The following is a 68207-nucleotide window of genomic DNA, read 5'->3' as shown; positions in this document are numbered from 1 at the left end:
CTGCCCCGTTCCCCTCTCTTCCCGCGCTTCGCAAGGCTTCGTCTATCCTCTCCTCCTTTCTCCCTCCCCTGTGTCTCCCATCAATCACCCTCGCCCCGAGATATTTTCCCGTGCCACCGGCCCCTGTTATATATACAGCCTGGCCGCCCCCGCCGCTTTCCCTCGTTCGTCGCCATCGCCATCAGCTGCACCGCCGTACATCGGATGCTCTAGCACCAGCCAGCCACCCGCGAGGACACGGGGGGGAAGAGGAAGGAGGTCGAACAGACCAGAGTAGTGTGATTTGGCAAGGATAAGCTAGTTGCGGCCGGCGCCCAAAGCGAGCGAGCGATGAGCGGGGCGCAGGGGAGGAGGATGCAGCCGCCGGCGAGGTCGTCGTACTACGCCGTGCTCGGCGTCCACCCGGGCGCCTCCGCCGCCGAGATACGCGCCGCCTACCACCGCCTCGCCATGGTAAGTGCAGCTGCTCTTCCGATCGATCGTTCCGGCCTTCGTCCGGGTCGCTTTAGTTTTGGTTCGTCCGGGAACAGAGCATGACGCGCTTGGTTTCTGGCTGGCGGCGATGCAGAGGTGGCACCCGGACAAGATCGCCAGCGGCCGCGCGGCGGCGGACCCGGCGCGCGCGGAGGAGGCCAAGACCAGGTTCCAGCAGATACACGAGGCCTACCAAGGTGATCCATCCCAATCCTTCTCCCTCTCCCCTGTCTGGCTCTGCCATTCTGCCTCCGGTGCCGATGAGCATTTGGACGCTGTCGCTAACATAGTAACATGAACACCGTTTTACCCGTGTCGCGCGTGCAGTGCTGTCGGACGAGAAGAGGAGGGCGCTCTACGACGCCGGGATGTACGACCCGCTCGACGACGACCAGGAGGACGTGGAGGTGAGCAACACCCACCCAATTCCCATGGCTCTTGGGCGCGAATTGCTCGATTTGTCAGGCTCCCCTGCTAACCACGTGTTTTGTGTGTTCCAGGGATTCCATGACTTCCTCCAGGAGATAATGTCGTTCATGGCCACCGTCGGCAGAGAGGTAACCAGCTCGTTCTCATGCCATTGCCACCTCACATTCACGGGCAAGGTGCCGAATTTCGTGTAGCAACACAACAATCGAATCGGTAGCTGACAGATCGTTTCTTCTCCTTCCCGATCGTGCAGGAGCCCGTGTACAGCCTGGGCGAGCTCCAATCCATGCTGGACGGGATGATCCAGGACTTCGCCGGCCCCCAGCCGGATCCCAGCGGCTTCTTCGCCGGCGGCCCGTCGCCGTTCGCCGACCCGGGCGGCGCGGAGCCCAGTGGCGCTTCCGCGCGCCTGCATCCCCAGGGGTTCGGCGACTCGGCGTGCTTCAGCCGGACGGCTTTCTCCCGGTGACGGCCGCTCCGGAGTCAGGTTCAGAGATCGCAGAAGAGCAGCAGCTTCCGCACCCGTGCGCATCCAGAGCCAGGGGGATCGATCAATGGGGGAATGTCCAGGGCAGCTCTTGAAATGGGCGGTGCAGAAGGCCAGTGCGTCGTCCGCTCGACCAACTCATTTGCAATTGCTTTTTTGGGGCAGGTGGAAAAGCTTCCAGGACAGAAAGGGGTAGAATCTCGCGCCACTAAAGCAGCAGCTAATAAAAGGATTTTTGTTTCTGTTTCCTAGCAAAGCATCAACGCTGTACATATGGCGAGAGATCAAGAACGGATGTTGCCTTTGTAATAGTTCGTACGTGTGCTTGCCTGGTGAGGCCAGTTTTTACATCTGAAAGGCGTGATGCCGTGTGTGTGTGTTGGAACTCTGGATCGCATGCTACACTTGGATGGTATTCTGAGGCCATGTTTGCCCCCAATCTGTTTCGCTCGACTCGCCGGAATCTGAGCTAGATTGTCTAAAAAATGGCTTCATCATGATTGTTTGGCGTTGAAATTGCATGGGCATTCGGAAAAATTTGTTGAGCATGTCGGTACTGATCAAAATGTTCTATTTGTACTTGGACTCCGGAACATCATCCATGCTAAATTTTTCGCTGAAAGATTTGAGACTACAAATATTTTCTAAAACATAAGCGGAAGATAAGACGAGAATCATATATGTATATTTTTCTAACAGATATTACTACTTGGGAATCCCTTCCGTAGTCATCAGAATCAACCCGACGACCCTGGCTGGTTCGATCCGGTCCAGTCTTAATGTCTTAACAACCGTACCCTCCCCTCATTATATGGGTTCATAGGGAGGTGGAGACTAGACAGGCTGGGGCCCGCTAACGGTCGATATTAGACCACACGTGATTAACCCCTCCGTCCGGCTAACCCCTTCCATCTTCAGACCATGTGCCGAGTCCCCACAGTCTCCAGAGTCCGAGATCCTCACGTCACCTCGTCTAGCTCCGTGCTCCAGTAAAACAATCTACCGTGACATATTTATATATTATAAAAAATAAGCCTAACTTATATGAATAAAAAATTAACCAAATTTATACAAACATTTCTGAACAAAGCTTTGAGATAAAAAAATTGAAAAAAAACTCTGAACAGAAAGTTTCCATAAAAGTTTGGACTGGAAATATTTTGAGATCGATAAATTTTGGAAAGAAAATTCGTGGTGCAAAATTTTTGCACAAGAAAAAATTTGGGAGCCAAAAAAATCCAAGCAAAAGATTCTGAGATAGAGAAATCGGAGATAAATGTTTTGACACAAAATTTTAAGATAGAAAAAATTAAAGAAACAAAAAGGTTGAAGACAAAAATTAGAACACATAAAAGTTATACAAAAGGAGAAGGTGAAAGCGAAGCCGGGAGGATTCTGAGATAGAGAAATCAGAGATAAATATTTTGACACAAAATTTTAAATCATAAAAAATGAAAGAAATAAAAAATCGAAGACAAAAATTAGAATTATGAAAGTTATAGAAAAAGAGAAGGTGAAAGTATGTCGTGGCCCACTGGCCCCCACATGCACGGTAGCTACATTCAAAACCATGACAATTAACACGGCAATATTCTAGCTGCTAGCTCATTCTTGGTTTGCACCTATTATGGGTATTTATGGATAAGTATCTTCACAAGACGTATGGGTCTATTATATATTTTCTTTAGATTATATCGTACAACTCAGACACACACCACACACGACTGAACCGGCAAATTCTTGAGATTGCCGGAGTTACTATAAATGTTTCACTGTCGACGGAAATATCGTCTACCACTGAAGGCACAATGCCGTTAAATTTTTAAAAAATTTGCTCCCACGGATAGTCGAACCTGGAACCTGAGATGCTACTGAGGTTCTTATAACCACTAGGCTACGGATCCTTTCGTGGTTTGTTATATAACAACAAGAACAATTATATTGCAGATTTTATTACGGGATCTCAAATGATATGAAATTTATGGAAATCAAGGAAGAGATACTCTGACATATGTCTATATGTGTGTATCTCCACAATTACAGCTAAAGAAATCTAAATTATAGTGCACGTGTTAGTAAGAACTGACACTGTTGATATTCTTTTTTTCCGTTGTATATGTCTAACTCTTAGTCTATAAAGCTAAAAAAATACAAGTCAATTGTTTGACAAAAATCTTATAGAGCGCGCGTTCGCTGCAACGCATTGCAGCGAATGGACGCGTGGCTTAGGGAGATTGAGTCAACATGCACGTAGTTATCTATCTCGAATATTCTCCTTTTTTTTTTACCGTCTGCCTCTCTCTCCACTACGTTTCTCCGTGTCCCCATTTCTTCTCAATGTCGTCGGTCTTCTCTTCCCCTCAAAAATGGAACGCTGGCAATGGGGAGAGCACAACGCTGGCAACGGGGAGAGCACCAGGTTCCCACCCCCTTTCTCCCTCTCCTCTCATGTTCTCCCACTCGATTTGTTAGCTCAAATTACATCCAATCGTCCCTTCAGTGAGAACGCTCAGCATTTTTATTTTCTTTCAACAAAACTAGCAGATCTATCCAATATGAAGGCTAGAGATGTATAAAGTTCTGAATATATGATACCAAAGTTTTTTTTCTCACTCACTATAAAGTTTTTTGTTTATTACTCAGAAGTCAAAGGTATATAAAAGTTTTGAATGCGTTATTGTAAATTTTTTCCATACTCATTTCAAAGTTTTCCATTTATTGCTCCGATGTCAAAGGTGTATAAGTTTTTAATATACATTTCAAAATTTACTATTTTGAAAGTTTTTTATATATGATCTTCAAGTTTTGTGTATTCTGAAAAAAAGCTTTCTTAATATCACTGAAATTTAAAACTATAAGGCCTAAAAAAATGTTGTGATGGATTTTTCAGATATGGTTCAACTTACTTAATCTTTGCATGGAGTTTCTTAGGGGGTATGTTAGATTTGTTTATTTTTCATTATAAACTTGTGAGGGGGTGAATGCAGTGTCCCTTAGTTTAGCTCATTAATCTATTTATGTGCTACAAAGTGTTGAAACTGCTTAGCAACTCTTGCTAGTAGCAGCACTCACAAGCTAGGTGCCTCGGGGTAGGCGTTGACATCATAACTTCGGCAGAAGCAGTGCTGCATCTTCTATCACTACTGTCCTCGAGGTGTGAACGACTCACTAGTTTTCTCTATATAATTTTATAGTCTTTTTATTTCCAGTATAAAATTTTATGTATATTATTTGAAAACTAGGAATGTATGGCTTCTTAAGTATGCGTTTTTCAAATTTCTTCTACTCTAGATCGATCACTACGGGAAACGGTTACTTTGCCGAGTGTAAAAAACACTCGGCAAAACTCAAAAAACACTCGGCAAAGGCTTTGCCGAGTGTTGCACTCGGCAAAGGACACACGGAAGAGAGATTGTCGGCAAAGGGTACTTTGCCGAGTGCATTTCGTCGGGCACTCGGCAAAGCCTTTGCCGAGCGCAAAGCGCCGCGCTCGGCAAACTTTAAGCGTCGTGACGGAACAGGGCATATGACGGCCGATTTGCCGAGTGCCAGGATTTGGCACTCGGCAAAGACGGTTACTTTGCCGAGGGTCAGATGCCCGGCACTCGGCAAAGTAACCGCCTTTGCCGAGTGTCGCGAGCACGGCACTCGGCAAAGATTCTTCGGTCTTTGCCGAGTGTTTACACGCGGCAAAGATTCTTCACTCTTTGCCGAGTGTTTACACTCGGCAAAGATTCTTCAGATTTCCCATTTTAATCTGTTTTTTCGATTTCATCCACACATATACATATATATATCAGAAAAATATTATATCATCACAAAGATCACCAATATCACATCTATATCACAAACATCACATCTATACTACAAACACAATTGATTCACATACATATCCCAAATCGGTTCACACACGTACTATTATTACAGATCATAAATATGCATGTCTCACAATATAGTCCACAGATGTCCAAAAACATGAAAAGTCTATAGAAACAGGATAAGTGGTAAGAATCATGATCAAGACCTCCAACCCGGCGACCTCCATACCGGCGTAGTTGGAGAAACATGAGGGTCATTTGAGGCCGCCGATTGATTCTGCAAAGAGGAGAAGCGATCCCATGTGTGAGACAAGATAAGTAAAGGTCAAACATGGCTAAAACTTATCCATACTCACAGGAGTAGAAAACTTCGCAGGAGGTCGAGGTGAAGCGAACAACGAAGGTGGTGGAGCTACACCCGTTGCGGCACCAAGAGTCTGCATGTAGGCAAACATATCCCTCATCCTGTGCTCGTTCTCCAGACGTAGCCTCCTCTCTTCTTCTAATTCGGCCTACAAAATTTTCACTCTAATGTTATGATAATACAAAGAAATGGTATACAATAATCAATGAACGACGAATAAGAAATGACCTGGAGTGCCTGTATTCGGTACTGTGAAGTGTCTTGCCGAGGTCGTATGCCTGGGCTCGCACTCGTGCTCCTTGCTCTAATCTGAGATAGAGTAGGAGTAGAGGACGAGTCGATTGCGCTGTCGGCAATCCAATACCGCCCATGATTCTTACCTCCTCCAACCCTCATGACGACTTCTCCGTCAAGGTCCTCGATGGCCGGATCAAACTCTGGACCATGGACCTCCCTTGCCATCGTTGTGTACGCATTGAGGCGGGTATGGACCATAGGGTTGCTGTATGCCTCGGGCCCGTCCTCCGGATTGTAGTTGACGTCAGACGTCGCCTTGCCCTTATGGGACATAGCATATGCCTTCAAGAGGGAGCAAGGCTGGCCACCATGTGACGACAACTGCAAGAAAACAAGCAAGACGATTAAAAATCATGCATAATTGAGTGTTACATTAAATAAATTCATTCGCGTACCCATGCTTCTGCGTATCCGCTGAGGCTGCGACTGCCTTGATGGTGTGTTGCACCTGGCATCAACAAACGTCGCTTCCGACAAGCGTTATGCGACTCCTCCCACTCGTCGGAGCACCACTTCTGCACCATCTGTCGCCAGCACTCTTGATGCCCGAGGTACCAATAAGGAGTCGTCTACAGGGCATCAAGTATTTGAAATATTCGAAGATGAAATTAAGCCTGCTTAATGTAAACCAAAATGCATATTAATTTTCTTTATTTACCTGCAAATACTGCTCCTCAGTCAAAGACATGGTTCTTGCTTCCGTTTTGGTGACCCTCTCCACAAGAACGTTGCCGTGAAAACTAATAATGGCCTGGATACGCGCCTCATAGTGCATATCCACGAATCGTTTCTTACATACTTTGGTGGCCACCACATCAGCTTTGTCCTCAAATCCATGCTCACATCGGAAGAAATCCTGCATGGAAACATGGAAACACGATGTATACCATTCATTTTTTTAAGAATGTGAAATGAATGCAATGTATTTAGCACTTACCCACAGCTCTTGTTTCACCCGCTCCGCCTTGTTGTTGAATACCCTGCCATCCCGATCTTCAGCATCAGGGGCGGCGGCGTAGTGGTCGAACGTATAGGCCGGCTCCGTCACTCCACCGTACTCAACCAGACCAGGGAAGTGTTCCCTGCACAGAAGACCGAGGATGCCATTGACGGAGCGTTTGTAAGCAGCACCTGCACTCTGCACAATCGTCCAGGACCTGCACAAATGATTAAGACCTCTTAATAGTTTCAAATTTGAATTTGAACATATAACAAGAAGAAGAAATAAAAAGATGAAAAGTTACTTACTTTTCCCCTTCGGGTCGAATCAACGGGCGCCTCTCACGAGGTATCGGTAGTTTAGGGAGACTGGCGGGACCTGTACATGTGATTAAGAAAAATTATTAGTTTCAACTTTGACTATGAATGTATAACATAAAGAAGCAATGAAAATATATAAAGGTTCTTACCTCGCAAGTAGACGCTCGACGAACTAGAGGCACCAGAACCAGAGGCGGTCTGCTGCGCCTCGTCCTCCTCCTGCACCTCCTCCTCGTCCTCCTCCGCATGCCCCTCCTCCTCCTCCGCCTCCTGTGCCTCCTCCTCCTGCGCCTCCTCCTCCTCCGCCTCCTGTGGGGGCACCTGCGGCGTCCCCCTCCTCCCCCTCCTCCTCTCAGACGACCCAGACGTAGCTGACCTAGCCCTCTGGTAAAGCGACCTAACGGTCCTCAACCCACTGCCTACCATCTTTGTTCAATCACCTGCAATTAAGAAGAGTAAAGTAATTTGTACATATAAACAAGACGTACTTAGAAAGAGATGCAAAATAAATTAAACATAAATGCATAATAATATAGTATTACATTGATTAAAAATAATCTTCATAATCGGGAATAGCTGGATCATAAGTCTCATCATCACTATCAATCAAATCATAATCAACAGTATCCGAAGGATCAACATCATCATTGGCATTGCCTAAATATCATCGTTCTAGCATTTGTAGTTCTTTCACATTTTGGACCTCATCCTCCTCCTCATCAACAACCGTTTCAACATCCATTCTGTCCGCTTCGGTTAAGTCTATCTCAAATCGCCCTTCCAGCTCCTCTTCTTGAAAGAATTCTCCGTCATATGTGTTTGGGTCTAAATTGTAGTCTTCATCGTTTGGAACAGGTACTTTACCGTGCGGTGATACCTTGTGCACAACATACCAACCCTTAAGATGCTCTTTGGTTTGGCACGCATATGGGAGATAATAAACTTGTCTAGCCTGTTGGGCCACAATATACACATCGTCTCCAGGGAAGACGGAATACTGTCGAATTTCCACTAGCCCAAGATTAGAATATGTCCGTCTCGTTACTTCAGAATCAAACCAATGGCATTTGAATATGACAGGATTAAGAGGTTTAGAAACATAAAAACTGAGTTCGTATATTTCTTAAATTCTTCCATAATACTCGATCCCATCAACGCCAGGAGTAAAAACTCCAGTATTTGTGGTCTTTCGATTGGGTCGACTTGCCTCGTAGCTTGCTGTACAAAAACGATATCCATTCATGTCATAAATAGAATATGACCTGACCCTAAGGGCAAAGCCATCGGCTACCTGTCTCAACTCAGCATTCATCGTATGGCCCTGCATGTTCAAGCACATTTGATCATTGTATGCCTCGTATATGGGACCAACTTCAAATGACAAACTAAGTACAAGCTAGATTGCACGGTTACCTGCTGTTTGAACCAATGAATGAAATCGGGCGCTCCATTTCCAGCACCCTGGCTAAAAAGGGTATCACATTCCTATTGGGTAGGTTCCCTTGATCGATGCCAGAATTCATGAATAAATTGCTTCATGTACGGCACCACCTCGTCAAGGTTGGTCAACACATATAGCATTATCCGGCGCCACTCTTGATGTGTCAATGTCTTGGTGGTCGAACCAATGTGCAGTTCCGAGTTGCCCTAGGAAAAGGCTGAGGTTCGAGTCATTTTCACTAGCATTGTAACGAGGGGGTGGATTGTGCACACTAGGGAGGTTGTCACCATAGTATGTTGTTGTGAAGTTCGACACCTCCTCCAGAATGTATGCCTCTGCAATGGAGGCCTCGATTTTACATTTATTTCCATATTTCTTCCGAAGAACCTTTAGAGACCTCTCGATTGGATAGCACCAACGACCCTGAACGGGCCCCCCCATTCGTGCCTCATACGGGAGGTGCAATATCATATGCTCCATCGGATTGAAGAAGCCGGGTGGAAAGATCTTCTCCAACTTACAGAGCAACACCGGTGCAACTTTCTCCAAGTCTGCCACCACGGTCCGAGATAACTCCTTGGCACAAAGTTGGCGGAAGAAATAGCTCAACTCTGCAAGCACTAGCCAGACATGCTCAGGGACATATCCTCGAACCATCGCCGGAAGAAGCCGCTCAATCCATATGTGGTAGTCATGACTCTTCATCCCTAAGACTCGCATAGTAGATAAGTTGACCCCCCTACTCAGATTAACTGCATACCCATCAGGGAACATCAACCTCTTTATCCATTCTAGTACTTCCCTCCTTTGGGGCTTGCTCAATACGAAATCGGCCTTAGGCCTTCTCCATGTCTTTCCGCGACCAGGAGGCTTCATCTCTAGGTTCGGTCTATCGCATAACATTGCTAAATCCACTCTAGCCTTAACATTATCCTTTATCTTTTCGGGAATGTCCATGATTGTTGCCCAAAGTGCCTCAGCAACATTCTTTTTAGTGTACATCACATCAATATTGTGTGGAAGGAGAAGATCATCATAATAGGGGAGCCGAGTCAAGCCTGACTTATGAGTCCACATATGTTGCTGGCTATATCCTACAAAGCCACCTTCTGGATTCAGCACGAGGCCATCTATCTGCTGACGAACTGTGGCACTAGTCTTCATAGGAGGTGCAAGGTCTGTCACTACGACACCTTTCATAAAGTTTTTGATGTCTCGTCTGAATGCATGATCAAGAGGGAGGAATTGCCGATGTTTATCAAACGCCGAATACTTGCCACCCTTCTGCAACCAAATGAACCTAAGACCTTCATTGCATACTGGGCATGGATACTTCCCGTGAACACACCAAGCGCTGAATATCCCATACGCCAACAGGTCATGAAGGGAGTATTGGTACCAGACATGCATTTTGAAGTTTGTCTTTATAGCCCGGCCATATGTCCATACTCCTTCCTCCCAAGCACGGACCAATTCATCAATTAGAGGCTCCATGAACACACCTATGTTATTCCCCGGGTGTCCAGGAATAATCAACGACAACAATATGTTCTGTCGTTGAAAGCATACGCTTGGAGGGAGATTGAGGGGGATAACGAATACTGGCCAACATGTGTATGTTGCAGCCATCATTCCATAAGGATTGAACCCATCTGTTGCCAGCGCAACACGTACATTACGAGACTCTCTGGCTTTCTCATGATGAATGCTATCAAAGTGGGTCCATGCTTCACCATCGGACGCATGTACCATCTTATCACGATTGTATCGTTTTCCATTTTTGTGCCATGTCATCTGTTTTGCGTATTCCTCTGTCATGTATAACCGCTGGATCCTCGGTATGAACGGAAGATGACGTAGGATTGTCACGGGGATATCAAGCTGCCTCTTCTGCCCAACACCAGAGTCTACCTCCATGAACCTAGAGGATCCACACCTTGGACAATACTTTGATTCTGCGTATTCTTTCCTAAACAAGACACACCCCTTCGGACAAGCATGTATCTGGTCATACGGCATCTTGAGTGCACGAAGAAGTTTCTGTGCCTCGTACATGCTCTTTGGAAGAATGTGACCCTCCGGAAGTAGGCTGCCAATAACTGTCAACATACCATCGAAGGCGTCTTGGCTCAGGCTATACTGCGACTTTAACGCCATTATGCGTCCAATGGCATCCAATTGAGAAACCTTCGTCTGTCCATGAAGGGGTTTCTGTGCCACGGCAAACATGTCGTAGAAGACCTTTGCAGTTACCTCTGGCTCCTCCTCCGTATGTCCTTCAACAAATTGTGCCTCGTGGTAGTCATGTAACATTTCCGCTACCCCGGCATCGGCATCATAATCCTCGACACGTTGCCTCACCACCTCCTCTCTCATACAATCGGCTTCACCGTGGAAGACCCACTGGGTATAGCCTGCCGTAAATCCATTCAAACAAAGATGTTCCCCCATGACCTTCTTCGTTTGTCATTTCCTGTTTGCACATTTGCTGCATGGACAGAAAATTCTACTCGCTCCTTTAGCAGCTTCGCCAAACACCCGTTCCAAGAAGGACTCGGTCTTGTTGATCCACTCATCGGTGACTTGACCCCGACTTAAGTGGCCAGTGTACATCCAGTCACGGTCCTCCATCCTCTAACATATGCATTGGAAAGTAATATCAATTTCACATGACAATGCATTCACACTCTTTAGCCTAAAAGATGACTAAGGGTTACAAACATTGCGATCTCCTAGGCTTCTACGCTATGTTAATATATTTAATGGTCCAAAATGGTACCTGTCTCTACTTCAATACAAACAAACCATAGCAAACATATTCGCAAGTACACATGCATCATCTGGTGGAACATTAATGGATTAACGAATGCAGTACCTGCGGCGGCCGGGGGCGTGGCGGGGGCGCGGCTGGGGGCGCGGCAGGGGCGCTGCAGGGGCGTGGACGGGGGCGCGGGGCGGGGCCGGGGGCGGCGGCGGGGCCGCGGGCCGGGGGCGGGCAGCAGCCGGCGGCAGGGGCGCACGGGGGTGCGGGCCGGGGCCGAGGGCGCGCGGGCCGATACACAACTATACAGATCAACTCACTCTACATCTAGGAACTCGCTTAGAAAACTGCACATAGCACAACCAAAATGCCAACAAAGGGCGGACCTGGACAGCGGACAAAGCCACAGAGGTCGATCAACTCTATTATTGCACATCGGTGTCAGCTCCACAGATGAACAATACATAATAGCGATTCCTAATTATTTTGCACAAAGTCATCCATATCAGCTTGTATCGATGAACAGGCCTGGATTCGCCCAGCCACAAAGGAAAAGCTAACATGCACAAAATTACTGGGTTCGAAGGTCTTGTAAGTGTTCAAAGATTTTTCTTGTTTCTCTTTCCAACCATCGATTTGACATCCATTACTAATCGTTACAGTATGACATAGAGAGCAACGTTATTAATCCTGCAAGGGAACACGAGAGTATGATACATTCCCTATAGATTAGCACGGCTGGAAAGCTTACCAAGCAATTGAGTTGGCAGTCTCCCTAAGCTCTGTACCAATCCCGGGGATGGGGCGCGCGGGGCCGGGGTCGCGCGGGGGCGCGCGGGGCGGGGCCGGTGGCGGGGGCGGGGGCGGGCCAGGGGCACGGCCGGCGGCGGGGTCGGCGGCGGGGCCGGGGGCGCGGGCCGGGGGCGGGGGCGGGGGCGCAGCCGGCGGCGGGGGCGCGCGGGGCCGGGGGCGGCGGCGGGGGCGGGCGCGCGGAGCAGGCGGCAGCGGGGCCTTTGGCAAAATTTTCGTAAGTGCTGTTAGGGTGGGAGCGAGCGAGGGAGCGGGCCGGGGGCCGTATATTGAATAGCTTTGCCGAGTGCCAGGCGGGCGGCACTCGGCAAAGAATCACATTTTTCAGTCCCCTTTCCCAATTTATTTAATTTTTGTATTTATTGAAAATTGAGCTAGAAGTCACTCGAAAAAAGGAAAATAATGAATGAAAAAATTATATTCACGTTATTGAAGGATGCGTTGAGACCTTATCGAGAAAAAATCAGAAATTTCAAACTTGTTGTCCACAAAACATGACGACGAACTTCATATCCAGTTATTTTTAAAATGTATAAAAGCAAATATGGTCGGAAAATTATGAAATTTGTCGAGATGTAATGATATCATATGGGGAAGCTATGATAAAAATATGACGAGGTTTCGTGGAAGTTAAAACATACGATGCTTATAAATTGAAAGTTCTTCAAAGAGATATATGATTTCATGTGACATCCGATTAAGTGTTAAGCATCGTAGATGTCAAACTTTCACGAAATCTTATAAAAATTTTATCACAATGTCCTCACATGATAACATGACATCTCGACAAGTTTCATAATTTTCCGACCAAATTTATCTTTTATACAATTTAAACACAACTTGAACATAATTTAGTCACCATGTTTTGTGAATAGTAGGTTTGAAATTTATGGTCCTTTTTTCGTTAAGGCCTCAAAGCATGCTCATTAACATGAATAATAATTTTTCATACATTTTTTCCACTATTAAAATGACCACGCAGTTCAAATTTGAATTATTCAAGAAATTCACTACAATGAAATAAATTATCGAAATATAGCAAACACTTGGATAAAAGAACCTAAATTACATATCTTGTTCAGGAGACTGTAGGAAGACAATAGAAAATTTTTTAGAGAAATTAAAGAAAAAAATTTGAATATTTTGCCGAGTGTCTGGCCGCGGCACTCGGCACAAGCTCTCTTTGCCGAGTGTCTTGGACTAGACACTCGGCAAACAATCACGGCGTGACCTACCGTTACTTCCTGGCGCCTGTTTGCCGAGTGTCATCCTTTGCCGAGTGCACGGCACTCGGCAAAATAGTCTTTGCCGAGTGTTTTCCTTTGCCGAGTGCCTGACACTCGGTAAAGGATGAATTCACCGTGTGTTTGTCTTTGCCAAGTGCGACACTCGGCAAACAGTCTCTTTGCCGAGTGCCCGATATTTTGCACTCGGCAAAGCATTTGGCACTCGGCAAAGTGCTGGTTTCCGATAGTGGATACAAACTATTTGATGCATGGCTTAAGAGTTTACAAACATTTAAATATATGGCTTAAGAGAAAGTGAGGTAGGAAGTTTTTCAATTACAAGCACAAAGATTTTAGTACACGACTTCAGAGCTAGATATGTACAAAGTTTTGAATGTATGACTTGAAACATATTTATTTTGGATACTAAAGTTTTGATATGTACTTAAAAATAGAAACGTAGGAGGTTTTGAATATGTGGTTTCACAGTTTTTTAATTCTAGGTACAAAGATTTTACAATGCATCACATGAAAGTTTTAAAGAATTGTGTGCCAAAATTCACTGGAGGTAAATTTAAAAGAAGCTAGACAAGAGAATCTATAAACACCGATGGAAAAAGAGCGTGCTGAAAAACTGAAGGTTGACATGGGAAGGGAAGCACAAGAAAAGGAGAAAAGGAAACATATGTTGCCAGTTAATTATTGTGCGTTGCTGCTGGGGCCACGCTGCCAGGCGCTCCCTTCCCGTGCGTCTATAGCTAATTGCTGCGCTCGCGCGCTGTTGTTACTAGATTACTTGGCACTGCCGGCGCGCGTGCGTCGCCAGCGCACCGCAGCGAACGCTCGCCCGCCATGGTGGCCATGTATATATGTTTCTTGCTCTATGGGCGTTGTGTGCCCTACTGTGTAGGGCGTGGGCACTGCTCCGCGGCTGTAAACCAAACTTCCATTTTTCCTTCTTCTTCATATAATGATACGCAGCTCTTCTAGGTATTTAAGAAAAAAAAGTACCCACCACAGCTAGCCATCCCTCTGGTTGGCAAAGAAAGCCTTACTAATGACTCAGCCTCATGGAAATAAGAGGCCGCCTATGGTAAACCAGTTAGTACTAATCCAAATAATGCCCTGATGCCAACGATTTGAACAATCTTTGATCCATCGTATCTTTTTCTTAACTCCGGTCTTACACCAGCGCGTGACCAAAGAAATGAGTTGGGACGGATCCGCATGGAGAAGAAGAGGAAGGAGCGAGGAAAAAGAAGATTCAGGAGGACGGGGTGGAGAACAAGAAGAGTATGGCTTTCTCTCGGTGATGGCTTCAGAGTTAACCTCCATCGATCCGGCTGCTACGTACATATTCAGAGATAAGGGTGGAAAGATTTTAGGATAAAAGGGGTAGAATATATAATCTAGCGCCACTCATGAGCAACTAATAAAAGGATTTTTATTTGCGTTTCCTATCTGTTGAGGTCGACGTTGCCTCTCATAAGGATCAACATGTGGCGAAAGACCAAGAACTGATGGTGCCTTTAATTGCATAGCTTGTGCGTGTGCTTGGTGAGGCAACTTGTACATTTGAGAGGCGTGAAGATGTGCGTGTATTGGAACTCTGGATCAATGACTGGCGTGGTACGCTTGGATGATATTACGATTACCAGTATTGCCTCTATTGCCTCTACTGTAGTTCACTTCGACTCCATGTAATCTTACCGGCCCGTCAAACATTTGAAGCTAGCTAGTACATTTTAATGTTTTTCGTTTAAAAAAGGTATTTTCGACATTTGTTTTTATAAACCACTATTAATCACTAACATGCTATTACTATTTTTGAACTCATCTTCGCTACCAACGACTTTACGCTTTGCTTTAATAGAAGTATAGATCTCTTTATCTCTGTCAGTTGGACAGTAACCCATCGAGAGGCAAAGGTGAGTCAACTGAAGTGATTAAACTAAGCACCATCTCAAAGTGAAACATATTGGGTGTTTATTTGGTTGGGTCGCCGAAGCACAGCACGCCACCGGCAAACCCTCAAGAAACCAGCGGTCGCTCCACCAGCAACGAAAAAAACTAGGCGGTGCAGATGCACCAGCACTCCGGCTTCCCGGCTATATACGGCCATGGACTTCACGGCGCAGCGATCACGTCCATCCTCCATCTCCGCCAGCTGATCCCTTCGAAGAGAGGAACATGAGGATGCCAGGCGGAGGAGGCCGGAACCGAATGCTGCCGCTCAAGATCACGATGATCCTGGCCGCCGTGGCCGCGTCGTCGGCCCCGGCGGCGCTGGGCATTCCGATCGACGAGGACTGCAAGTGCTTCATGTGCGTCTGCGACCTGGACCCGCACCCGCTCCCGCCGGAGGTGCCGTCCCGCCACCACCCGCCGCCGGAGCCGGTACCCTCGCCGCCGCCTCCAACGCCTTCGCCGCCTCCGCCGGCGCTCCCCGCGTATTACCCGCCGGCGGAGCACGAGCCGGCGCCCGGGTACTACTACTACCCGCCGATGCCGTACGGGTACCCGTGGCAGGGGGGCTACGGCCCGCCGGCGGGGGAGGTGTACCCGCGGGAGGACAGGCGCGCGTCCAAGTCCGGCGCGGCCCCGCGCCGCGGGCGCGCCCGCCCGCTCCTCGGCGTCGCGCTCGCGTCCGTGGCGCTGTCGCTGCTCGCGCGCGCTGCTTGATATGGTATACTACTAGTCGTCGCGCGTGTCGTGCGATACGATTGTGTTCTGCGTACTACTCGTACCATCAGTTCGTCGCCGTGCTTTGCCGCTGATGGAGCGTGGCGGTTGGCAAAGCCTGCAGGAAAGCGTGTAGCTCCTCTCCCGGGTTTTGTGTTGCCTCGTGTGCAGTAAATGTCCATCTTTGGTTATCAATACCTTTTTTTTGAACATTTTATTTATGCGACAGCGAGCGTGCCGGTTCCTTTGCAAGTCCACTCTCCCCGCACGGTTCTAGCCCGACCAAGAAGCAGGCAGGGCCTAGCACGGGTACCTACTGGACTGAACTGACCAGTGACCGAGTCTGGTGTAACTGACGACTGATCCCGCGGTCACACACCGGATCAGCTGTGCCCCAAGCGGGCGCCCAGGGCTTCTCGAAACAGGGCGCTGTGGCCACGGTGAAATCAACACTGCCGCGGCGCGAGATTGAAAACCGGGCATCTGGTTCTGTCCCCTTGCGATCGATCGAGTCAACTCAACGCTGGCACAGTGTCAATGTGTCATCAGGGATTGTGGCCTTGGTCTTGCCCACCTGCCCCGGCAGGGAAACGGCAACCGGGTCCGGTCAAGCCCTGCACACTTGCAGACCAGACCGAGGAGCAGCGAGCACACTCGACACACAGAATTCCGTCTACGAGTTCAGCGTGATTTTTTCTAGACGGTCAAATGCGCCACGCACGCAGGTCACACACCCACACTACAAAAATGGCCCCGAGACAAGAATGGCTGGGCATCGATGTGAGCCATATGCCACCATTCTTGTTTTTGCAAGCAAACATGGAGGGATCGATCGGTTCCCGGGTGTGCAGGGGCGTCCGGTCCTGCTGGATGGGCCGCCGGAGCTACTACCAGCGGCTACCGGCTGCGTCGCGGCGGCCGGCTGGGCGAGGGGTCAGGCTCAGCCGCCTGGCGGTCCTTGCCTCGACGTCGGCGCGGAGGTTCGGGCGGCTGCGGCGCGCCAAAACGCGGTGGTCGTCGACGCTGCGGCTGCTGCACCGGATCGTCGACGCCTACGTCGGCTCCCTCCTCTCGCGGCCGCTGAGGATCTTGAGAGCGAGCGTGCCACCGGAAGCGGAGGAGGAGGCGGCCTTGGCGGTGCCGCCGTCGGCGTCGCCACCGGCCAAGCGGCGCCGCGACGCGTCACCTGCGGGGTCGAGACACCGAGGCGGCGCCGGCGGCGGGAGGGGCGTGATGCTCAACATCTGCGTGGCGGAGGCGCTCCTGCTGCGGCGGAGCACGTCGGAGGTGAGGCGGTCGCCGCTGCAGCGGCCGCGGGAGGCCGGGCGGTGCCCCGGCGTCCGGGCGCAGAGCTTGTTCCAGTGACGATGTCTGGGCTACAATTCACGTCATGCTGGCCGTGTGGACGGGTGGAAAAGTTTTTGCTCTGAAATTAGATGCCAAGATCGCCTGACCACTGATGCGGTGATGCCAAGGTCTCTGCGCATTTCTTCTGATGTACTCGTTCTCATCTGCTGTGCAGACTACAGGACCGGCTGGATCGCACCTAAATCATATCATATTAGCTTCTGTTAAGGATGATGATAATTAGCAGTATACCACCTACTCCCTCAGTTCTAAATTATTTTTTGATTTCTCTAAATATATAATTTTTACTATACATCTACATATATATTTATATCTCGATGTATAACGAAAATCTATAAATCTAAAAAAGTCAAAACGACTAATAATTTAAAACGAATGAAATAATAGTTATTATCAGCCATGCGGGACATAATCTGTACAACGAGATGCAGGGTTGCCTGGCTAGTAAGCGGACATTATCTTCATCTTCAGTACTCTCCAGGTGCAGTAGAGACCTCAGAAGAACGTAGTACCAGGCCTCAGGCCACCGCAGTCCGCAGCACCTCAATGTAGTTTGTTAGGCCACGTGAGGTTTTTTCCCCCTATTGTTTTAAAACATCAGTTCATATACGTACACTCATACATACGCATCGTCCTTCTGTCTTTATGAATATTACCGGTTTTTAAGTGACCGAGACAAATTGTGAGATTAACAAAGTAGGCAGTCCGTCTACGACTGAAACAATAATTCACCAAAAGCGTGAGCACTATGTTAACTTCAAAAGTTGAACTTAGGCACACAAATTTATTTTGGATATCAGTTTTTAACTGGAGTAGGTGCCGTGGCTGAAGATTTATTTATGTACTCTAATTAATGGAATTATAGAATTCTAGCTTTTCTAGATTATCATGTTAGAATATAGAAGTGTAATGAGAACAGTTTGAAATATTGTTCACCTGACTTAATTTGCTAAAGTGTTGTTATGGCTTATTGCATAACATCTGGATCAGGGGCCAATATCGTAAATTTAAAGTTGACCCAACACAATGTTAGTTGGAGGAGCACGCAATTTAATTAGTATGACATATTTATGTATATGCTTGTATGATACCGCATCTGATTCTGATTTTTCTTTTCAAAGGAATTAACGAACAAAATAAAAATAAGAAGAAAGTACTAGAATTGAGAATGAGTTTAATTATTTAAATTCAAAATATAAATCAACCAATAATACTATTATACTAAAATAGATGTAGAATGCAAAGTATGATGACTTAATAACTATTTTTCATCCAACAATATTTTTCATCGATTTGAATGGCCAACATTTAAATACTAATTTTTGAAAATACACCTATTTTTTGTCACATGAGAAATATTTTATTTTGTTTTGCTCAATTCGTACGACATGTTGATGAGACCCCCGCTTATAGCTGTACGCACCGGCCCATTTAACCTGGTCCAAAAGAGGCACGGCACGATAGATGATGGGCCGGGCCAGGCCCGAGAAAAGGCCGGACCGTACCATGGGTCGAGAAGCCAGCCCGATGGGCGGCACGGCATAGCCCGATTAATTACGACCCGTTACAGTACGATGGGCGGCACGGCCTATCAAGGACTCCTTTGATTCCGATTCGGACCACCGATCCGCTTCGGAAAATTTGTAATCGCAACTAAAGACTCAGCTACACGTGAAGCCATTTCTCGGAATCCATGGATTCCCGCAGTGGAACCAGGTAGCGGGCAGCACACAGATTCTACCTATTCGCGCAGGTAAAATTATACGACGTACCGGTTCGCTTTTTTCTTTCCCGAGCGATCCATTCCCCATCCATCTCCCGTGCGCCTCCTCCTCGCAGACGGCGACAGCGCCTGCGCGCGCCGCCTCCCTCTCGCCAGCGGCGGCGACGGCGGCTGCCTCTCCAAGTCCCCAGGTGCTGCCCTCTCCCCTGCCATTCCCCTGCCCTCTCCCCCTGCCATTCCCCTCCCCTCCCCTCGGTCTCGTTGCGTTCCGAGCAAGCTTTCGAGCTTTCGCGCCGGCTGCAGCGGCTCGCGGCGCCAGATCTGGGACGCGGCTTGCCTGGAGAAGCAAGCGCAGCGCACCTAGAACGAGTTTAGCCCTCCCTCTCTGCCCTCAGGCAGTCAGGCTCATCTCCGTTTCGTTCGCCCTTTCCCTTCTCTCTCTCTCCTCCCCGGTCTTCCGTTCCTGGCGGCGCCGACTGAGCAAGCGGCGGCGCCATTCGCCCACGCCTCCGCCAGGCCCTTTGCGGGCGACGAGCACCCACCAGGTATGCCCGCCCCTTCTATTCCCTTCTGCTGTGCGAAGCGGAGCACCCCAAACCCTAACAAAGCTATCTGTCCAATCCAAGAAGAAAATGGTTGGGATGTTTTTCCCTTTGCAGAGTTCCTATGCCATTTTAGCTGCTGTCCAATTCTTACGCCATCCCGCCGCTGGCTGCCGTCCTGATTATATGAATCAACGCTGCAAAGGAAAAGGCAGCGAAGCATGTTAGTTCATTTCCAACAGTAAACAAACTGTAGGCATCAGATGGGTAAGCACAGAAATAGCACAACAAAGCAGCAAATTGATAAAATTGTGGGATAGATGTGCTGTTTTAGAGTTGGTGGTTGACAATTTGGCATTACACTTGACTGTACTCCGATTTTTTGTCAGGAATCCAAATAGTTTGTGGCTTCCATAGCATAGATTTTTGTACCAACTGTAGTCTTTAAAGGCTCCAGATTCATGGAACCTTCCATTCCAGGTTCTAGCCAGATAGGTCAAGCTGTAATCTGGGGACATATATGTATCAGACTATCAGTGCTAACTCCAATCTGATGGCTGCGGATGTAGACTGACTTCAGTTGAACAATCACATTCTGCTGCATAAGCTGAACCTTAAACGTTTTATCCGTGTCCCCTAACAAATGATTCCTATCCTTGGTGTAGATCATTTGATGCATCTGGGACTTTTGCATTTTGGCATTCATGTCATCCTGTAAGTATATGTTCAGTGTTCGAGTTACAAGTAGGTGGCTTGGCATTTTACATATAGTCTTAACAGTGTAGTTCCATTCTCATGAGTTACTGCCAGCAAGTACTAAGTGCCTCACACACTAGATTAGACAAATAAGTCCATATCATATTTTCAAAACCAATCAAGTTAAAGTTTTTGCGGTATGCTTCTTATTTCTAACATTGAAAAAAAATAGATGACTAGTCAAGTTGACAATACTAAAGGAGTAACAGTAACATACAGAACAACAGCAGTAATAAGCTATGGCTAAAGAGTAGTGTCAAAAACATATATCTAGTGCAGCATAACCACTAACAAGAATTAAAAGAGAACTTAAAAAAAAATCTATCCTTAGAATGTTTACATATACTATGGATGAACATAGAAGAGTCTAGAGTTATGGTCATGCAGGTTAGAAGTTAAACCGATGGATGAACCATATCAATATTTTTAGACGAAAACAGCATGGAAGTGTGCATTCTAAATCAACATGTCACCAGCATAGAACAATCTGAACAGGAAGAAAGATTTAGGGAAGGTTGGAAAGCATATATGATCTAATGACGACAAAGATGAAACAGCCAAGCACTACAGGTCCAACAGGGTAGTCATTCCCCTTCTTGATAGTAGTTTCAGGCACTGAACCCCTCGTGGTGATGTTCTTCTGGAACTTTGCAGTCTTCCTGTCAGCAAGGCGCCTTGAAGTAGTTTGTCCATACAAAAGCCACCATTCAGCATATACGAACACCCATAGTCAATCTGATGGCTACTTTACATATGGAATGCCAAACAATCAGCAAATGTTTCAGTAGATTCCATTCAGTTGCCACATGAAGTATAAATGGAATGCCCAACCATTTCATTTATACTGCTTCTTTCAGGCAGACCACCATTTGTTGCAGAACATTTATTTTAGAGCACTTTTTTGCTTAACTTTGTTAATCACTTGAGCTAGGGTGAATTATGCTATATGCTGTCATGTATGTTCTGGCATCATTGTCATGCATTCCTTGATTTTATTTTGCCTTCTCTAGACAAATTAGTGAGTGCTTCAGCTTTGTGGTGAATGAATTAATTTTATTAAAATGTTAATAATGTTTTCATGTTAGATCCAGAGACGCCACCCTCCCCTGCTCCGCTCCCGACAACCGGCGCCCCCACCCTCCCCTGCTCTGCCCCCCAACCCCTAGCTAGGGTTGCAGTGCCGCCCCTCAACCCCAGCTAGGGCATGTGATAACATAGCTAATGCTTTGGTTAGTTGAAGATAATATTTTAGTTAGGTCGAGGTGGATCTATATATCTTTTGTATTAATTATATATGTCAAACAGTTCTAATTATGATAATTTCCTTTCCAAAACGGTTATCTACATATCCTTACAATTAATCAGCATATAAACAGTCTTATACAGTCTCAGGGGCATAACTGACATTTCTCATATAATCCCACAGTTGACAGCTGTTTCAGCCAAACAGCTTTCAGCTTTCCCACAGCTGTCAGCTCACAGCAGCTTTCCCACAGCTGATCCAGAAATCAAATTTTCATGAATCCACAGCTGAACCAAACACACCCTAAAAAGCACGGCCCATAAAGACACGGCCCAATAAACCCGCGTCACGTATATAAGTCCCCGCCCTGGAGCCCCCACAACCCTAACCCTAATCCCGCCCCCCCTCACCCCGCCCCCCAGCCCGCAGCGGCGCAGCTGCATGTCCGGCCGCCCGCACCCCCGGCCCCGCCCCGTCGCCCCGCGCCCCCGGCCCCGCCCTGCGCCCCCAGCCCCGCCCCATCGCCCCGCGCCCCCGGCACCGGCGGCCCCGCGCCCCGCCCCATCGCCCCGCGCCCCCGGCACCGGCGGCCCCGCGCCCCGCCCCATCGCCCCGCGCCCCCGGCACCGGCGGCCCCGCCCCGTGCAAGTAACTAAATGCTGTCATATATGAGTATTTGCTATTCTATTTAGTGTTTCTGAACAAAATACAGCAGAGTTAGTATACTTAATAGTAAAGGCAACAACTACAGGCCTTCCTTCATGCAATATGTTAGTGCAATAGCTGTACAAACTGCGCTCAGATGTGAATGGTATGATTCTTGATGACCCTAGGTCCTTGGGATATCCAGTGTAGTACCACCCACTCTAGTCCCTACAACCTCCCTGTCCTTATGACAGCCGGGCCCCACTCGTCATCACTAACCTACGTGCCTGGAGCGATTGAGCGAAGCCCCTAATCCAACGCGCCGCAGCTCTGCATCTGTCGTCGCCGGTGACTAGGTGAGTCCTCTCCCCCGCGCCTCTTTCCCCCTCCTCTCTCTCGCCTGGGCGCGAGAGTGCCCGCCCCGTGCGCCTTGTGCTGCTATCCATCCAGCGACCCACGCCGCGCTGCCCTAGTGCCCTGCACGTTTGCGCCGCCGCCACCCGCCAGTTCGACTCGCCCTCGCCTTATTCCCCCCCCCCCCCTCCCACCTCTCTCCCACCATTCTCCTTCACGTCACCACCTGAGGCTTGTCTATGTTCTTCTCCAATCGGAGGCAGCAGCTCACTCCTCACCCCCTCCCTCTCAATCTCTCCCCTAGAGCAAACCAGCTTGCAGCACTTCCAATTAATCCAGCTCCTACCTTGTCCCCATCGGCAAAAGCAACAGGCAGGGCCTCATCTCCCACACACCACTTCTCTCCCTACGAATTTCCTAAAATACAAGCAGCTCCAGCCGCCTCCAATCCACCAGCACCAACACGTGCCCCTCCAAATCCAAACCCTCCACCAATCAGAGCAGCGCTATTGGTCTGTGGTAAAAGAATTTCTTAATTGCTGTTTCTTCTTGGTTCTTGGGTGGATTTTACAGATATATAGTGTATTACGATGGGCAGTATGTGTAAAGGTATAACTTGATATATTGATTGCTTTGTGTGATATCTGTAAATTCTGAGATCATCTTATGAATTTGTGTCTGTTATTGACTAAAAGTGCCTTAGGAACTGCTGGCTATGCTGCAGAAAACACTGTTTCACACTTCCACTTAACCTGCTAGCTTGTTGATGTCAATGGAGCATTTAGGTTGGAATTATTACTATGATTGTGATATTTTTAGTTCTTATCGTGTTAGGCCAGTTGATTGCTTGGTTCAGTGAGGCAAGTTATTGGGTGGCGCTCACAAGCCCTACGATCTCCTATTTGTTAGCAGCTCCTTGTTGTTAATCATATCATACATACAGCACTGCGCGTGGGAGTGGGAGTGAAGTAAATGATCAGTTACTTATGGGCTTATGTTTGTGTGTGAGAAAGGCCATTTTACTATGTTAGATAAGCCTGTGACCAGTGTTCTTTTCATGTCTCTGTTCTCTCTCTCTGGTATGTCAGTGATGGACTCCATTTTCTCTTATTTGTGCAAAAGGGTAGGCGATTAAATTTCCATGCAAGATTCTATCAGTTCGTTCTTATTTTGCTAATTATTGATGTAATTCGTTCATTATCATAGGGTAAAGTTGCATCGGAGCTGCATTTGATCCTCGGAGATGATGAACGAGTCTTTTCTTGATAGGATGGTTTCCCAGCTTCGGTCAACATGCAAGTAAGAGTACCATGCAGCTCACCCTGGTTTATTGATTTATCATACTGCTATTATGTCAATTGATTAAGTATAACAGACCATATATGGAGTGTAGAAGAATACACTATTTATAGTTGATCTTCTAGTTAATGTTCTCTGCTATATTTTTAATTATTAGAGAGAACTCTGAGCATGCCCTATTTGATGATGGTTTGGTACTGTGGCTCATTTTTCATTTAGATAAGAAGATAGATTCTGAACTCATTCATAGCCTACTTACCAAACAAGTATGCAAAACAGTTTCCCAGCACTAGAAGTCATTGCTAGATCTAAATCTATAATAAAATATCTAGACACGCCTAATGCATTAGCGGCTTGTATATATAGTGTTCTTGGAACTAAACGCACTAACATATTTTAGTTTTATCATGTCATGCTATGTCTTAATGTTATCCTAAACTTGAAAAATACAGGTACTACACTGGATATCCCAAGGACCTAGGGCCATCAAGAATCATACCATTCACATCTGAGCGTCAGTTTGTACAGCTATTGCATGAAGGAAGGCCTATAGTTGTTGCCTTTACTATTAAGTATACTAACTCTGCTGTATTTTGTTCAGAAACACTAAATAGAATAGCAAATACTCATATATGACAGCATTCACTCACTTTAATTCTGAAAATTACCTTTTTAGGTGCACTTATACACATCATCTTGATAAAGTACTGGAAGAGGCAGCTGCCACATTTTATCCACATATCAAGTTTGTCAGAGTAAGCTACTATTGATTTACATTTACACAAAAATTTCCATTTACAGTCTTGTCAGATCACTTCTATTTGCTGAACTATCTGAACAAGGCTGTGGACTTGTAATGCTTCAATAACTACTTAATGCCCAAATTAACACTGTAAATGTTATAGCTTATTAGGCCTAAACTGCAATATATTTGTTGGAATTAAAACCATTGTTTATCTGATGATAAATTCACAAAAAATTTTCCTGATTGTCTCATTCAAATTTTACTGTGTAACTTAATCTGATGCCTCTATCATTTGTGAATGCTTTCAATTGTAGTTTTCAGCTTCATTTGTGGAAATTCAACATTGCTTATGTTTGCATATTTCTCTTAATATGTTCTTTTCTGCTTTACTTAGACAAGCAGCTTGATGAAAAGCTCGGGTGTGCAGATAGCTTATTTCTTTTTGGTACTTCATTATTAGGATTGACAAAACATGCTCGATTAAGCTAGAAATGAGTGAGTAGTTATATTTTCATAAGGTTGCTTTGCTCACCAAACCAGTCTATACAACTTTTGGTTCCCTCCAAATATATGTTGGATACTTTTGGCCACATTACAAATTGTGCTTCCCTCCAAAGTAGGCAGTGAATATTCTTCTTCTCCGCTGTCAGGTCGAGTGCCCAAAGTATCCAGGGTTTTGCCTCACTAGGCAAAGGAATGAATATCCATTTGTTGAAGTATTTTACAATCCGGAACAGGTTATACTCGTTTACTTTATGTACATAGGTTTCAAATGTTTCAGTTTCTTTGTTTTGGTTCTTCATTGCAATTTCCATTCCTACTCTGGTTACTATTTCACACCTCCTTTTATTTGATTTGTGCCCACTGGGATTTTGGATACTGGCATAATGGATCAAGATGCAATTTGGTTGTGACCTTAGTCCTGCTAAGTTACTATCACTCTTTTGTGAGCATTTTTGTCATAGGTCTTGATGTTATGTTCTTTATAATTTCATTAGTATTCATGCTAGACGATAATAAGTTGCTAGCTATAAATAATATATTTGTTGGATGATCCCAGAGGAAGAAACTATTTGTGCATGAGATGTTCAACAAGCTGGAGGTCTTGTGCTCTTGTTTGATAAAATGTTCAAGAAAAAATTTGCTTGATATTGTAAATATAAAGCAAGTTCCTGTAGATATATGTCCTCTATGATTCAAACCCCTTCATGAATTTTCAGAACTTTGGAACCTAATTTAGGGCTATAGTGCTTTCACTTTGAGAAAAAAACCCTATATCACCTACATTTACTGTTTGCTGGTTGATTTTAAATAGTATCGGAAGCCTAAATAATTACTTGCTCAGCTGTGTACAACACTAAAATGTTGTTACATTCTCAGGTATTCTGTATTAATTGGTTGTAGAGCTGATAGTTTTTTTCTGCCACCATAATTTGGGTGGCATATGTTTTCCATTCTTTTTGTCTGGTAATGACTTTTCTGTACTTTCCCAGGCTGCAAGCCAAGGAAAGAGCGTGGATCCTAACATCACCAAGTATTCTGTAAAAGTGCTACCTGTAAGTAATTCTTGAGCTTGTGCCAATCAGTTTAATAGTTGAATCCAAATATTTTTGGTGAGCTGACGATGAATTATGTATCCTGCAGTTCAACTATGATCAGAGCGTGTATGGATTTCGGGAATATTTCAAGAAGCATGGTTTCAAGTATTCTGAAACAAACTAATTCTGCCATTAGGAATCTGTGATGAGAGAAGGCCTAGGGGGTTAACATGGAGGCATTCGTTGTCAGAGTTGAACCGTGGGACTTTACTGGTCTCTTTCCTAGTTCGAGGAATGCCTGCCATGTACTCATGTTAGGGTATAGTCCAGGCCTTTAGATTAGCACAGCAATACCAAATGCGTGCTGAGCTATCAACCTTCATTCCGGTAAATTAAACATTTCCCCAACCACAACCAGGAATGAGTATATTGCACGTCTTTTTTTCGAATGCGAGTGGTTTGCTATGGTGTCATATTAGTTGGAGGTGGCAGTTTTTATAGCGCAGACTGGCAAAGCCTCTGGACAATATGATGTCGTTCTATTGTAAAAGAAATATCGGGGTGACTAGTTGCTGCAAGTGGATCCGATTGAGGTTTGTTCCTAAGTGGATCCGATTGAGGTTTGTTCCTAGAAATGCTCTATTTAATCATATCCTGATTACTTTATTCCAGAAAAGTAAAATCTCTTTTCTAAGCCTGAAAGAAACCCGGGAACTAGGGTAGCACTGTGATGGCCTGTTTGGATGGTGGCTACAGTTTGTCATTCCCCTAGTTAGGTGCGCCACTGAGTTTCTTTCTTTGCTAGTGTTTGGCTTCTTGCTACCGTTGTGCTCGCCCACACTTTGCCCTGCGGTCGCAGACCACTGAAGATCCCTACGTATTTCTTTGATTTTGTATATGCAAGTATACCATCTGCTGTAAAGATCTAAATCGTACTCCGTGAATTTTATCGAGAATTGTCGGTAAACAAACTGCGATGCGCAGCGGCCAAGAAGGATACTCGTAGCAGGAGACGCCGATCGCCGTCGTCTCTAGGGCGTGGGGCAGCCACATGGGCTGATTTTATCGTAACATGGAGCAGCAAGGGGTCGCCGCTCGTGGGGAATGATCGCGTCTAAAAGAAACGCAAGAAAACACCAGGTGTGATGCAGTATGATATGATGTGGCCACAGCCACAAAGAAATAAAGAAATCAGTTGGATGCCCACTGGACTGGTGATGGAAGCAGCAGCGGATGTTGCTTGCAGTTTGCTACGGTCATTACACGAGATTCGTGTCGGGGCCCACGTGCAGCCACAGGAGCCAGGGAATCTCGTAGCAGAGGACGGGCCCCGCCCGCATCATCCTGGAGGAATCATCGAGCCTCTGTCCCTCAGGTAGGTGAGGGGGGTGCTGCTTGCTACAAATTGGAACGGGGCGGGGGGCTCGGGCGGCCTCAGCAGCTGCGCGCAGGCCACGGAGATAGCTTCCAAATCAAGGAGCAGCGAAGCGGAGCAGAGCAGAGAAGCGCGGGGGAGGATGGAAGAAGCGCGGCACGGTTACAGCCCGCTCGCCGCCGCCGACGAGGCGGTGATCCGCGGCGCCACCAGCGATGGCGACGACGTCAAGCTGAGGCTGCTCGGCTACAAGCCGCAGCTCAAGCGCGACCTCTCGTGAGTAGTCTCTTCCGCCTGCTCCCTGCTGCTCCGCCGTCGCCTCTTGCTCGGGCCGCCCACCGATCGATCCTTCTCAATTTCTTTTTACCTTTACCTACACTACTCTTTACGAGAAGAATTTGCTCCGCCGGCCATACTAAGTTTTTTTCTTTGCCGGATCTTGTGTGTTCTGATGCGGCCGATGAGTTTGCTTGCTAGTTGCTACAGCACTTAGCGTTCTTCTCCCCGTTGACTAGGAATCTCTTGCTTGCGGGTTTAGTAAACTTGCTGGTTTGTCCAATGTTTAACCTCCCCAAAACAATTGGGTTCCACGCAATCAGCAGCAAAATGTCGCTGCCCGAGGTCAGTCCCTCGGTATCAACATATCCCTCAGGTCACGCAAAAATACAGATCAACATACTCCTTTTGATTTTCCGATCAGAGATTGTTTGGGTTGGTAGCTCATGGGTTCCCTTATCTTTGTTTCTCCGTTTCACTGGATCAAAGATGGTAGTATCATCTAGAAGGACAGCTCTTTAAGTTTAGGTCGGGATTGATAGCTTGTCAGGCAGCCACGTGTGTACTTGTACTAATAGGGACACCAGTACACTTCATTCTGTTTGCTTTCTTTTTCTTCTTCTTTTTTGAAAAAAAAAACACTGCTTATTGCTTTTGAGCCCTCCACTGTTTGTGTAGTATGGCGAAAGGCCCATAACCCTGAATCTCAAATAAATGGGCTAATTGAGAACTGGGCCTAAAATATTAAAAAAAGACCGAAACATTTTCAGCCCAAACTAACCTGCCACTTTTCGGCCCGAACTGGTGCAGGGTGGTGTCCAACTTCGCGGTGTCGTTCTCGATCGTGTCGGTGGTGACGGGCGTGACGACGCTGTTCGGGACGGGCCTCCAGTTCGGCGGGCCGGCGACGATGGTGTACGGGTGGCCCGTGGCCGGCGCCTTCACCCTGGCGGTCGGGCTGGCCATGGCCGAGATCTGCTCCGCCTACCCCACCTCCGGCGGCCTCTACTTCTGGAGCGCCAGGCTCTGCGCCCACCGCCCGTGGGGGCCCTTCGCCGCCTGGCTCACCGGCTGGTAAGCCGCCTACTGCTACTGATCCTACCTCTAGTCTACAACCTCTTCCTCAAAAAAAAAAAAACTACTAGTCTACTACTACTACCACGAGCTGTTCCTTTTTTATTTCTTTCGAACGCTGGCCTGCTGGCTGCTTCAAAAATCAAAACTAGTCGCGCGAAAATATTTAGAAGATACTAGCTCTTACGAAGCATATGATTCGTGTTTGGCCCTAGCCCCTAGTACAGCAGCTGCCGCCGTGTCATGGGTTGACAAATCGATAGCACGGCCCTAAAATGCAACTTGTGCCACCGGTTATGCACGGGGGGATCAGATTTCCCTGAAACGCGATCAGCTGCGCGACTTTTTTGGCAAAAGAGCTCGTCGAGGAAACGGGAAAACGTCAGCGTAGTAGCCAAGAGCTCGTACCCATCGCTGATCGCTTTCCGGAGCTGGTGGTGGCATGGCATCTTCCGTTCCGCACGTGCAGAAGCAGAACGCACACGCACCCCACACACGTTCTTATAGTTCACTTGCTTGCCCACCGTGCCGCACGCCTGCAGCCTCCTGCGCCGCCGGGCTCGTGGCCGACGCCGCTGGTGGTGGTCGGTGGCACTGACACGGTCGCACGCAAAGGTTAGGCGGACGCGCCGGCCGACAGGGTTTATTTGCTCCATGGCGGGCGGGCGGGCGGAGGCGGCGCGCGCCGACCAGCTGCTTCTTCCCCCCGACCCCCGTCTCCACGTCGTGGTCGTCAGCCATCCCCTCTCGCTAGCTCCACAAAATGGTATGGTTTCCTGCTCCGGTCAGATGCTAGTACAGCTCCGACGGCGACGCACGGTGGCGGCGAGATCTTGCCGGCCGGTTCGAATCATTGTCGTGCGTGCCGCCCGGCGGACCACAAATATAATGGTCTCCTGTTCCGATCGGCATTTGTTGACCTGCAGCTACGCAGGATGCGTTACATACGTGTAGTGCTTGCTACTACACCATACGATTGGACCGGCCCTGTTTAATCTGCTGCCGTGCGGGATACGTACGTGCGTTACGTAGGCGCCCGGATGGCCACATGATGCCCGATCAGAACGCTATAGATATAGGTTTTTTTTGGGTTAAAAAAAAAGGTCCACTTTACTTCCTGAAGTACGGCAAAGTCTGTATAACCTCTGAACTTTATAACAGTCTACTTATTAACGCCCTAACTTTCCAAAACCGGTGCACTTTCGCACCCTTTTCTCTAAACCCAAAGTAAGCGCAAAAGGCCTTTTGATTTAGAACAGAAGGTGCAAAGTGCATCAGTTTTGGGATGTTAGGGGGTTAAACAAACGGTTTAAAAGTTCAGAAAGTTATTCGGACTTTGATCATATTTAGGGGAGTAAAGCCGTAAAGGGGACTTTTTTTCTAGTTTTGTTTTGTGTATGGAAAACCGTTCAAATCTTTACGTGAGGAAACCTTTATTCGCTTAGGAAAAGATTATAAATATTCTTAATGACAAACGTGCACGCATGGTCTCCAAAAAGAAAAATTCCAAACGAGAGGCGAGAAGAACCAAAACTGCTTTCGAGCACGCAAATGACACCCCGGGGGAATCAATGTTAATTAGAGACCTTATTCCACAGGTGCTACGTACCGAATTGACTGCATGTAAAGAGGACTGCGACAGGGTGCCATTTTATTTATATGCGTGTAAGAGCAAACCATTCTACTCGATCGAGGATGTCCATAGGCCCCCTGACTGGCTGACTCTAAACATGCCAATGCCCGTTTGTCTTTCTTGCATGCCATATGGCACGCCATGTCGTTTACTCCGTATCTTGGACCTGTCCCTTGTGTGCCACCGGGTATATACGTAGGAGTATACGTATTTCCATGCATATTGTACTCAAGGATATACACCATGCATGTGGCTTACATATCCAAGTAAGTCGAGAATAAGTTTAGTCCTCTTCACAAATAAATAAGGAAAACGTCCATTTTACTCAATCACCAATTCGTTTTATCTGCTTAACCTCATGAGCAAAATTTAGAATCAATTTATTCCCCTGAACAATTTTAATACCCCCAATTGATATTTCTCTTTTTTTCTTCGCGTACAAATTGAATTTTAAGTTCAAATTTTGTGAGTGGATAGAGAACATGATGCCTTATGTTAAAAAAAATACATTAAGAATTTTTCATAGCTATTTTTGTAGGTTAGGAAAGTTTAACACAAAATTGATCATAACGATACAATTCTACATGAAAATTAATCATCAAAAATTCATAATGCATTTTTCTAGCATAGGGCATCATATTGTAGGTCACATTGCAAAATTTGAAGTTAAAATTCCATTTGTACGTGGAGAAATAAAAAAGAGAAATTTTAGTAGAGGGTAGATTGGACCAATTGAAATAGTTTGAGGATGTAATTGAGCCTAAATTTTGTTCAGGGTTAAACATACAAAGTGGATTGGTGAAGGGAGTAAAATAGATTTTTCCAATAAATAATAATAATTTTAGTCTTAGAAAAAATATTTTTTGAAAGAATAGAAAAAGTTGATGCGAGATGGCACATATGCATCGTTCTAATTTCTAATCTGGCCCTCAAAATATATCTGTTTAGGAATCATCTTACGGGGAGGGAATCTCGTTTACTGCTACCACCACTGTCGCAGATCCATCGTCCACTTGGGCAGAATCTGTGTCGATCCAGTAGATTAAAACTAACAAACCCATTCCCAGCTATCCACATCTGGTGCCCATCTTCTCGGGCCCCATCGGAGTCTCGAGTTGACTGCACCCGCCGCGCGCGCCCAGAGCCGGCCATACTTGTTCCTCCTCTTCGTGGATTCCTCCCTCCCCCTTCTCCATTCCGTTCCTTCAAGTACCAGCTCCAACCCGGCGCCATCCCCTGCCCCCCTGTGCGAGCGTGCTGCAGCACACACTGCACGGTGACGGTGTCGCAGCTCGACCGGCCCGCGCGCGCGCCATGACGTGGAATAAGCCCCCGGCCGGCGGCGCCGCCGTGACGGCCGTCGACGTCGGCGAAGACACCGGCCTCGCGCGCCTCCAGGAGCTCGGGTACAAGCAGGAGCTCAAGCGCGACCTCTCGTACGTCCCTCTCGCCTCAATCCGGCTGCGTTCTTTCTTTCTTTCTTTCTTTTCTCCAATCGGTCCGGTCGGTCCCTGACGGCGGCGATCGTATCGCCGCTGCGTGCTCCAGGGTGCTGTCCAACTTCGCCTTCTCCTTCTCCATCATCTCGGTGCTGACGGGGATCACCACGCTCTACAACACGGGCCTCACCTTCGGCGGGCCCGCCACCATGACCTTCGGCTGGTTCGTCGCCGGCGCCTTCACCATGACCGTCGGCCTCTCCATGGCCGAGATCTGCTCCTCCTTCCCCACCTCCGGCGGCCTCTACTACTGGAGCGCCCGCCTCTCCGGCAAGCGCTGGGCGCCCTTCGCCTCCTGGATCACCGGATGGTACGCACGCCGCTCTACTCTTACCGTTCACTCACACGCCATGCCCATGCTGCGGCGGGGTCCTTGGAACGGCCGCCGGGTTCCTTGCCCCGTCGGGAAACCGGCGGGGTGATTGGAGGAGCTAGCGGCGAGCGAGGATCATGTGAACTGGCTGCGATTAGAATACTCTTGCGTTGCGTCCCCGTGGGTCTCTCTCTCTCTCTCTCTCTGCTGCGACACCGTATCGGCGTGAGCCACAGCTTGGCGTTCCTCTGTTTCTTTATTCCGTTTGTTCTCTGATGGAGCAAGCGATTCGTTTATCGAGTCCACCAAATGGGGACGGACTCGACGGGAGTAGTTTGTTAGGATTGCTAACCTGTGCTTTTTACTCATGTTGGTTTTTACTGGTGTAGGCCGGGGTTAAAAATGCATGGAATCTTTTATTTTGTTTTGATTTCGGATCATGTTGCCTCTCTGGTTTCTGGTCAATGCGCGTGCTTTGACCTTTTGCTGGAACTGGAAGAACAGCGTGGCTAAATTTTTACAGTTCCGGTAAAAAACAAGAGGGTGGGGTAAAGTTCTTGTCCTACAGTAAATGGTTAGCTGAGGCTTAGAATATCATACGGTACCTTTCAGTATTATTAAACGGCTGCTTAAGCTACTACTCTATTTGGGGATTTGTTAGTGATTCCATCGCGTTCACATGGTTAATCACTCCTATGTGCTTGTTCTTAACCACCCGTATGCTCTCTACTGGCAAGCACTGGCTGTAATTGAGACAAGGACTTTTAGCGACGAACACAGCGACAACTCTCCTGCATTTGTACATGGTGTAGCCGGTCACGTTCATTCTCACTTTAAAACTGTGTAGCCAGCAAGTTTCCGTCACGATGTTGATGCTTTTGATTCCAGCACATTTCTTTTCTTGGGCTCTGATTTTGCCTTCTTTTTTTTTTGTCTTTCTTTCAGGTTCAACATCGTTGGACAGGTGAGCAGCAGTCGTTCCTCTGAACCTCGCTTTTGTCTGTCTGAAACTCTGAACTGAGTGGGTGCTAACTGAGCTGACCTCATTGTTTGTCTGTGCAGTGGGCGGTGACCACCAGCGTGGACTACTCCCTGGCGCAGCTGATCCAGGTGATCATCCTGCTGGGCACCGGCGGCAAGAACGGCGGCGGGTACCTGGCGTCCAAGTACGTGGTGATCGCCTTCCACGCCGCCATCCTGCTCAGCCACGCCGTCATCAACAGCCTCCCCATCACCTTGCTCTCCTTCTTCGGCCAGTTCGCCGCGGCCTGGAACATGCTGGGCGTCTTCGTGCTCATGATCGCCGTGCCCACCGTCGCCACCGAGCGCGCCAGCGCCGAGTTCGTCTTCACCCACTTCAACACCGACAACGGCGCCGGGATCCACAGCAACTTCTACATCTTCGTCCTCGGCCTGCTCATGAGCCAGTACACGCTCACAGGATACGACGCCTCTGCGCACATGGTTGGTACACGCAAGAAGAACCTGGAGCAACATCACTTGTTCAGAGTAGATAGCTTTCCAGATGATGGTTCGGTTGATTGCTGATGCAGACTGAGGAGACCAAGAACGCTGACAAGAACGGCCCGATCGGCATCATCAGCGCCATCGGCATTTCGATCGTGGTGGGCTGGGGCTACATCCTCGGCATCACGTTCGCGGTAAAAGATATACCCTACCTGCTGAGCCCCGACAACGACGCCGGAGGGTACGCCATCGCCGAGGTGTTCTACCTCGCCTTCAAGAGCCGGTACGGGAGCGGCGCCGGCGGGATCGTCTGCCTGGGGATCGTCGCCGTCGCCATCTACTTCTGCGGCATGAGCTCGGTCACAAGCAATTCCAGGTGGTGACCCACTCTGCTCCGTTCTGGATTCTGATTGGAATCGTCTGCAGCTGCCGGTAGAGAAACCAGAGTCACCCACTCACTGATCTTGTCACTGTTGTTCCTGTCAGGATGGCGTACGCGTTCTCGAGAGACGGCGCCATGCCCTTCTCCTCCGTGTGGCACAAGGTGAACAAGCAGGAGGTGCCCATCAACGCCGTCTGGCTCTCGGTCTCCGTCGCCCTCTGCATGGCGCTGCCGGTAATCCTGCCCTTTCAATCAGATTCTTCGCCTCTTGATCGAGCTCGCGCGCCGTGATCGATCGCCACGCTGACCTGCTTGCTCCGTTCGTGATGGGATCCGCATGCAGTCGCTGGGCAGCCTGGTGGCGTTCCAGGCGATGGTGTCGATCGCGACGATCGGGCTGTACATCTCGTACGCGCTGCCGATCCTGTTCCGGGTGACGCTGGCGCGCAAGCACTTCTCGCCGGGGCCCTTCAACCTGGGCCGCTACGGCGCGCTCGTCGGCTGGGTCGCCGTGCTCTGGGTGGCCACCATCACCGTGCTCTTCTCGCTGCCCGTCACGTACCCGGTGACCAAGGACACGCTCAACTACACACCCGTCGCCGTCGGCGGGCTCTTCTTCCTCGTGCTCTCGTCCTGGGTGCTCAGCGCCAGGCACTGGTTCAAGGGCCCCGTCACCAACCTCGACGGATGAACTGAACGCGCTGTTTGGGACTTGGGATGGTGGATTGGTGGTAGTGTGCGGTGGCATGGGATGGATGTTTCAGGGTGTCACTGTGGAGGCTGCTGCTCGCATGCTAGATGCTGCTGTTGTATGGTGGCTGGTTGATTTGGCCAGTAAAAATGTGCGTGAGTGGAGGCATTCCACGGGAGATCAGGCAGGGAAGAGTTGGAAGGCAACGAGATGTTGTAACTAGTTTGTTTGCTCGAAAGACTGGCAAGGCAACCTGCATCAGAATTAGGATGCAGAAATTCATTGCGTCTTATATTGTAGAGGTAAACAAGGGCCCCCCAAAAATCAGGTGATCTAGACATCAAAGCACCCGAGTCAGTGGCGGACGCAGGAATTCAAGACTGGGTGTACATAGATATGAGCGAACGGAACAATCATCCTTTATATCAATCATCGTATATAAACGATTAAGGTTCACGAAAACAGAGATTTAAGGATACAAGGTACAATACAAGTATGATTTGGGTTTGTTTGCTGCTCCAGTCCACAAAGATTTCAGATCAACGACTTCAATCTTTTCGGTGCCTACAATTAAACAAATATACCACATCAAACTACTGAACCAATATCTGAATGGCAGAATTTAGCAAGTCACTGACGTAAATTAACTGCAACAAACATGAACTAGAACTAATGGATTAATTGCCAAATTGCATTTCCACGAACCTTTGGTGCCTCAGCCGCTGAACTTCCTGTGGCCGTAGCTGCTGCATTTGGCGTCAGTGTGGTCCGCTCATCCTCAGCGACGCCAGCCATGTGCTCTGCTTCCTCCGCATTTGTGCCTACCGTGGCCGGCGATGCTTCCAGTGCTTCCGTAAACGGCGCCCGCCGTCGCGGCCGCGCACCCGGCTGCCACTGTCGCCTGATTTGCAACAGCAGTAAGCATGGCCCCGTGGCCGCTGTCGACGCGCCCTCCGTGGCTCCATCAGATCAGCGGCCGGCGAGCCACCGCAGCGGCGGATCTCTCTGCGCTTGCGCTCCTCGGCCTGGCGCCGGCGCCCTGCGGACGGAAGCCAACCCTCGCCTAGCGGCGGCCGGCGGCGCAGCAGCAGAAGATGAGAAGTCGAGAGGGAGAAGAACAAACGACAGGGCTCAGAAGTCGGGAGGAGATGGCAACCGTGAGGCAGCAGGCAAAGCAAGCAGGCTAGCCCCACATGCCTATTTCTCTTATTTGGGCTCAAATAAACATGATCTGACCCAGTTATCTCTATACCCATATGTATATACATACTTGCTGAAAATTTTTGTCCAAAATATTGGGTGTACAGATGTACACCCATACACCTAGTTCCGCCACTAACCCGAGTGTCAGTAAAAGGCAGCCCCAAAAAAGGCACCACCATCCAATCCAAACCAAAGACACAATGAATCCAATTCCAATGTTTCAAGCCCAAGTCCATTCACGATGATCCAATAATCTCAAAAGTCTCAGGATTTAAGTATTGAGTTCGTAATGTAAAACTTTCACGAAAACCAACAAAAATATGCTATTTTCGCATAATTGGGCTATACAATATTTTGTCAGTGCATATATATAGATGTTGGAATATCAAAGTAATACTACATAGAATTATATTAATTTTGCCCTCGCTGGATATCCAACCTGAACAAAGACCATTGAGTTTTTAAGAGCTAGCGAGGTGTCCCGTGCAAATAGCGCAGATAGCTAGGTTTATTATGCTACTCACTTTATTTCTAAAAAGCCAATGTCTACGCTACTAAATTAGTTTCATCATAAATTGTGTAATGATAGTATATGTATTTTTTATCGTGAAAATTATCATAATTGTTTTTATAAATTTGATAAAAATTAGAGAGGTTTGACTTAGAACAAAAGTAAAATAACCAATTATTTGAAACATAAGGAGTAACTTTTGTACTTTACTCAAAAAGAAATTTATACAAATAGTTTTGTTTGCCATGTCATTATATTATACAAATAGTTTTGTTTGCCATGTCATTATAATTTCTTACTCATGATATCCTAGACGAAGACACCATCTATGTTTTTCCATCATCCTATTATATGGCATTTTTTTGAAATATCTTATTTAGAAATATATTTTTCGTATATATTAAAAGTAATATAAAGCTTTTACCTTTTAAAAGGAATATATATTACCTTTCAAAAATGAATCCAACAAAACACTGTTTTTATACAGATCACTACTAGTTATTGTAAATCATTCAAACTAATTGTTGGTACATATTTCAAATTCATATCTCAAAACACCTGCACATCTTAGAAAGCACAAAACGATTATGAAAAGTGACGTGGCTGCCCCCCCAATAGCAATCTCTAGGTCAGGGCACCTGTGAATGGAGCACCTGTGTAAACGGGAAGAATTACCCATTTGCCATTAAAAACCAGAAAGGCTTGGCCGCCAGCTTTCAGACCCTTCCCAAGAGCCAAGACGCTCCCCTGGCGGAGTCGCGGAGATAGATAGCCCTGCAGAATTCAAATCCAATCCCGAAATTCCCAAGCAAAAGCCAACGGGCGCCGCTTCGCTCCTCCGCCTCCCTCCAGAAACTCAAATCAAACCTAGCGAGTAGCGATAGCGAACCTCCCCCACACCAAATCCCCCAAATCCGGAGGAATCCCCAGATCGCCGGTCCCGATGACGACGGTACGTCGCCTCCCTCGGTCCCCATCTGCGTCACCCGAGTCCGCTTGCTGGATTCGATCCGATTTTCTTCTCCGTTGTTGTTGTTGTTGGTGTTGTTGATTGCTCGAGTCGATGGATGGCGCCTGTTGGTTGGTGCAGGCAGGGGAGGAGGCCGCGGCGGCCGGCGAGGAGCTGGAGCCGCTCTTCGACTACAAGCGGGTGCAGCCCACCATCAACTTCCGCTTCGACGGTACGCATCCGGTCGTCTCCTCCGTGGGCTAGGTTTTCGTTCGGGCGAGTCGCTTCAGGGCCTTGTGGGTTTCGATGTGCAGACAGCGACCTGGAGAAGGCGGACATCTTCAAGCACTGCAACAAGCGCCCCAGGGTCGACGCCGCCGCCACCGCCACGGTGAGTGCGCGCGACTCCGATTTCGAATCGGGGGGCGTGTTCTGTTCTGGAGTGTTGATGTGTTGCTGCTCGGTCCGTGTTCATTAGGAGGAGGGTAAGCCTGACGAGAAGGCCGCCACCGTCAAGGTGGTGGATGTCGACGAGGAGGATTGGTTGCTGCCGCCGCCGCCAAAGGCCGCGTTCAAGCCCTCTGCAGAGGAGGATAGCGCGTTGCGAGAACTGAGGTATAACTTTTGGGTTTTATTCAAATCTGCATGACTGTATCGCTTGTGTGCACTCGTGCTGAGCAGAGGAGACATCGTGTGCTGGCTTACAGTTACGAGGGCTGGAATATATCGGTTAGAAGCTGGGCTATGTCCTTTGTGGGGCAATGTTTGCTGTTGGGTTACTTATTACAGAAAGTGAGGCATGCTAGTCTTCTAAATGACAATGCATTGGAAAGGGAAAATATTGTTGTCTTTGCCATTAGCATGCTTCATAATGGTGGAATGAATTGCACTAGTGGAATCATGCTCAGAATTGCTCTTGACTTACTTAGAAGAATGCTCAGAAAGAATTTTAGAGCATCTTTTATATGTGATACAGCAAGCAAGTTCATAGATACGTCATTGTGGTCAGGTGTTCGGGAATTTTTCCTGGAGAGTATAGCTGCAGCCTAATGTTTAAGGTGATTGTAACTTGCCAGCCTTTAGAGTCTTTCAGAGAACACTATAGTCTGGTATGAGAATGAGTAAAAATTTGTACACTATTTCATTACTGAGAGCAGTGAAGTTGAAATGAAGTCCTGCATCTAATGTGGCTCTTACTATTGCTGTGGCATTTTAATCATATATGTTTCATGTTCATAGATTTGGCATCAGAAAATATTGCTGTTGCTGCAGACTTACCATCACCTGAGTTGCACAATATGCAGGTTAAAGAGACAAGAGTTGGCAAAGTTGACTGAATCAGCTCATGATATATTGCAAGAGTTGGATGCAACTGCCAAGACAGAAGTTGTGTCCAAGGAACAACCTGAACAAATAATTATAGATGATGAATCCGAACCACAAGTGGAGAAAGCGAGGGAAAAGATAGTCATATCAATTCAGGACAAGAATGCCCAGCAGCAGATCCGTGTATATAAGGTTATTATTATCTTTTTGCATAAACTAGTGCTGTTGCTGTTCACAATTCATCCCATCTGATATATTGCTTTGAATACCAATCATAGGGTCATATGCTACTTTAGTTCAAGAGTTCAGGTTCTCGAACAGATAGTCACAACAATTTGGTCTATTATAGGTCCTAACTAATGCACATTCAATCTCGTTGAAAAGATGACGTGGTTATGAACCTATCTTCACCTTTGGTTGCTGAAATTTGATTCTGCGAAAACAAGTAGTGCAAAGCATGTAGGAGCCTAGTTCTGTTTTTTCACATTATTATGTTACCTTTGACTTCTAGTTTACATGGAGTCCTAAACTAACCTTGTGTTGTATATACCTGTTCCAGGACGAGAAGTTTGACAAGCTTCTCAAGGTGTACGCCAAGAAGGCCAAGCTCAACCCATCCGATCTGGTCTTTGTGTTTGATGGTGAGAAAATTAACCTATCATCTACACCTGAGGACCTTGATCTGGAGGACGATGACATGATCGAGGTGCGCCATAAGCGACACTGAGGGCTAGGAGCTCAGCTGATTGTCCTTATATCTGCAGTTTTAGGCAAACTCAGATATCTTTTGCTAGTTTCATCTGCTTTTGCTTTCTAAATTTCCTTGTCCATATCCATATAGCAAAGACATGTGAGGTAATTGTATGTAGATCAGCTTTTACCCAGTTCAAGGAACCATTTGTTCCCATTGTAGCGTTTGAGATGTGCTGCATCTGCACATATGCGGTTTTTTTTTTCTTTTGTGTGATGAGCCATATGCAGAACAGCAGAAATACCAGAGCGCCCGATGCACGCTTTCGTTTGTGGAAAGGAGCGTCAGGGTGGCAAATTTGAGATGATCAACATGCTTGCTAATTTGAGCTGGAGAATTGTATCCAATTCCTTGATCCTGAAAAATTCCTTAACCAGTCCCCTCCGAACAAGGGCCATGGTAATGGTAGCGTCAACTGTTAAGCGAGCGAAATAGCAGCATTTGGTGCGATGCGATAAAGGAGTTCCAGGATTCAGGCAATTCCAAGGTTTTCGCTCTCGATCCGTATCCAATTGCTAAACTCATTTACTGAGGAATGCAGCAGAGGGGCTCGAATTGAACCACAAAAATGCCAAGGGGACAAAAGGTAAAATTCATTAGAACCAACCCACCACATAAGAACTAGACACGGACGGAAGAACTTTTGAAACCGGTGTTTGTTTGTACATTACAAATTGGACAGCAAGGTGTCACAAGCTTCAGAGCAGGTTCCACATCGTACAACAATGATGACCTCGAAACGGAAACACGGTTAGTTTTTCAGCCCAATTCGCTCAAGAAATCGTGATAGCTACCCCTTTCTTTTCTTGAAAATCCCTTCTTTTGGCAGGGGCATTTTTTGTTGGAAATCTAACCAGACTGTAAAAGCTGAGGCGGATGACGGTCACTAATGTACAGTACAAAGTCATTTCCAGAGCTTGACAACTTGATCGCGACTTACTGATGCAATCTGCCCCGTTTGGCTCATGCGCATTGTTGAGCGTCATGGAGTTGTTCTCCCTTTCGTCCCATAGTTCTAGAGTCTGTATGACACAAAAGTACAAAGGAATGCTACAACCATGTCAAAGAAACAACTCGCAGATCTGCACAGGAAATGGTTAGATTGGATGCGATGTTTAGAGGCGGCAGTGATAACAATGTGTGTGGTCTTTCAAAAATAACAGAGTGATCAGAAGCATGTGTATGCGATACAAGAATCTGGCTACTTGCTATCCTTAATTAAACAAGGATGGGACACCATATGTTGTTGGTTTTGGATCAGAGAAGTGACTACAACAACATACAAGACAATGATGAAAAAATAAAAAAGCTCGCAACTTGTGTCCAGCAAATTTTCGACATATTCCAGAGGTAGATCACGCCAGCCCGCATTCTCTTGACAAGTCACAGTGACCAACAGCATGGTAGTTCTTGAACATTTTCGCCGGACATCCTAATCGGCGGATTACTGAGGCTCGACAATCTTATCGAGACTTACTGAGGCAACGTGCCCTGTGTTCGCTCGAGGCTGCTAGGGCCGCAACTAAACCATCATGCGCATTGTTGAGCGTAACTGATTTGTTTCCCCTTATGTCCCAGAGTTCCAAAGACTGCATGGCACAAAAGTAAAAAAACCAATGTTACAACCATCTAAAAAGATAAACGACTTTTAAGTATGCTCAGGAAATGATTAGATGGGCATGAGAAAAAAAACAGAGACTTGCCTTGTAACAACCAATTAATAGCAAAGATGGACAGGTTGGGTGGAAAACACATGAGTGGAATCTGTTCCTACTGCAGTTTAACTCGTGCACAAATTCACCATCATGCCCAGAAGCAAACGACCATATTCTGACCGAGTCTTCACTGACAGAAGCCAGATAGTCACCAGGAGAATCCCAACAAAGTGACTGAATATCCTTAGAGTGCCCCTACAAACGAACAGGATATCTATTTAAATCTTGGGCAATGGAACTTTGGAAAATGGAAGCAGATCCTATTCCAAACCTAAAGAAATTTCAGCATCGCGAAAAAAATTACTGGATGAAGATTATGGTACTCGGTGAAACTTAGTAAGGAAAATGCAAACAGTTAAATAACCAAGCTTGTAATGAACCTATTCTCACACAATTCGGTGCATGTCCTGGATAAGCTAAAGAAAGGGCACGTTATAAATTGCACAGAGTTAACCTCTACACATTTTGACTGATCCCATGTAACAAACCTGTAAAGGGCTTCTACGGACAATTTGTGTTTCCCCATCAAGTATGAAGACAGCCTTCTCTGAGGCTGTTGCTAGATACTTTCCCCTGCGAGGTTGAAATCTCAGACCCTGCGGCGATTAAAAAAAAAAAGATTGGATGTTCAGGCAGAAGATCCCATGAAACATAAGAGTTATTTCTACATACCCTGGACACCTTAACACGGTTCAGACAGTTAGCATATTTTGTGCTCCAGCTACGCACTTGCCCGCCGCCATCACAGGAGCATATCACATCTTGTTTGTTAGGATGGAAATCAAGTGACGTAATAGATGCTTGATGCCCTGTGAAAGTACGGAGAGAATACTCCGTCTGCACATGCACAATTAGTTTAGTTAGACATTGCAATTCCTTTAAGGTTTTTTTTTAATAAACACTTTCTTTAAGGTTGGGTGTTGCATTTTCAGCCACAGAACATGTTTAAGGTTGCTAGATTATGATGCATTTTGAGGGAGAAAAGTGAAAAATAACGAGATGCATACCTCATCAGCATCCCAAACCCGCAGCGTTCTGTCAAAGGAGGATGTAGCAAGGCGTCGTGGCATGCTTGGGCTAAATCTAACGTCAGTGATCAGCATCGAGTGCTCTTCCAGCGAAGATTTAGGCTCTAGCAGGGGCTCTGTACACCACAGGACAGCCTGCGCGGAGTAAGAGCAGGTGATGTGAGTAATCTAAATGGATGGTCTTCTTTTTTTTCTTCCCCAGGACAACTGGTGAGATCAGATCAGAGCCCTGTGCTGATGATGGCACCTTTTTATCATGGCCACCGGTAGCAAGCAGTTTGCCATCAGACGAGATGTCGCAACAGGTAACTTTGCTTCCACTGGCACTTGCTTTTGCAATCTCACCAAAGCCATACACTGCAACAGATGACATCTTCAGCTGCACATTGTTGTCCTCCAGTAACGATATTACATTACAGTGAAGAAAAAGCATGGACTTTGCCCTCACCTGGGCCAGGCAAGTACCTTCGCTGGAATCCACGCAGGGCCTCATATAATCCAGCAGAGATTATCACGTCGCCTGATGCTTGAGGTCAGCTGGCCTCCGATCCCTGAACCCCTCGACCCCCCTCTGCGAAACTCGTCGACTCGCCTCGCTCTGGTCAGGTGGTGTAAGTTCGACGGCCTGGAACCCATTGGGGAAGTCGCCTACGCATAGGGCTTGCCGGTTTGGATGTGCAGACAGAGAGCAGCGACGTGGAGAGAGAGGCGGACATCTCCAAGCGCAAACGAAATCCTTGCTGCAATCCACAGCAACAAACTCATCCGCTCCATACATCGCCGTATGCCCTGCATGGGATGCTTTCAGTTGCATGTTCCAAATGCAATTGCCTACGTGAGATTTTAGGATGTGTTTAGTAACATGCACCAAATTATACAAAGATTATTTTGGACCTTACGGTTCATTCATCGCTCGTAGTAGAAAATGATCTCAAATGGTACGCGTGACCAAACACGCCATGCAAGAAGAAAGCAATGGGCGAGGGCGATGGAGCTGCTATTTGCCAACTGCAAATTCGCCACTATGGCAACATGATGTTACCCCATTCGGATCAATCGATGGTTTACAGAGCGAGGGAGGAGGCACTGATCAGAAGCCGCCCCGGTGCAGCAAAGCCAACTTTTACAGGAAGTGCCGCTACGGCAGCACCGTCAAACCACATCCAGGCATCCGGCTCACGCAAAGGCCAGGGCAAGCCACGTGGCATCAATGTATCGGTATCCCATCAGGGCTCCCCGCGCGGATCAGTGTGCCGATTACGGGGAAATTCAGTTCATTTCCCCCAAATCCCCTTTAATCCAAGGAATGGTTTATCCAAACTAGCCCTTTAATGAGGTTAGCTAGAAAGCCCCAAAAAGGCCACACAATGTCAGAATTCAAACGGAAAAGGAAAAGGCACTACAATACAACCGCATAACAAGGCAGATAACTGTTTGAAACTTGAACTGGGTACAAATTTGAAGTCTTCAACAAACGTTTCTATAAGGAGTTACAAGTTTACAACTACATGTTTCAGAAGCATATTGAACAGCACACAGCGACAACCACAAAACAAAACACTGTTAGTTCTTGAGCCCAAGTGGCTCAAGAGATCGTGTTAGCTACCCTTTTCGTCATGTGGTCATCTGAGGCAGAAAACCGTTCTTGTTTCGCTATCATCTAACAACCAGAACGTAGAAGTCGACACGGGCAACACCGGTCGCTATTATACAAGTCATTTCCAGAGCTTGACAAACCTATCATGGCTTACTGAGGCAACCTTCCCTGTCGCGCTGGATGCTGCTAGGGCTGCAATCATACCCTCATGTGCATTGTTGAAGGTCATGGTGTTCTTCTCCCTTATGTCCCAAAGTTCCAAAGACTGCATGGCATCAAATTAAAAGCAAATCGTATAACCATCCTCAGAAAAAGGGCTATGATTCTGCTCACATAATGAATAACAAGGCCAGATAAAATTTGAGAAACCTACCTCATAACAACCAATTACAAGCAAAGATGGATAAGTTGGGTGGAAAACACATGAGTGGAATTTGTTCCCGCTGCAATTCAACTCATGCACAAATTCACCATCATGTCCAGAAGTGAATGACCATATTCTGACAGAGTCTTCACTGACAGAAGCCAGATAGTCACCAGCAGAATCCCAACAAAGCGATTGAATATTCTTGTTGTGCCCCTACACATAACAAGCTCTTACAGATAAATACTCAGCATTTGCCAGATGCAAAGCATATGCCATGTGAAAACGAATGAAATTCAGCAATGCTAAAACCAACATGGCTAAAAGCTGATCAAATTCTAGTAAACCAATTCTTGATCCCACAGAAAAGCTAAAGGTGCATGCAAGCCATAACGAGATCGAAATGCATCCTCAACAGACTTTAGCAGAGATCCTTGGCAACCAACCTGCAAGGGATTTCTACAAGCATGTTGTGTCTCCCCATCAAGTATGTAGATAGTCTTCTCCGAGGCAGCTGCTAGATATTTTCCCTTGCAAGGTTGAAATCTCATCTGAGTAGCACCTCCCTGGGATGGCAAAATAAGAACGGGAACAAAACCAAGATCAGAACAAATGTTTAAGGAGATGATTCCATGAAAAGTAAAAGGTATTACTATCATACCTTAAACACCTTAACACAGGTCAGACAGCTACCATTATTTATGCTCCAGCTGCGCACTTCCCCATCACCATCACAGGAGCATATCATATCTTCTTTATTTGGATGAAAGTCAAGTGACATAACAGATGCTGAATGTCCCGTGAAAGTCCGGAGTGAATAGTCAGTCTGCACATACACAAACAGTTAGACATTAGCATTCTGAGCTGCAGAACATCTTCTAATGCACTGTTGCCAGAAAAAGATAATGAGCATACATTATCAGCATCCCAAACCCGGACAGTTTTGTCAAAGGAGGATGTAGCAAGGCGTGACATGCTTGGGCTAAATCTAACATCAGTGATCAGCGACGCGTGCTCTTCCAGCGAAGATTTAGGCTTTAGGGGCTCTGTACCCCACAAAACAACCTGTGCAAAGTAAAGAAAGTAAGTAATTTAAGCCTCTCTAAAACTTGTGAAATCAAATCCCGTGCTTATGACCACACCTTTTTATCATGACCACCTGTAGCAAGCAGTTTGCCATCAGATGAGAAGTGGCAACAAACAACTTTGTTTGAACTCGCACGTGCTTTTGCAACCTCAGAAAAACCAAACCCTGGAACAAATATATCTTCAGCCATGCATTGGATGCCGGCAAAAATAATAAAATAAAGTAAATGTAAAATGCCAGTAGCAAAAATGTAATACAATGAATCATTAGAAACAATGATCTGCTAAGGAGATATTTTCTTTTCTAACCAGTAAACAGATGAAACGACAAACATTTTTCTAAGTAAAACAAAAGCAATACATTTTTCTTAAAAAGGGAATTAGGATAATATGCTAAAATAAAATAATGAAAAAAATATTGAGATTGTGGATAATAGCTCACTCTTACAAGGACAAATTAAAATCAAACCAGGTATCAGAAGGAAACAAAAACACACCTTTACTAGCATCCATGCAGCGCCCCAAGCTGTCCCTAGGATCCATGTCATCCTGTGATAGAAAGGATTCAACATTATCATCCAAGGAGCCATCTTCCAGCAAACGGTCAACATCATCCTGAAAAAAATGTTTCAGTTACAATACTGTCACATTACTTTTGGCAAAAAAAATGTACATCTCATAATACATAAATATATGTGCATACCAATGGGTTTGCTGGAGATGTCAAGCTCCCAGTGCCATCAGAGCCAAACATTACCATGGGTTTAGCTGAACCACCATTGTGCTGCAGCTGTTGCACAGACATTGCATCTCCTGGTGTATGAGTGGAAGGTGTCGAGGGTGCAGAACTTGGAGAGGGGCCAGCGGTATTTGCTGTCCCTGAACTGTTAGCTCTACCAGAGGATGAACCTGGCTTCTTCCTCTTCTTCGCTGTCTGAACGACAAACAACACAAGTTCATTTTACCATTCTAACACAGTGGAAGCAGTCTTAAGTTCTTCATAAACAAAAGATGAAGATCATAACAGTGAGGCATTCGGTACCCACGCAAAGCAACACAATTCCAGTGAATAGGACAAATCAACTGTATTGCTAAGAATGAAACACAACAATATGTTGATTTTGACACAGAAGAATATAAAATGGAGCTAGGTAATTAGGTCCAGAGCTCACAGATGTTACCATAAAGGTGAAGCATATTGATCATAAAGACTTCCAATTTCAAACAAAAAGCAACATGAGATGGCTTTGTCATAATTTTTTCAATGTATAGTATTATTAGTAGGTCAGGACAGATGCATAACAGGCACATACTATGAATCAGAGTATGTTACGTTTGAACATATACAAAATGAAATAGAAGGCATTAGGCATACAACTGACACGTACTTGTTCAGCTCCCCCAAAAGTGTTTGGCATGCCCCCGTCAACAGGCATACTTCCAATTCCTGACTTTTCTTGTTGAAGAAGCTGAGTTGAGCTTTGAGATTGCTGGCTAGAGACAGCAGGTTGCTGGAGCTGATGTTGCTGCAGCTGCTGTTGGCTATTGCTTTGCTGTTGTAATAGTTGCTGCTGCTGAGCAAGTTTCTTCTACTACACAGAAAATCTGTATAAGAACATGGCCGCAGAAAAGGGCTAGAAACCAACATCAAGGAGGGAAGCATGTTGCAGCTTCAAAGGTAAAGAATAGCAATTCAACCATGGGACATGTACATGCATAAGAACAAAGGAAACATGCGCATACAATAAGAACAACTAAGTTTAAATGTAGGTAAAATACAAAGCTCAAAATCAGAGGTCATGGATAGCTACTACGAAAATTGTAAGATAGTCCAAGTTCATTTTGTTTCACTGGAACTATACAAGTACAAATGCCTTGCTATGTCAATCAATTTTGTGAAGAATTCGGTACTTTAACAGTCACAGAAAATGGGAAATAAATCACTTTCCGTTTTATAGATTATCAGAGATGCTAATACAAATTTGGCAATAAATAGATCAAGGTCAACTATATTCAAGTTGTTTGTAACAATAAATCCAAATTATATCAAAAGTCAACAATTTGTAATATGCTCATTTTGTTCATACTGAAAGAAAATCCACAATGTTCATTTTGATCATACTGAGAAAAAGAGACATCTAGCCATAGTCAGGGGACCAGGATCCATAAAATTTTCCTAAACTTCAGTTTGTCCCAATATATATAAGAAGCTAAGAAGACATGACAACTATTTGCCACCAACAGTGCGGTCATATAACTCTGAATAAAAGGTTTCACCAGTTGTTGGGGAAAATGAACAGTCACAAGGCAGAAATCAAAAGATATACCTTTATGAGTATATCTATATCTCCACCACTTTGACTAGGAGAGGCAATATTTGGAATAATATCAGTACCACTGTTTGTCTGCCCATCCCGGCCAAGAACAGCATTTCTGCTGTTTAGCATCATCCTCAATCTTCTGTTGTCAACATCACTAGATGTAGGTGAAGACATATTTTGCTGAGCCTGCAGCATAAGCTGCTGCTGCTGCTGTGGAGTCAGCATCTGGATCTGCTGGTGCAGTTGCTGTTGATTCTGTATAAATGATTTCTGCTGAAGAATTCCGGACCTAAGTTGCTCAAGTCCCTGTATAAACAAAGCATGAGAAGGTTAAAAGATAGTATCTAATAGCAAACCCCAATCACACAAGAGCCATTTGCCAATATACTCAACTATATAGACTATAGTTTGCAGATTCCTCCAAAATTCTTGTCAGTGGTACATTTTGTAATCCGGTATATCTATGGTGTACACAAACTGCCAAAATTTTGACATACAAGGGCCATGCAACATTAAGGATAGACTTCAAAAATAACATGAGGTCGGCAATGGTCAGGGTAAAATTTTGCAAAAGATGGTCTATGAAAGAAAAAAAATAAGATCATTCTGCAGCATACTGCCATGTAAACAAAAACAGATAAGACTGCAAAGTTTAACATTCCCCTATCCCCTCCATGTGGAGGTACAACAAGAAAACTAAAGCATTAAAAAACTAGAACAAGCATGTGCCCCAAGAAAAGAAAGTACTCCTACCAAAATACTTGGAAGTTTTGGACAATAACAGTCTATTTTCTATTTGAATATATATTTTACCAAAGAAGGGGAAAGCTCAGCCCAAGGTGAACTAAGGCAGGACAGTGCGGAATATTCCAGCTGGACTTTGAACAGTTTACTGGCAGTGATTGGAGAAACTCTCAGACAGTTTAAATTGAGATATTTTGAACTGAGTACTGATTAAGGAGTGTTTTCCAGCTAATATCTAGTTCTATTTGGAACGTTAAGGTTTAATTAAAATTCAAGACAGGCAATTTAAATAGAAAGCACTTAGGTCTGTATCTACAGGAACAGATTTTGGACCCTGCATGCAATAGTGACGAAGAAATACAAGAGGATGTACATTTAACCACAAAGTAAAAATTACCGTGAGTGGCCATCCTTTCAAAGTCAAATTGTTCCCAGCTTGATTAGATCCTGTTAAGATAACATCTAATTTAGCCGCGGAAAGACTATTATTTGCAAGGTTGAATATGCCCACCATAATTTTTACAGCAAGGCTAAGGAAGCTATTAAAGTTGAAATCAGAAACAGTTGACAGTTAAAACGGTAATCACAGTGAGTAGATGAATACCTTGGACACCAATAAATGATCCTTCGGCGCCTGCAGCTCTGGGCGTCAGAATCTGATTGATCTCGGTTTTGATACCCTGCTAATAATACAAATACAGTAAGGAATATAGCCTAAACTTCTTGTTTACTTTCTTTATGTACCAAGTGTGGAGGACCTTATGATGAAAGGTAATATACTAGACAAACCAGGTACCAAGAAGACTAACCTGAGCAGGCCCAGGAAGTTGGGGACTTCTGGCCTGAACTTGTTGCAGAGTGCCTGACAAGCCACCAACAGTTCCATGCAAAATTTGCCTATAAAGAGGGGCACTGTTAAATCCCTTGGAGCAAATTTTACTAAAAAGCACTGTGGCATCAAAATTCCATTTGCCACTACCAAATTTGGAGGCATGCGTTGACTGCTGATTGTTCAGAACAAAGTACATGATTTATGATTAAAAAAACGCTTAGGAAGTGTAATGCCTATTTGTTTTCATAATCAGATCGTTAGCGTCTTCACCAAGGAACAATAACACCAAAATGCACATGCAATGAATCCTAGTAAAGCACAGTTATTGGTGTATATCTAATGTGTCTCCAGAGCAAATCAAATGAATAAGGAATAGTTCAAAATAAACTTAAGCTTTTAACAAGAAACAACAAAACAAGTTGCATAAAACAGAACCCACAGTGGAAAAGGGGATACTTTATCAAAACCAAAGATCTAATCGTCCCCCAAGTCAGTAAACTTATCAATTGAACAGTCCATCGAAATGCTGATTCAATCTACTCTATTAATTGTGGGATTAAGATCGTAAATTTCTATGGACACTGAGGGGGAAACCCTGTTCCTTCAATTTATAAACACACTACTTTTTTTCTTTAAATCTCATCAGGTATGCTGTATCGCATACAGTACAGATACTGTTGCAGCATGTTCATTATTCACAGGTTCATCAAATACCCTGAAGATTGTCCGCTTGAAGCTGCTTTCAACAATGATGCTTCATTTGAATCAAGTAGTTGCCCAGCATTCTCTCCATATCTTTGCTGCAACAGAGTTTCCATGTTACAACAGAATTATATAGCAATAGAAAAACTATCTAGTAAGGAGTCAGCAAAAGAGCGTCGTACGATGAACTGAGGTAATGTCTAATGGTGTACCTTCATTGATGACTCTTCCAAAGATTCTCTCTGTGAAGGTACCTTTAACCTTTCCTCATACATTTTTGTTGCCATAACATTTGCAGTACTTTGGTTCTGTCGCATTAAAGGATTGTTTCCAGAAATTCCATTTGCAGAACCATTGAGGAGATGGGAACCATCCCTACGCTGCTGTTGCAGCTGCTGAGGTTGCTGCTGCTGCTGCTGTTGTGGTTGCTGCTGCTGCTGCTGCTGCTGCTGTTGCTGCTGCTGCTGTTGTTGCTGTTGCTGCTGCTGCTGCTGCTGATGCACAGCTCTTTGTAGCAGCATTTGTTGCATTTGTATATGCTGTGGCTGCTGCTGCCTCTGTTGAGGCGGCTGTTGCTGCTGTTGCTCCCTGGCTTTCATGAGCTGAGTCTGGAATAATGCAGTGGTTGGTACCTGAATTAGTACAGCTGGGATAACAGACCCTCCCAACACTAATGGCTATTGATGTAGCAATGGCAGCCTTAAGATTTCTAAATTTAGAGCTTTAGGTAACAATATTCCCCCATGAGCCAAAAAAAACGTGTATAAGAAAAGAAAAATGCATGCTATTAACAGAAGATCAGTCAGGAAATGACACAGAATCTGAGACGTTGCAACAAGCAGTTGATTAGTAAAAGCAAATAAACATCTGAGCGAGTGTATACAATTAATCATGCCATATTGAAAAGAGGTCAGGGTTTGTTTACAAACAATACCCTTGTAACAAATAATAGCATATCTGGAACACAGCAAATCGAAAAGAAGTAGCAGGTAATTTTCTAATTTGGAAAAAATCCTCTGGTCCAAACAGGTGTATAGTTCTAATTCTAGATGTACTTTAATCCAAGTACAGAAGAATTAACTCTTCGTGAATAAAAGTTGTTCATGAAAAGACAACTAAATGCATAAACACTAACCTCAATATATGACGCTGCAACATCCGAATGCTTCTCGTTTGTTCGTGCTATGAATATATCCCAAAAAACCGACCACCACTCGAAAAGAAAGCCACCAGGTGCATCAATTGCTGCAAAAAAGAGCATTTTTACAGGTAGTAAATAATATATTCTTGACAAAAAAAAGAGAAAATAAGTGCTAAAACCCATAAGAAAAATAATTGCTTCACACAACTTGCAGAAAAATACATACCAACTGGATCTGAAGAGACCTTTCCTTCTGCTTGGAAGGCCTTTGCAGTTGCCTGCAAATTTCTCTTCATAAAATAGTCATATATGTAAACATCCAGCCTGTTTCATTAAGTAATAATCAGAATAGAGGGATTAAAGTAAGTATTCAATCCTATAACTATTCAGCCACAAATACAATACGGATGTTCAAGCAGAATATGAATAAGTAGCTAATAAACATAGAGAATAGAGACTAAATGAATACGTAGTATTAGACTGAGAATCAGGAAAGTGTACATCTTCAACAATACAGTTATGCTAGATCAACAAAACTAGTTTTTTTTCCTCGATTTTTATCCTTTCGGTAGTAAATCATCAGTTAAAATGATCCTAAACGCTGGTGCTCAGCTAGTCATAGTTCATATTACTGATAATAACCTCTTGATTCAATTAATAAGACATCACTAGCTCAGTCCGCTTTCCAAAAAATAGTGATGATGCAAGAGATAAGTGTGGAATATCCCCAGACTAGGAAAACGAAACTCGCCCCCTGATAGCTCAACCAAAACCACTGAACATTCACAATCTAAGGTTAAAAATCACGATATTTCTCTTGGAAACCGTAGGCACCAAATCTGCCAACCCCCGACCCTGGTTGAAATCCCCAAATCAGTTATCCGGCTCTTCCAAAACCAACACCGGAAATGAGCAGTTGAGCACTCGAGCAAAGAATTCGAAACACTCATCTCCCGAGCCAAAACAGCAGGCACACACCGTAGCAAAGAAAACGCAAGCGTAAATGGAGGTCCCACGAAACCCTAGCGGAAAAACACGAGCCGCGTCCCGTCGAAACGCCATACGGGACACACCCTGGGAACCCGCCCCCGCGATTCAAGCAAAGGAAACACCCCCGCAAAACGCAACAGCATTCAGGCAAAAACACGCCCGCAAAACACGCCGGCGAATCGAACGGAACAGGGAAGTAGAAGAAGAAGAAGAAAAACACTCGAGAAACGGGAAGCCAAATCCTCACATCTTGTCCGCCTCCCAGTTAGTCTGCGACATGGCTGCTGCTCCCGCGGCGCGCCGGCCGGGCGCCGCACCCTAGCCTAGCGAGGAAACGAGCGGCGACAGGGACGGCCTCCGCGGGCGGACGGACGCCCGCCGGGGCGGCGGGTGCGTGGCTCGCGCGACGCGGAAGGGGGGGAGCGGAGGCCCGAGGCGAAACCCTAGCGGCGTGGCGGCGTGGGGGGAGTGGCGAGCGGCGGAAGGGACGGGAGAGCAGATTGAATCGCGGCTGCAGCGGAGGGAGGGGAGGCGAGGAGGGGTGGGGGGAATGTGTGAGAGAGACGGGGAAGGAAACGGGGCGGGGCAGGGGCAATTGGGGAATACAAACGGGATGGTGGGCCCGGGACGGGACAGTGTGGGGGGCTAAAATAATGGGGGAAGCGTATTAAAATATCTCCCCATTTGTAGCAACCGAAGGGCGCTGGTACGAGTACGTGTCTCGAGTCAGCAGGCGGATCCGCTGAAGTCACGGCTTGACCGTCACCGTCCGACCCGGGACGACTGGCGAGCGGCGACGGCTCGATCTTCTTGTCCTGCATTCCGCTGCAAGCCAAAACATGTTGATGCCTTGGCAATTCTCCGTACGCGGTTTGGCACTCGCTCTTCGTCCTGGCCCCACGGTCTGACCAGGAAAAAAAATGAACCGAGTAATAACCAAAAAAATGATTGGAAAATGACCAAAGCCACCTGGAAATAAATAAGTGTCACTTCTTTCCGTTCCTTTTCTTTTTTTTGGATACTGCTTTTCTTTTCTTTTTTGGTCAGGAGCTCAAAGATGGGATGAGCCGAAGCCAACAGATGACCAGATTGGGAGTGGATGGGTAGTGCGAGCCGTGCCATTAATTAGCCAAGTCAAATGATGCGCGAGTTGTGTCTAAACTAGCATATCGTTTGAGAGCTGCTCTGGTGCCTGCTTGAACATTCGCTAGAAAAGAAGCCCCCAGAGAAAGGCGCATTAGCACATTCCTGCCGTTTCTCCCCGGAATGAGTAAACTCCACAATCCAAATGTTGACTGTATTATTTAAATTATAGTAATAAACAAATACTCCCTCCGTCAGTTCGTTTTGGCAAATCTAGATATATAATTTTTATATCTAGATACATATCAAAATTTATATATCTAAATTTATCAAAATAATATACATGGAGAAAGTAGGCTAATGGCGATATAAAATTGGCCCAAAATTTTGTTCGTGGGAGTACCTATCAGGTGAGAGAATGGGCAGCGGGTGTGGGAAATGCTGATGTGCCCCCCCCCCCCACCCCCCACCGTGTTTTGCGCTGCATCATGTGTTTTAGATGCCTTTTTTTAATGGAGTTTCAAACAAGGTTTTTTTCCATATGTTTGCATGTAAACTAGAAATACCGTGTTCGATATTAAGGCTATTTTCATCCGGTGGTACGTCCACGTGCTCGTTAATACTGAGGTAGCTATGGTAATTTTATCAGTTTTGAGATTTTCTAGTCCAGTCTAACATGATATAGGTGCTCATAGAGATAGCGTGTGAATATGTTTATAGGGTGAGTGTGTATGCATATGAGCATCCATACTATATTTCGAAACAAAGCTACAATTACACAGCTTTGCAATGGGTTTACAATGACGAACGTTTGAGAGAAACGTATGTTTGTTTCACTACCACAATATTTACTTTCCAAATATATGAAAAAATTTGTGTTTGCTATATTATACTAATACTAGGAGAGAATTCTACAGATTTTCTGACTATAGTGGCGTCCACTCCTACTTTTCTGAAAGATTGTGTAGTCTTAGATTCTTTTAAGATGCTTTTTTGTCTCGTCCGATGTTGATTGAGGAGTAGGCATTTATTTGGATCAGTTGCCACCATCTTGGCCTTTTCTTTCCACTGAAGCTTAAGAAGATGATGGCTTTTAGCATCGAAGGTCATTAGCTAGGCATGGACTGCTCCATTAGCACTAACATATTCTCTCTCCCATGGCTTCTTGTTGGCATCAATGGATGTGGATCAGCCATGAGCCATGGACAGACGTGAGCAGGCAGGAAACGCGATAAAATTTGGTTGGAGAAAAAAATCTGAGTCGTGAGGCACTCTTACTCCTGTTGATTGGACGAGATGTGTCTATTGACAAACCCGTGTTCAGAGGTCCCTCTCTAGCCAGCCAAAGGGAAGGAATGGTAAAGCTGTTTTCGACCAAGCTTAGATTATTACCCATCCAAACGAGCCCTTCATCTATACTAAGTACGAAGTAGAAATAAGTTTCCCATGATCATTATTTCCTTTTTTAATTTAATTTAGACATTTCCTCTCTTTTTAGTCTATCTCTGACACCTCATGACGATTCTACTTGCAACTTATTTCTGCGATCTCATTTTTTGTTGAACAAATTGCAATGGCAGCATGCAATACGGGAGCACCAAGAGGTCGTCGAGCAGCAGCCGGCGTTTGCGAATCTGCCCTTGAGCGCATCTTCCAAGCGCATAAGATTAACGAGGACCGGTGACAAAAAAGGACAGGGCACTTCTATCATATTACTCGTATCTAATACCTAAAAAATTTCTCTCATCTCTAATAGATTACTCATATCTGGTACCTAAAAAACCTCTGCATCCATTACTAGTAACTATTTTAATTTATATTTTTTGGTAATTGTTACTACAACATACTACCAAAATCCAATCACCAAAGGATATGGTAGAAGGATTGTTGGCAAACAGGAACTGGGAGTCCCTCACGCCACGTGGAGCCTAGACCGCAGGCCACCACGTACTCCCTACCAGAGGACCTCCGAACCCCGCATACAGTACCTTGGGTCCGAGATCCCCCCCCTCCGGACAAGGTCCGAACTCAGCTGGGGTGAGCACGCCCTAGGGCCACATGTAAAAAGGGTGGGTGCCTTTGTTTATTGGGGGGAGGAGCATTTATGGTGGAGGGTAGGTGCACTAACATGCCTGGTCGGGGATGTGACTCGCCAGGCCACGCACGACACAGTACCCTGCGGGCCGCTGTCCTATAGAACCCTCACAATAGTTCCAGATAGGTGGGGCCCACTAGAAAGACGGAGGAGGGCCAGCTGCATTCTCTAGGTTGTTGGCATCAAACCTCCAGGGACACGATGCGTGGCGTATGGAAGTGACGTAGCTCGCCCAAATTTTTAGCTAGGGCAGGATATACTATGTCGGCAGGCCGGCCTCCGCACACTCGCCATCGCGACGCCTAGCTTGAGCTGCCGCACGGCAGTGGAGCTACAGGCCCACAGCCACCACGCGCCACCCACCTGCAGGGACCAAAGAGCCGAAGGGAAATGATTGGACATGCAGAGGAAGCCCCGGCTGCGATGAGGCGAGGGTTTGAGATGTCACATGAAACGAACCGGATTCCCAAATCGAGAAAACCGACTCCCTGTATCATTGTGATAGTCTCTGGATCAAGCGCTATCACATACAGAACTCATTTCAGGCATAATATCATAGTCATACTTCGCATAAGATCAAAACGGGTTTAATTATTATATAAATCCAAAGGATCTGTAGTACGGAATTTATTACAAGCCTCTCGGCTAGAACGAACAAGCACAAAGCGCAAAGTGGTAGCTAGATCCTCGACCGTCCTTCATCTTCGGGAACTTTCTCCACAGGCGACTTGAGCGTAGCACGAGCCTCAATCGTACCATCCGTCGTCGTTAGGGTTGAACTCTGAGTCGGATCCTGCATCGTACCAGGCTATCCCCAAGGAATGGGACAGGTTCACGTCACCATCCGAATGCAAGCTTTAAAGTGGACCAGTCTAATAGAAATACAATTTCAAGGAAAAGCTGGGGTTTCCTAGGCATGCAACATCATATATATAAGTACACAAACACTTCTCCAACTCCAGCTCGGGCTCTTCCGGCATCCCGGACTCCCGGTCCAACACACACCTTCCAACATCACCAAGTCGATGCGAGGACTCCCTCTCCTCGCACCTCAGCTGCCCCCTAGCAGAAAAGTCACCCTAGAGTGAGGTAGAATTCATAAGTAACACTAACTAATAAAAACAACAGAAGAGTAGGGATGTCCATGACCGAGGACGCGGCTATACGTATAGTTTTCACCCTGCAGGGGTTGTACACCTGGATCCACTCGAATCGACACTAGTCGGAGATCAGCCGACTAATAGACGAAACACCAGTCTACTGAAACGGAACCAGGAGCCACGGCACCATCCGGCTTTCCCGGGTCTTGGGCGCATCCTCCCACAGGAGGTCGCCCGGGACTGTGAAGCCTCCCATGCATCTCAGGGAACGTGAGGTTAGCACCTCCTTCCCCTGCACCGATACTCGATCCTGCCACCGGCTTGGTACCGCGCTTGCTAACCCCAGACCGGGCCCACCCTCATAATGGGTAAGTGGTGTGCATGCTTAACAGATTCCCACAAGTCATAGTTACTCTCACTCGGTCCTTAACTGCCGAAGCGGGCATCTTCGTCAAAAGCGTCTCCACCATGGTGGTCCGCGACTGCACCCATACGGGTGCCCCCAACACCACATTCTCGTAACCAAAAACTGTACCCGCCACACGTACTCCGTAGGTTGTGCCAAGATACACACCCCCAGCCCTCGATCCACGGTCGAGTTAAGTTCGCCCGCTTCCGGCTAAAAGCCCTATTCACCAACTCCTAGAAAGTGTATCTCCACTCACACCAAGACTATCCATCCATTTCCACACATACACATGCAACGCATAGCAAGGCATTTCATATTTTATTGAGTGTAATAGGATTGCAAGGAGTACAGGTAAATAAAATAGGCTATGCAGGCTCATCTCATAATAACACATTAAGTAGTAATAGCATATCTAGCAAGCAATGCCTAATAGGTATTCAGATCATAGATGGGCATGAACCTGGCATCTCTTCGAAGTCCTCCTGGGCTTCCGGGTAGTCCTGGCCGTCGGTCAACTCCTCGTGGTCGAGTCCTATTCGTAAATACGAGTAAGAGTAGGGATCAAAGTGCAAAAATACACAAAACTCTTCAAATAAGATCCAAATTAACATAAAACCTACTCTAACGGGTGGTTTATGATTTTAGAGGAATTATGGAACTGGTTTCATAATTTTCGGAGGTCCGGTCGATTTATTATGAATTTTATAAGGATAAACCTATTTCTGAAATTAATAAAAGGATTTCGGAAAAGAAAAACAGTCAGCAGTGACACGTGGCAACACTAGAGCGTGCCACGTGGCATGCTGACATCATCATGATGTCAGCATGACGTCACCAGTGGGGTCCGGGCCTGCTGACGTCAGCAGTGGGCTCTGCTGATGTCAGCGTTGACCGGTCAATGTTGACCGGTCAACGGTCAAGGTGGGTCAACGGGTCCCACGGGTCAGCCTCACCCGAGGCTGACGGGTGGGGCCCTGGGTCAGGCTGGGAAGAAGAAACAAGGAAAAAGGGGTCGGCTCGGTTTTTGGGCCAAAAGAGGTGCTGGGCCGGCTCGAGGCCCAACTAGGCTCGGCTTGGCTTCGTGGTCAGCTCGGCCTGCGGCTCAGCTGGCCGGCTTGGTCCTTGGGCAGGCTGGGCTCGTAGGCCGGCTCACCTATCTGGCCGGCGTGGGCTTCGAGTTGACGCAGGTGGCTCGTCTTGGGCCTTATTGCTCCTTGGGCCGCGATGGGCTGGCGGCCTTCCTTCCTTCCTCTCCCTTTCGGCTGACCGGGCAGTCCCACGTGTCGGCCTCTGTGGGATTCGATGCGGCAGCGTCTGGATCCAGTGCAGCATGCGGGGATGCGGGCACGTGTGCGTGGGTACCGTGGGTATGTGTGTGTGCAGACGCACGCGGGGTGCTCGGCGATATGCCGTAGAGGCACCCGCGTGCGCCAGGCTGCGACGCGACGACGGCGACGGTGATGGCATGGTAAGGGGGGTGCGACAAGAAGGAATGCAGGCACGGGCCGTGTAGGGTTGTTCGTGTGTGCGCACGCGCGATGCCCTGGCCTCCCAGGGTCGCGGCTCGTCGCTGACACGGCGGCACGGCGGCGGTCTCGGGCCAAGGCAAAGGCTCAGGTGGGCTCGCACGCGCGCGAGTCCTAGAACCCCAGGACCGCAGCGTGGCCGTGCCGTGCGCGAGGCACTGGCATTCCGGGCCCGCGGCAGGACGCGGCGGCGAAGGGCGACGGCGGCTGCGGGGAAGACGGGCAGCGCGACGGGGCTCCTGCACAAGAGGCGGCACGGCAGCCGGATGGGAGAGGGGGTCCTAGGGTTGGCTACAGAGGGTTCATCGGCGTCGCTAGGCATCACGCCGGCAGCAGGGAGAAAAGAAAGGGACGACAGCGGTGAAGCTCACCGGCGAGGCTGAAGAAGGAGGCGCTCGGGGCAGCGAAGAGGTGAGGCCAGCGGGTCGAAGCCGTGCAGGGTGCGCGGTTGCGTTGGTGTCGTCGTACGGGTGCAGGCGCGGTGATGCTCCGAGGCGTGGCGTCGTGCTCCTCCTCGCTCTCCTCCTCCTCCTCCGGTGCGGCGACGGCAGCAGTGGAGAACCCGAGGTGGCTAGGGTTTGTGGCTGCGGGTCTTTATATGGGGCGCTAGGGTTCGGGCGCAGCTGCGGCCGGGGGTCCTCGACGGCCGGGCCGGGACGCGTGGCGGCATTGCGGTTCACGGGGGCACGCGGCGGTCAAGATGAGGTGGAAAGGGGGGGCGCGGGCGGTTGCGCTCTCCTGTCGTGAAGCGGGGCGGCGCGCGGGCTGGCGGGTGACGCAAGCGAGCGGGGAAAAGGCGCGGGCGGAAGAGGGGGCGGCGGTTACGGCGCCTTGTCGCGAGGCGGGGCGAGCGGCGACGCGGGCGGAGGGAGCCGGGAGCGGGAGCGTTGCGGGGGCGGAGCGGAGCACTGCGGGGCAGCGGGTGGAGGGGAGTGGAAGCTTCGGGTCGCGATGGGAGAAGGAGGAAGGGGAAAACTGACGGGTAGGGCCCGCTCGTCAGCCGCCCCGGGGGAAGGTGAAGGGGCGCGCGGCGCGGCTGGTGGGCTGTGATGGCCTGGGCTGTGATGGCCTAGGCCGTGTGGGCCGTGCGCGTTGGGCTCGCTTCGCGGAAGGAAAAGGAGGAAGAGGGGAAATGGCGCTGGGTTGGGCCAGGGCTTGCGCGTGGGCTGTGCTGGGCCGTGCTCCCGGGAGAAGGGCGGTTAGTGGTGCTGGCTGGCTTATGGGCTGTGCGGACCGGTTCAGGCTATGGGCCAAGAGGGGTTTTAGGGAAATTAGAGTTTGAATTTTAATTTGAAGGGTCCATTCAAATCCAAATTCCACGCATTAGAACACACAAATTGAAAATCAATCAAGAAAATCCAACGACCAATTTAAAACAAAGGAGATTACAATTAAATCCAAAAAGACTCCAATTAATCACACTAGCATATAATGGTCCTTAGTTTCAATTTGACACGTCAATTTACTAGGAGTTCGAGATAGAGAGAGCTTAGGCTTATATTTGGATCTAACTTAAGCACATACATGGAAAATTTTTGAAATTCACGATTTTTGCATTAATATAACATTCTGGAAAATCCGGGATGTTACAGACTCCCCCCTCACAAGAATCTCGTCCCCGAGATTAGAGGCAACTTGGGGCTCGAAAGGGCATGTAGCTCAGGAGTCAACCAAAACCAAAGCCTAGAGATTTTGAAAGGTACATAGCATTTGCATCTCTAGGTGCAGCCTTGATCGCCCTCCCAGTTAGGTGGGTCAGTCGGCCGCGGTTGGCGGTGCGCGGTGTCTGAGCTGGCCTGCTTGCTGAACCAGGAGTCCAGGCTGTAGTGGGGATCCTCTGGTCAGGGCACTCGTAGGACTTGTGGCCCGGCTTGTTGCAGGTGAAGCAAACGAACGGGGTAGCCGGCGTCGGGGCTTTTGGCGCTGGCTGCTGGCGGTTGGAGCTTCCTCCTCCCGGTATCTGTCCTCCAAAGGTTTTGTTACCTAAGTACTGGCCGTTTTTGCCGCTGAAGTCCCTATTCTGGTGGCTGAGGTCAGGACGGAAACTGTTCCTGGGTGGAAGGGATGGTGCATTCCATGACCTCCGGGAGTTCCTGTCGTGAGTTTGGTACTCGGTCTTCCTCTTCTTGTCGCGCTGGCGGTCCTCCCAGCCGACTCTCTCTCTCTCCACCGCTATGGCGCGGTTGACCAAGCTGCGGAGTGATGGGTGCTCGTATCCCGTCACAATCTGACGGATGCCGTGGTGTAGTCCGCGGAGAAACCAGAACTGCTTCTTCTCCTCGGTGTTGGTGTGTAAGCATCTAGGCCCTCAAGGTATATTTCGGTGATTAATGACAACCATTATTGTGACTAATGAGTTTGTGCAGCTTAATAGATCATTATTGCTCATTTGGTCATATGTCAAAAGAAGCCCCTAATTTTCGTTATTAAAAAAAGGCGATCTCGGCATTCAACTCAATTATATGTCAAGACTAAGGATCTTTCTAGTCCTAAGTGCCATAAGGTTGAGAAGGACACTTAGGTTAGTATAGGTTTTATAGTTTTGTAGTGATCGCACTATTAAGAGGGGTTAAGGCTAAGTAACTTGAGCATGGACATGGTCATTTGAAAATGGATGCCCACAATAGTCACTCAGGTTTCTAGAAGTTCAAATAAGTGGTTCTCAACTCATATCTCAAGAATATTTGGATTTTATTCAAGACTCAAATCAGAAAAGGCAAAATCAGAAAAATCTTTAACACCGGTTTAACCGACGCTCTCAATTTTTCTATACGTCGGTTAAACGAAGTCAGCAGAGTCTGGACAAATCAATACACCGGTTAAACCGACGACAGGTTTGAGTTAACGTCGGTGCAGTTGTCCAGAGACTTAGTTTTTCAGTTGATCTGTGGACAACTACACTCACCGGTTAAACCGATGATACGTCGGTTAATCTGCCCAAGTTGTAACGGCTAGTTTTCAGAAGGGGCAGCTTACACTCACCGGTTAAACCGACGATGACTCTTGGAGGTACGTCGGATTAACCGGCGCTACGCAGTTTTCTGGCAGTTTTTCTCCAACGGCTCTATTCGTGTGAGCTGCCTATATATACCCCTCCAATGGGTCATTTTGCTGCTCTTGACACTAGGGAACATCCAAACACTCATACTATAATCAAGAGCCACCTTGAGTTTCATCATTTCACATACTTGTTCATTCAATCAATAAAGAAGCAAGATTAAGGACTTGAGTAGAGAGAAGCTTGTGTGCATCCGTTCTTGGTGATCGGTTCTTACTCAAGTGAAGGCCTTAGCTTGTTACTCTTGGTGATTGGCATCACCTAGGCGATCTTGGTGATCGAGGTGTTTCTCGCGGAGCTTGCCAAGGATTGTGGGAGCCCGGAGAAGAAGATTGTACGTGGCTTGATCTCCACCACGCCGGGATGGTGAACGGAGACTCTTAGTGAGCGCCCTCGTCTCGGTGACTTGGGAGGTGACAAGACTCTTTGTGAGTGTCACAACGTGGATTAGGGGTGTGTGCCAACACACCGATACCACGGGAAAAAATCCGGTCATCTCTTGTCCACTCTCTTTATTCAAGCATTTTCTTTCATGCAATTTATTCATGTGCTTGACTTAGAGATCATAACTTTGCTCTACCTTGCTAGGCTTTACTTCTCTTTTTATCTCTCTTAGCTTGTGTAGGTAGCTTAGTTATCCGGTTGGTGAATTGGTGCCTTACTAGCATTGCATAGATTAAGATTGCTTTACTTTGTTTTAGAATTTGAAAAAGGCCCAATTCACCCCCCTCTTGGTCCATCGATCCTTACATGGTGTCATCTGCAGCGTACCTCATCATCTTGGTGAAGTGGCGCTCGTACTCCTCCACCCTCATCGTACCCTGAGTCATGGTACGGAATTCCTGGGCCTTCTGGATCATCACCTGCCGGGGCAGGTGCTACTCACGGAATGCCCTGGCGAACTTCTCCCATGAGATGTGTGCTCGGTCACGGTGGGAGTCACAGTAGCTGTCCCACCATGATTTGGCGGTACCCTCGAGCTGGTGAACGGCGAGTGCGACGCATTTCCCGTCGGTGCAGTTGGTGAGGTCCAGCTTGGTCTCGATCACCCTCAGCCAGTCATCGGCCTCCATGGGGTCTTCGGCGTAGCTGAAGGTCGGGCCTTCAGGCGGATGAACCTCTCGATCTTGCGCTGGAGATCCTCTTCAGGCGGGCCTTGACGGTGGGCCCCGTGGTCCCTCTGCTCCACCGCCTCGGTCAGGCGCTGGAGTAGCTGAGTCTGCCTGTCCATAACCTCAGCGAGGGTCGGCGGTGATGGCGGTGGCTGCTGTGCGGGCTCGGCGTTGAGTTCCTCATCGACCTCCTCTCGTCGGCTTCATTCTCACTGTGTGGCACTCCAAAGGTGCGGGGTGCGGCACCTGCGGTAGGTCCCCTGCCCCTTCCACGTCCCGCTACCGGGGCATGTGCTGGGGCAGCACGTCCTCATCCGCGGCCAAATGGGCGGCCTCGTCCACGTGCCTCGGCTGCGGCTCCCTCCTGAGCAGCTTGCTCAAAGCGTGCAATCAAACGGTTGGACCTTCGGATCGACATTCCTCTGTACGGTCGCAAGTGGCGGTACATTAGTTAGCAACGTCGCTCACCACAAGGAAGGGTAAAACTCAAATACATACAATACAAATTCACTCATTAGGAAAAAGTAAGTAGAATCATAAGAAGCATAAAATTCAACATTGACTCATTCAACAGCACAAGTCATACACCCATGTTATCCCGAGGTTACGACTAACCTTGCAGATAACACACTACTCTTGCATCTAAGATACATCACGAAGGTTACAAAAGAGGGGTGACCGTTCCAGGCATCCAGAACTCAACTCCTAATACTACTGCCGGCATGCGACATCGGCAACCAGACTTGACTCAGGATAACTTAGCCGGGATGGGTCATCGGCTTACTAGTTTACAACCTACTATACTTGTGGGTTCCCATCGCGTGCTCCTAGTCCTCAGAGCGGTAGGGCTTCCTCCTCCTCGGCTTGATGTGCCTCGAGCTCGGCAATCCTTGCTTCTACCTGGATAAGCTTGTTTTCAGCAGCTACCCTCAGGGCGGTCTCCTCCTGGAGTTTCAGCTCCAACGCGTCCTTGGCTTCGCTCACGCGATGCACTGTAGTGGTTACTCTGGCGTAGGACAAGGTCCACCTCTGGACTTCATTCTCCAACATCTGCACACGTTGTGCACTCGATGCAATGCCCGTATGCATGAGGCGGCACTCCTTTTCTCTATCCCTCAGCAAGCTATCTATGTCAAGCAAGTAGGCCCCGGTGTTGTGGAGTAGGTGATCTCCCTCACGTCCTTGGTGCGGAGCCATGGCTATTGCCAGGTGAGCGGCCATTCTGTCTTCGGCTGCCAATATAGCTCTAGGGATCAGTCTGAAGTGGGTTTCCTTGAACACGGCATCCTAGTACCTAGTGACGATCCTCTTGACCATCTTCCTGGCCGTTGACTGGATGGCTGTGGTGAGTAGAATGCATGAGCTGAAGACCATATCTCCTGGGAAATCGGGTACTGCTGGATCAGGCATGACAACTAGCTTGACCGTGCTGCAGCAGTAGTGCGAGGAAGACCCCATCACCCGCGTGGAAAGCTTGACACAGTTCTTGCTGAAACCAGTGATCCACAGGATGCGCTCCAACCAGACAACTAGCCCCTGGCGATGGCAGGCTTACGTCTCTAGCTCGTGGGTCACACCCATCATGCCGACTTCCATAGCGGCGTTCACTCTGTGCAAAATACGCAAGAGCGGCGTTAACGTAGGTGAGAGAATGAACGAAAGTGGGGGAGAAGTCAAGTATAGTTTCAAGGTAGTATATTTAAGCACATAGAATCGTCCTGAATGTCCTAAATCTATCGACCATTCCTATGGCTTGAGCTACGGTCCAGTATGGCTCTGATACCAACTGAAACGAACCGGATTCCCAAATCAAGGAAACCGACTCCCTGTATCATTGTGATAGTCCCTGATCAAGCGCTATCACATACAGAACTCATTTCAGGCATAATATCATAGTCATACTTCGCATAAGATCAAATACGGGTTTAATTATTACATAAATCCAAAGGATTTGTAGTACGGAATTTATTACAAGCCTCTCGGCTAGAACGAACAAGCACAAAGCGCAAAGTGGTAGCTAGATCCTCGACCGTCCTTCATCTTCGGGAACCTTCTCCACAGGTGACTTGAGCGTAGCACGAGCCTCAATCGTACCATCCGTCGTCGTTGGGGTTGAACTCTGAGTCGGATCCTGCATCGTACCAGGCTATCCCCAAGAAATGGGATAGGTTCACGTCACCATCCGGATGCAAGCTTTAAAGTGGACTAGTCTAATGGAAATACAATTTCAAGGAAAAGCTGGGGTTTCCTAGGCATGCAACATCATATATATAAGTACACAAACACTTCTCTAGCTCCGGCTCGGGCTCTTCCGGCATCCCGGACTCCCGGTCCAACACACACCTTCCAACATCACCAAGTCGATGCGAGGACTCCCTCTTCTCGCACCTCAACTGCCCCCTGGCAGGAAAGTCACCCTAGAGGGAGGTAGAATTCATGAGTAACACTAACTAATAAGAACAACAGAAGAGTAGGGACGTCCATGACCGAGGACGCAGCTATACGTATAGTTTTTACCCTGCAGGGGTTGTACACCTGGACCCACTTGAATCGACACTAGCCGGAGATCAGCCGGCTAATAGATGAAACACCGGTCTACTGAAACGGAACCAGGAGCCACGGCACCATCCGGCTTTCCCGGGTCTTGGGCGCATCCTCCCACAGGAGGTCGCCCTGGGACTGTGAAGCCTCCCATGTGTCTCGGGGAATATGAGGTTAGCACCTTCTTCCCCTGCACCGATACTCGATCCTGCCACTGGCTTGGTACCGCGCTTGCTAACCCCGGACCGGGCCCACCCTCATAATGGGTAAGTGGTGTGCACGCTTAACAGATTCCCACAAGTCATAGTTACTCTCACTCGGTCCTTAACTACCGAAGCGGGAATCTTCGTCAAAAGAGTCTCCACCACGGTGGTCCGCGACTCCACCTATACGGGTGCCCCCAACACCACATCTTCGTAACCAAAAACTATACCCGCCATAGGTACTCCGTAGGGTGTGCCAAGATACACACCCCAAGCCCTCGATCCACGATCGAGTTAAGTTCGCCCGCTTCCGGCTAAAAGCCCTATTCATCAACGCCTAGAAAGTGTATCTCCACTCACACCAAGACTATCCATCCATTTCCACACATACACATGCAACGCATAGCAAGGCATTTCATATTTCATTGAGTGTAATAGGATTGCAAGGAGTACAGGTAAATAGAATAGGCTATGCAGGCTCATCTCATAATAACACATTAAGTAGTAATAGCATATCTAGCAAGCAATGCCTAATAGGTATTCAGATCTTAGATGGGCATGAACCTGGCATCTCTTCGAAGTCCTCCTGGGCTTCCGGGTAGTCCTGGCCGTCGGTCAACTCCTCGTGGTCGGGTCCTATTCGTAAATACGAGTAAGAGTAGAGATCAAAGTGCAAAAATGCATAAAACTCTGCAAATAAGATCCAAATTACCATAAAACCTACTCTAACGGGTGGTTTATGACTTTAGAGAATTATGGAACTGGTTTCATAATTTTCGGAGGTGCGGTCGATTTATTATGAATTTTATAAGGATAAACCTATTTCTGAAATTAATAAAAGGATTTCGAAAAAGAAAAACAGTCAGCAGTGACACGTGGCAACACCAGAGCGTGCCACGTGGCATGCTGACGTCATCATGATGTCAGCATGACGTCACCAGTGGGGTCCGGGCCTGCTGACGTCAGCAGTGGGCTCTGCTGATGTCAGCGTTGACCGGTCAATGTTGACCGGTCAATGTTGACCGGTCAACGGTCAAGGTGGGTCAACGGGTCCCACGGTCAGCCTCACCCCGAGGCCGACGGGAGGGGCCCTCGGTCAGGCTGGGAAGAAGAAATAAGGAAAAAGGGGTTGGCTCAGTTTTTGGGCCAAAACAAGTGCTGGGCCGGCTCGAGGCCCAACTAGGCTCGGCTTGGCTTCGTGGTCAGCTCGGCCTGCGGCTCAGCAGGCCGGCTTGGTCCTTGGGCTAGATGGGCTCGTAGGCCGGCTCACCTATCCGGCTGGCGTGGGCTTCGAGTTGACGCGGGTGGCTCGTCTTGGGCCTTATTGCTCCTTGGGCCGCGATGGGCTGGTGGCCTTCCTTCCTTCTTCTCCCTTCCAGCTGACTGGGCGGTCCCACGTGTCGGCCTCGGTGGGATCCGGTGCAGCAGCGTCTGGATCCAGTGCGGCATGCGGGGATGCGGGCACGTGTGTGTGGGTACCGTGGGTGTGTGTGTGCAGACGCACGCGGGGTGCTCCGCGATATGCCGTAGAGGTACCCGCGTGCGCCGGGCTGCGACTTCACAGCGGCGTGTGCGGTCACCGTGGCTGCGGCGCGACGACGGCGACGGCGATGGCATGGCAAGGGGGGGTGCGGCCAGAAGCAAGGGCAGGCACGGGCCGTGTAGGGTTGTGCGTGTGGGCGAACGCGCGACGCCCTGGCCTCCCAAGGTTGCGGCTCGTCGCCGGCATGGCGGCGGTCTCGGGCCAAGGCAAAGGCTCGAGTGTGCTCGCATGTGCGCGAGTCCTGGAACCCTAGGACCGCGGCGTGGCCATGCCGTGCGCGAGGCACCGGCATTCCGGGCCCGCGGCACGACGCGGCGGCGAAGGGCGACGGCGGCTGCGGGGAAGACGGGCGGCGCGATGGGGCTCCTGCACAAGAGGCGGCATAGCGGCCGGATGGGAGAGGGGGTCCTAGGGTTGGCTACAGAGGGTTCATCGGCGGCGCTAGGCATCATGCTGGCAGCAGGGCGAAAAGAAGGGGACGGCGGCGGTGAAGCTCACCGGCGGGGCTGAAGAAGGAGGCGCTCGGGGCAGCGGAGAGGTGAGGCCGGCGGGTCGAAGCCGTGCAGGGTGCGCGGCTGCGTCGGTGTCGTCAGATGGGTGCAGGCGCGGTGATGCTGCGGGGCGTGGCGTCCTTCTCCTCCTCCTCCGGTGCGGCGACGGCGGCAGTGGAGAACCCGAGGCGGCTAGGGTTTGCGGCTGTGGCTGTGGGTCTTTATATGGGGCGCTAGAGTTCGGGAGCGGCTGCGGCTGGGGGTCCTCGACGGCCGGGCCGGGACGCGTGGCGGCATCGCGGCGGCTAGGGCTTCACGGGGGTGCGCGGCGGTCAAGGCGAGATGGAAAGGGGTGGCGCGGGCGGTTGCGCTCTCCTGTCGCGAAGCGGGGCGGCGCGCGGGCTGGCGGGTGACGCAAGCGAGCGAGGCCGCGGCGGAGGGGAAAAGGGGAAAAGGCGCGGGCGGAAGAGGGGGCGACGGTTAGGGCGCCTTGTCATGAGGCGGTCCGAGCGGCGACGCGGGCGGAGTGAGCCGGGAGCGGGAGTGTTGCGGGGCGAAGCGGAGCGCGGCGGGGCAGCGGGCGGAGGGGAGAGGAAGCTTCGGGTCGCGACGGGAGAAGGAGGAAGCGGAAAACTGACGGGCGGGGCCCGTGCGTCAGCCGCCCCGGGGGAAGGTGAAGGGGCGCGCGGCGCGGCTGGTGGGCTGTGATGGCCTGGGCCATGTGGGCCGTGCGCGTTGGGCTCGCTTTGCGGAAGGAAAAGGAGGAAGAGGGGAAATGGCGCTGGGTTGGGCCGGGGCTTGCGCGTGGGCTGTG

The 68207-nt window shown here is 47.8% G+C and overlaps 7 protein-coding genes and 1 long non-coding RNA gene across 18 annotated transcripts; 5 read left to right on the top strand and 3 right to left on the bottom strand.

The window, feature by feature from the left end:
- The first annotated feature begins 158 nt into the window (after positions 1-158).
- Positions 159-1740, top strand: LOC112894122 (dnaJ homolog subfamily B member 3-like). Its single transcript, XM_025961735.1, has 5 exons — positions 159-453; positions 569-671; positions 802-881; positions 975-1031; positions 1157-1740. The coding sequence occupies exons 1-5, from the start codon at positions 331-333 to the stop codon at positions 1370-1372; spliced, it is 579 nt and encodes a 192-aa protein (XP_025817520.1). The 5' UTR covers positions 159-330; the 3' UTR covers positions 1373-1740.
- A 13674-nt stretch (positions 1741-15414) lies between these two features.
- LOC112895110 (leucine-rich repeat extensin-like protein 1) lies at positions 15415-16244 on the top strand. Its single transcript, XM_025962988.1, has one exon. The coding sequence runs from the start codon at positions 15558-15560 to the stop codon at positions 16047-16049; it is 492 nt and encodes a 163-aa protein (XP_025818773.1). The 5' UTR covers positions 15415-15557; the 3' UTR covers positions 16050-16244.
- Positions 16245-19195: 2951 nt separating this feature from the next.
- LOC112895086 lies at positions 19196-26892 on the top strand. 7 transcript variants are annotated; one of them, XM_025962962.1, is made up of 7 exons: positions 19196-19331; positions 23887-23979; positions 24432-24524; positions 24656-24734; positions 25375-25461; positions 26218-26280; positions 26369-26892. In XM_025962962.1, exons 2-7 carry the CDS (start codon positions 23924-23926, stop codon positions 26444-26446), a joined length of 456 nt encoding a protein of 151 aa, XP_025818747.1. In that variant the 5' UTR covers positions 19196-19331; positions 23887-23923; the 3' UTR covers positions 26447-26892. The 7 variants fall into 7 exon arrangements, with proteins under 7 accessions (XP_025818747.1, XP_025818745.1, XP_025818746.1 ...); XM_025962960.1 differs by having other exon boundaries at positions 25345-25461; XM_025962961.1 differs by having other exon boundaries at positions 24432-24551.
- A 787-nt stretch (positions 26893-27679) lies between these two features.
- Positions 27680-35361, top strand: LOC112894854 (amino-acid permease BAT1 homolog). 3 transcript variants are annotated; one of them, XM_025962684.1, is made up of 8 exons: positions 27680-27913; positions 28724-28987; positions 32169-32429; positions 33378-33396; positions 33495-33896; positions 33986-34275; positions 34386-34515; positions 34625-35361. In XM_025962684.1, the coding sequence occupies exons 1-8, from the start codon at positions 27780-27782 to the stop codon at positions 34970-34972; spliced, it is 1848 nt and encodes a 615-aa protein (XP_025818469.1). In that variant the 5' UTR covers positions 27680-27779; the 3' UTR covers positions 34973-35361. The 3 variants fall into 3 exon arrangements, with proteins under 3 accessions (XP_025818469.1, XP_025818467.1, XP_025818468.1); XM_025962682.1 differs by lacking the exon at positions 32169-32429 and having other exon boundaries at positions 27682-27913; XM_025962683.1 differs by lacking the exons at positions 27680-27913; positions 28724-28987 and adding an exon at positions 31643-32056.
- An 8-nt stretch (positions 35362-35369) lies between these two features.
- On the bottom strand, positions 35370-36124 carry LOC112894856. Its single transcript, XR_003229083.1, has 2 exons — positions 35678-36124; positions 35370-35536 (listed from the first exon to the last, which is right to left on the bottom strand). It is a non-coding gene; the product is annotated as an uncharacterized LOC112894856 (long non-coding RNA).
- Positions 36125-37359: 1235 nt separating this feature from the next.
- LOC112894212 lies at positions 37360-39868 on the top strand. The gene is made up of 6 exons (XM_025961846.1): positions 37360-37638; positions 37777-37867; positions 37950-38026; positions 38114-38250; positions 38940-39153; positions 39521-39868. Exons 1-6 carry the CDS (start codon positions 37630-37632, stop codon positions 39686-39688), a joined length of 696 nt encoding a protein of 231 aa, XP_025817631.1. The 5' UTR covers positions 37360-37629; the 3' UTR covers positions 39689-39868.
- A 1159-nt stretch (positions 39869-41027) lies between these two features.
- Positions 41028-43399, bottom strand: LOC112895857 (transcriptional corepressor LEUNIG-like). The gene is made up of 7 exons (XM_025963854.1): positions 42921-43399; positions 42703-42812; positions 42435-42590; positions 42100-42264; positions 41916-42023; positions 41514-41622; positions 41028-41301 (listed from the first exon to the last, which is right to left on the bottom strand). Exons 1-7 carry the CDS (start codon positions 42946-42948, stop codon positions 41243-41245), a joined length of 735 nt encoding a protein of 244 aa, XP_025819639.1. The 5' UTR covers positions 42949-43399; the 3' UTR covers positions 41028-41242.
- Positions 43400-43870: 471 nt separating this feature from the next.
- On the bottom strand, positions 43871-52799 carry LOC112893039 (transcriptional corepressor LEUNIG). Of its 3 annotated transcripts, none has more exons than XR_003228738.1 (18): positions 52480-52799; positions 51469-51566; positions 51237-51346; positions 50314-50709; positions 50114-50199; positions 49377-49464; positions 49172-49250; positions 48965-49014; positions 47830-48129; positions 46891-47091; positions 46206-46436; positions 46000-46117; positions 45559-45668; positions 45332-45481; positions 45078-45242; positions 44863-44982; positions 44426-44648; positions 43871-44317 (listed from the first exon to the last, which is right to left on the bottom strand). XR_003228738.1 is itself a non-coding variant. In XM_025960183.1 (18 exons), the coding sequence occupies exons 1-18, from the start codon at positions 52509-52511 to the stop codon at positions 44171-44173; spliced, it is 2688 nt and encodes an 895-aa protein (XP_025815968.1). In that variant the 5' UTR covers positions 52512-52796; the 3' UTR covers positions 43871-44170. The 3 variants fall into 3 exon arrangements, 2 of the variants coding, with proteins under 2 accessions (XP_025815968.1, XP_025815969.1); XM_025960183.1 differs by having other exon boundaries at positions 44426-44632; positions 52480-52796; XM_025960184.1 differs by having other exon boundaries at positions 44426-44632; positions 49172-49247; positions 52480-52796.
- Between the last annotated feature and the right edge of the window lie 15408 nt (positions 52800-68207).

The sequence above is a fragment of the Panicum hallii genome, chromosome 5 (assembly GCF_002211085.1).
Source record: "Panicum hallii strain FIL2 chromosome 5, PHallii_v3.1, whole genome shotgun sequence".
Classification (NCBI taxonomy): domain Eukaryota; kingdom Viridiplantae; phylum Streptophyta; class Magnoliopsida; order Poales; family Poaceae; genus Panicum; species Panicum hallii.
This window is presented reverse-complemented; position numbering and strand designations above follow the sequence as displayed.

Coding starts and splice junctions, on each gene's coding strand:
- LOC112895857 (XM_025963854.1), bottom strand. CDS start 42,948: ATGAGGCCCTGCGTGGATTCCAGCGAAG. Junction 42,591..42,702: donor CCGGTGGCCATGATAAAAAG/GTGCCATCATCA, acceptor TACTCCGCGCAG/GCTGTCCTGTGGTGTACAGA. Junction 41,302..41,513: donor GTTTGCTTCTGGGCATGATG/GTGAATTTGTGC, acceptor TGTGCCATGCAG/TCTTTGGAACTCTGGGACAT.
- LOC112895086 (XM_025962958.1), top strand. CDS start 23,924: ATGATGAACGAGTCTTTTCTTGATAGGATGGTTTCCCAGCTTCGGTCA. Junction 24,735..25,344: donor CACATATCAAGTTTGTCAGA/GTAAGCTACTAT, acceptor CCTCCAAAGTAG/GCAGTGAATATTCTTCTTCT. Junction 25,462..26,217: donor TATTTTACAATCCGGAACAG/GTTATACTCGTT, acceptor GTACTTTCCCAG/GCTGCAAGCCAAGGAAAGAG.
- LOC112894212 (XM_025961846.1), top strand. Junction 38,027..38,113: donor ACGCCGCCGCCACCGCCACG/GTGAGTGCGCGC, acceptor CGTGTTCATTAG/GAGGAGGGTAAGCCTGACGA. Junction 38,251..38,939: donor AGCGCGTTGCGAGAACTGAG/GTATAACTTTTG, acceptor CACAATATGCAG/GTTAAAGAGACAAGAGTTGG.
- LOC112893039 (XM_025960183.1), bottom strand. CDS start 52,511: ATGTCGCAGACTAACTGGGAGGCGGACAAGAT. Junction 51,567..52,479: donor AACTGGGAGGCGGACAAGAT/GTGAGGATTTGG, acceptor TTAATGAAACAG/GCTGGATGTTTACATATATG. Junction 50,710..51,236: donor TTGCAGCGTCATATATTGAG/GTTAGTGTTTAT, acceptor GCATTATTCCAG/ACTCAGCTCATGAAAGCCAG.
- LOC112894122 (XM_025961735.1), top strand. CDS start 331: ATGAGCGGGGCGCAGGGGAGGAGGATGCAGCCGCCGGCGAGGTCGTCG. Junction 454..568: donor CCTACCACCGCCTCGCCATG/GTAAGTGCAGCT, acceptor GCGGCGATGCAG/AGGTGGCACCCGGACAAGAT. Junction 672..801: donor GATACACGAGGCCTACCAAG/GTGATCCATCCC, acceptor TCGCGCGTGCAG/TGCTGTCGGACGAGAAGAGG.
- LOC112894854 (XM_025962684.1), top strand. CDS start 27,780: ATGGAAGAAGCGCGGCACGGTTACAGCCCGCTCGCCGCCGCCGACGAG. Junction 27,914..28,723: donor CAGCTCAAGCGCGACCTCTC/GTGAGTAGTCTC, acceptor GAACTGGTGCAG/GGTGGTGTCCAACTTCGCGG. Junction 34,276..34,385: donor TCGGTCACAAGCAATTCCAG/GTGGTGACCCAC, acceptor TGTTCCTGTCAG/GATGGCGTACGCGTTCTCGA.
- LOC112895110 (XM_025962988.1), top strand. CDS start 15,558: ATGAGGATGCCAGGCGGAGGAGGCCGGAACCGAATGCTGCCGCTCAAG.